At 41.0% G+C, this 72,089-nt stretch overlaps 1 protein-coding gene and 1 pseudogene across 1 annotated transcript; both read right to left on the bottom strand.

The window, feature by feature from the left end:
* Window positions 1-24,810: 24,810 nt before the first annotated feature.
* LOC140514338 (fructose-1,6-bisphosphatase 1 pseudogene) lies at window positions 24,811-26,205 on the bottom strand (annotated as a pseudogene).
* Window positions 26,206-43,465: 17,260 nt separating this feature from the next.
* LOC140514336 (sulfotransferase 1B1-like) lies at window positions 43,466-71,695 on the bottom strand. Its single transcript, XM_072624545.1, has 8 exons — window positions 71,416-71,695; window positions 68,063-68,191; window positions 61,909-62,006; window positions 59,091-59,217; window positions 52,459-52,553; window positions 47,981-48,161; window positions 44,380-44,493; window positions 43,466-43,724 (listed from the first exon to the last, which is right to left on the bottom strand). Exons 1-7 carry the CDS (start codon window positions 71,561-71,563, stop codon window positions 44,381-44,383), a joined length of 891 nt encoding a protein of 296 aa, XP_072480646.1. The 5' UTR covers window positions 71,564-71,695; the 3' UTR covers window positions 43,466-43,724; window position 44,380.
* Between the last annotated feature and the right edge of the window lie 394 nt (window positions 71,696-72,089).

Here is a 72,089-nt window from a genome sequence, read left to right as displayed (position 1 = left end):
TGACTGACTGAGGACTTGCCATTCACTGACTTGGATGCAAGTGTTGAGATCACCATGGACCATGGACTGTGTATTGCAGTATTGAAACACACCTCTGATGTTCACCTGCATGTACCATGCTGCATGTACCAGGGGCACAGTGATCATCATGCCAGATTCATTTTTATCATTTTTCTTGATTGGTGTTGATTCTGCATCCTAATTCAGGTTTAAAATAGCCTGGGCATAGACAACATGCCAAAGAAGAGATATAAGAAGATACCTCACATGGCTCTGTTTTTAGAGAATTAATTTATTTTTTAATTTATGGAATAAAACAAATATTTCCATAACATAGTGTAATAAAATGATGATTGCACAAGAGACTGAAAAGCTACTATGTACAACTTAATTTCTTTTAAATATATGACAAAGTTATTACATGAATTCCTTTTTTTCTTCCCTTCTCCTCATAACACTACTCAATTACAGAGATATTGGAGTCCAGTGTTGTAGCTCACTTTATATCATATCATATCAAGTCTTTTCAGTGTTTCAAATGACAACTGAATTTCTTTCTCCTATTTCTCTTTTTCCTTCTTAAAAAAATTCTTGGTTATTAGGCAATGGTGTCAAATTCAAATAGCCCTAGGGTCCACTAAGTCATATTTTAGGATCCCTGGAGGCCATAGACAGATTTAGAAAACCACAAATTGTCATTATCTTTGTTGTATTTTTAATAAAACTAAATATTTCTTAATTACATTTAATCTGAGTTCATTAATCTAATCTAGTTAAATTAAATCACTCCCACTACTGGGGGACAATATAAGAAGAATTTTCCATGTTGGACACTTCTCATAATATAAGGGATAGCTAAGGTTGGGTAGGGAGGATATAGGAAGAAATCCAGGCAATGGAAAGACAAAAATATCAATAAAAATCTATTTTAAAATCTGGACAGTGTGAAGAATTAAGGGAATTAAAGCAATTTCCCAAGCAATTTTCCCAATTCCCCATTTTTAAAAAGTGAAACTTGCTTCCAAGGAGCCTTTGATTGGACCTCTTCTCTCAATCTTTTGCTGTAACTATTTACACTTTTCTCCTCTAAGATTGTTTCTGTATTTATCTTGTATATTCCAGTTTATAATGTTATCTTCTCCCCCCTATTAGACTAGGCTCCTTGAGGACAGATACTTGACTTTTCTCTTTGTATCCCCTGAGCTGGTCATAGTGCCTGATTTTTAAAAGATTAGTGAGTGCTTAAGAAGGGCCTAGAATTCAAGAATATCTGGAAAGACCAAGCTGCATCACAGAAATGCATTTTTAAAAATCCTCGTAGCAAAGAAAATAGATTGTAGCATGAAAAGTTATATTTCGAAGAAAAATATACCTTGTAATTAATTGTATTTAAAGTGCATTTGCTACAAATCAAGACAACTCTGAGGTACCACCTCAAAACTATCAGATTGGTTAATATGAAAGAAAAGGAAAATGATAAATGTTAGAGGGGATATGAAAAAACAGAACACTAATGCATTGTTGGTGGAATTGTAAACTGGTCCAGTCATTCTGGAGAGCAGTTTGGAACTATGCCTAAAGGGCTATAAAACTGCATACCCTTTGACCTAACAATACCACTGCTATGACTGTACCCCAAAGGGATCAAAAGAAAAGAACCTCTATGTACAAAAATACTGATAGCAGCTCTCTTTGTGGTGGCAAAGAATATGAAATTGAAGGGATGACCATCAATTGAGAAATGGCTGGATAAGTTGTGGTATATGATTGTGATGAAAAGCTATTGTGCTCTAAGAAATGAGGAGGAGGATGTTTTCAGAAAAACTTGGAAAGATATAAGAATGGATGCAAAGTGAAGTGAGCAGAACCCAGAGACCATTGCTTACAGTAACAGCAATACTGTGTGATGATCAACTGTGAATGACTTAGCTATTCTCAGCAATACAACGATCCAAGACAATTCTAATGAACAAGATGAAAAATGCCACCCATCTCCAGAGAAAGAACTGATGGCGTCTGAATGCAGATTGAAGCATACTATCCCCCCAACATTTGTTTATTATTCTTGGGGTTTTTTGGTCTGCATTTTATTTTGCAGCATGGCTAATAGAGAAATGTTTTGAATGACTGCACATGCATAATCTATATCAAAATGCTTGGAGGAAAGGGAGAGACAGACTTTGGAACTCAAAATTTAAAAAAAGAATGTTAAAAATTTTTGTTTACATATAATCAGAAAAAAATAAAATAAAAATTAAATGAAAAAGTAAAGTACGTTTGCAGAGTTAAGAGAAATTACAGTGAATTATAGAGTTCTTTGCATCTCTGGACAGCTCTAAGTTTTTCTATTGTTAAATATTTGTTGAGTAGGGCAGTTAGGTGGTGCAGTAGATATAGTAGGGGGGAAAAGGAGGATCTGAAGTTAGGAAGACCAGAGTTCAATTACAGTCTCAGACACTTACTAGCTGGGTGACTCTAGACAAGTCACTGTTTGCTTCGGTTTTCTCATCTGTAAAAGGAGCTGAAAAAGGAAATGGCAAACTACTCTAGTATCTTTGCCAAGATAAGCTCAAATAGGGTCACAAAGAGCCTAACACAAATGAACAACAAGAAAGTTTTGGAGGCAGGGAGAAGACTAAGTTATCTGTAAGAAATTGTAAAACTCTTTGAATGCCCCCAAATGTCTCCCAGAAATAAAAGTATGTCTAAAACCAAACTTCTAGCAGTGTTGTTATATAACTCCAAGTCATGGAATGCATTCGTCTCTAAAGAGTTAAAAAAATGTGTCATAGAGTGAGCAATGGAACAGTGTTACAACATACAGATAAGGACTTTGGAAAAATTACTGGAGTAAAGGATGTCATTAAAGAAATGTATGATCAAAATGGAGGGTAAGTTGATCATATGGCAGTGATTAATACCAGTCCCTTCTCCTATCCTCACAATGTCAGGAGAAATTGAGGAAGGTCCTTGCAGCTTGCACGGGCAGACTCCCTGAGTTGAGTTCATGGGAAGGCTTGTATGTGAGTTGTGATGCACATCATTGAGGGGAACATTCAAATGAGAGATCACATTTCAAGTATTTGAGGGATAGATCTCTGGGTACTCTCTGAATGACCAGATAAAAAGACTGGATACCTGTGTATTTTTGTAACCTTTAACTGGGCAGTCAGAAGCTGACCCAACAGCACTTTCCTCTACTTTAAAAATTTAATTAAGTCGTGTTGAATTGCAAGCAGTAGATGAACTTGCTCAACATTAGTGCTCTGGCTGAAAGCCAAATGCCATCTAGGATGCGAAGCAAAGACAAATCTCAATGGGGTCATTCCAGTCTATGGAATTTGTTAAGAAATGGAATCCTTAGAGTGGAGGGGATGCTGGATTTGGAGTCTTGGAACCAGGGCTTGAATCTGGACCCTGCCACTTACTTATTACCTGCGGGACGTAACACAAGATAATTAATCTCTCTTGGCTTCAGTGTCCTCATGTGTAAAATGAGAGGGGTGGAGGGAGTGGACCAGGTCACCTTCTGGCTCTATGGGCATGATCTTATGATTGGATGAGGTCCAAGTTTCCTTCTTGCTTTCAGTACAATATCCTACTTTTGTGACCTTGGGCCAGCCACTTAATTCTATGGTCTTCAGTTTTCTGATCCACACAAAGAGAGGATTGAACTAGATGATATCTCAAATCTATGCCCCACCTTCTGTGTCCTAAATACCTGTCCTGACTCACCAAATGCCTAGGGGACTTTGCTTGGATACCCCATCCTCCTCTCAGCTTTGTCATGTCCAAAGCTAAACTCATCTTCCCTTAAACCTGTCTCTCATTTGTCCTTTATTATTCCTGTCTAGAGGACTCCCTTATGTTTAATGACCGAGGTTTGTAAGCTTGGAGTTAACCTTGACTGCTTCTTCACCATAGACATGGTTAAGGGCTGGTTGTCTTAACACTCTTTGGGTACTTATGCTCTTTAATCATATTCAACTAATTCCTGAGTCTTATTGATTTTGCCATCACATTCCTCATATCTACCTACCCCTTTCTTTTTGCTCAACTGGCCATCATGCTAGTTCAGCCTTGTCACACTAGGTGTCTCTAGACCTATTGCAAAAGTAATTATTGCAAAAGACTTCATATTTGTTTCTCTGCTTCAAGATCCTCCCTTCTCCATTTTGTCTTCTACACAGCTAGTGAAATAACTTTCTAAAGTGATCCTGTGATTCCCCTGCCCCCAAATTGTCAGTGACTCCCAGTTGGCTCTAGGACAAAGCATACATTCTTCAACCTGGTCCTTCACAGTCTGGCTCCAACCTGCCTTTCCAGATAAATTCCGGTCAGATAATTATGTTCCAGTCAAATTGTACTTCCAGTTGAACTTGACCCTTCATTTCCAGCCTCTGGGCATTTGCACAAGTTGTACTGTATTTACAATGCACTCCTTCTTCCTTCAAGGCTCAGTTCAGGCACCATATATTCCATGAGGTCTTCTCCATGCTTCAGTTATTGGTGTTCTCTCCCTTGAGGGACCTTGCATTTACTTCTCTGTCTACAGGACATATTTCATTACTGTCACTGAATCACCAGGGTATAACAGTACCTTGTACTTAGTAGATGTTTAATAAGCGTTTCTTGAGTTAAATTAAATCAAATCTATAAGATTCCTTCTAACCTCAAGCCCAAGCTTCTTTGAAATTTCATTATTTCTGAAGTCAATACCACCCGTCCAATCACCTAGACTTACAACCTTGAAGTCATCCTTGAGTCCTCACTCTCTCTCACCCCACATATCCGTCAGTTGCAATGTCTTGCCGATTCTACCTCTTCATCATTTCTCTGACTGGTCCCTATTTCAGGTCATCACCTCTTGGCAGGTCAGCTAGGTGCCACAATGCATAGAATGATGGACTTGGGGTGAGAAAGCCTGAGTTCAACTCTTTCCTTAGACAATGACTAGCTGTGTGATCCTGAACAAGTTTTATCTGCCTCAGTTTCCTCATCTGTAAAATGGGGATAGTAACAGTACCTACTTCATAGAGCTGTTTTGAGGATCAAATGTATTTTGCATCTTGAAGTTCTGTATAAATATCAGCATTAATAAGCTTTTATTTGGTATTTCTCTCTCTCTATTTGCCCTTCACATGGCAAACAAAGCAGTAGCCCTAAATGGCAGGTTCCCCCATTTTCCATCTGCTCAAGAAGTCTCAGTAGTTCTTTGTTGCTTTGAGGATCAAATCCCAACTGCTCTGCATGGCCCTTTATTCTTGGACTTTATTCCACTTACACATCACCGTTCCCATTCCAGATTTACGCATTTCCCACCTTCACCTACTCTCCTTCCTTGCCAGACTGACTTTCTTGCTGTTCTATACACTCAGTGCTCCTGCTTTCATTCTTTTGAATAGAGAGTTCTGGATGCCTGGACCACACCTCTTCCTCAGCTCTGCATCCTTTACTGATTCTATGTTCCTCAGTTCTTACTATTAGCAACTTCTTCTATATGGGATTTTTCTTGGTTCCCCTGGACTCTAGCCCCTTTCCTCACAATTACCTTGAGAGATGTGGGGAGAGAGATAGAAAGGAGAGGAGAAGAGAAAGGAGGGAGGGAGGGAAGGAAGAGTAGGGAAAGGGAAAGGAAAGGACTGTAAAATCTCTGCTGTCTTCCAGTCTTACATCTCCAACTGCCTACCAGATATCTTGAATTGTATATCCCATAGACAGCTTAAACTTACCATGTCCAGAAATGACTCCCTATCTTTCTCCTTAGTTCCTCCTCTTTTCCTAACTTTCTTCTAGTAATAGGGAAGGGTGCCAGAAGGCTCCTACCCTAGGTCATTCTCATCTTCTCCCTCTCTCCCACTCCTGCATACCATCTTTTGCCAAGACCTGTTGAATTTGTCTTTGTGACATCTCTCACACATGCCCTCTTCTCTCCTCCAACATTGCCAACACTGGTGCAAGCCATGACATGATCGTGTCATACCTGGACTACTGCAATAGTTTGTTTAATTCTCTGCCTGCCACAAGCCTTCCCCCACTCTGATCCATCCACCACTCAGCTGTCAGTGATCTTCCTAAAGCTCAGGTCTGAACATGTCATTCCTCCACCCCCAGCCTACTCAATAAACACCTGTGGCTTCCTGTCCACCTCCAGGATCAAATACAAAATCCTCTGTCTGAGGTTCAAAGTTCTTCATAACTTGCCCCACCCCTTTCCAGTCTTCTTACACCTTTTATAATTCCTCATCACTCACCTCTCACCCTGTGCAACCAAGGGACGCTGTCCTTGAACAAGACACTCTACCTCTCAAGCTCTAGGCTTTCTCTCTGGCTCTCCCTCCACATCTTCATCCCCTGGCTCCCCTGGCTTCGTTCAAGTCCCAACTAAAATCCCACTTCCACAGTCTCTCTTAATTCTAGTGCCTTCTCCATGTTAATTGTTTCCTATACATATCCTATGTATAATATGTTTGTACACAGTTGTTTTCCTGTTATATTGTAACCTCCTTGAAGGCAGGGACCATCTTTCGCCTCTCTTTGTATCCCCAGGGCTTAGCACAGTGCTGGACACTTGGTAGGCTTAATAGATGTTCATTGACTGAATGACTGTGGATGCAGGAGGAGAGGAGAGACCCCTCTAAGTCTGGGAGCTAAATAGCAAACATTCCATTGGCATTTTTCCATTCCCTACATTACTCTCATTCTTTCTTGATATTTTCACCTTATTGTGTCATCTGTCCTTTCCAGAGCAATCTCTTTCTTTTACAGAGGCAGGAACTGAGGCCAGGGGTGAGGGGGTAGCAAATGAATTGGTCAAAATCACACAGCAATTGAGGAGCAGAACCAAGACTCAAATCTGGCCCTTTGACGACAAATCCAGAGTTCCTTCCACTTTGTTGCTCAACCTCCCATTCATTCTCCTTCCATAGGAACCTGTAGAAGCAATATTGTTGACAGACGGTCTCAGCATCCTCTCATAAATAGAGATGGATTTCCTTGCAGCTCCTTGAGGGGCTACATCCAGAAAGATGAATTGGGAGATCCTTTGGGCACTAACAGGTCCCAGGTCGTTCTAACTCACGTTGGTATTTGAGCTTGAATAAGAATCAGACCCAGCATTTTCTGCCCAGAATATTCATCTTTGCAAGTTGGCTGAGAGTACCCTGGTCATTTTATTGAAATATTATTTATGACCAGAATTTCACATGGCATGATGGAGGAAAAAGATGGCGGTAGGCTCAGGTACAAGTCTATCTATCTTTTATGGTCATCAATATTTTGGTAGAGATTCTTATGAGATTTTTAGGTAATAATCCACAAGGGACACAATGTAGTGTAAATGATGGAGAGCTGGACTTGGACTCAGGAATTCAGATTCAATTCCTGCCCCTGGCACATACTAGTTCTCTTTTTAAATTTTTTTTTATTTTTCATTTTTAACACAGTTCATATTGCATAAAACAATTCCAACTTTTGGTCAGGTTATACTTCTTTTAAAGCATTTACAATATAGACCACAAATTAATTTTTTTTTAACATTAACCAACTGAGACACAAATAATAACTATGTGTGGTAACTTCACAAGCCCTTGACCTAATTGTCTCCACACTATTACTAAGAATTAAAGGACCCTAACTTATCGTTGTTGGTCTAAAGTCCTAAGCCTAATAGTTTAATTTTAGACTTAACCTTGGATGTTCCCCTACCAACAATCTATAATTTAATAGATATGGTATTAAGCTTACAAACCTTTTGACTATAAGAAATTGCCAATAAGAGTAGGGTCATTGCAGGGAAACAATATCTCCCCAACTTCATGTCAATTCCAGGCAGGAGTAGATTGTCCATTTGCATTCAATCAGGCTTAAAGTCTGCAAGATGTCAGTGGGGGAACTGAGTCAGGAGAATCCTACCTCAGCACAGGCTGAATAGCCTCTCTCCCACCCTTCCCATGAGATCACCTCTTGTAGTTCATACCAGTATCTCACAGGCTTACTGGCATCATGGATTGGAGGCTCAGACAGCCTTTCTTGCTATCCATACCTGAAGTTAGACTCAGAAGAACAGTCAGTTAATAGTCCCATAGAATCTTAAAATAGCAAGTTCCAATAACCAGGTTTCAGATATGACTATAATTTCACATTGGCTAAGGAACATCTTTTGAGGCAAGTCTTAAGTGGCTTACATGCCTTTCTAAACATGTTCTAGTTCCTGATTAAATAACAATCATAAAATCAAATTTATCATTAAAACCTAAACTTTTCCATCAATGCCAAATTTTACCAGAGGTTACCTGCCTCTAGGAAACTTAGACTAAAATTCTTTTCCCCAAACTAAAGATGCCTTTGATTTAGTCTCAATAATTAATTGAGCCAATTGTTTTAATACTAATTGCTTTTACATCACTTTGTAACATGTCCAATTTTTCTCCCCATCTCTCCCTTCCCCCCACCCCCTAATACCTTGCATTCTAATTACCCCTTCCCTCAATGTACTCTCCCTTCTATCACACCCTACCCTTCCCTTATCCCCATCTTCTCTCTTTTTTTGTAGGGCAAGATAGATTTCTATACCCCATTACCTGTGTTTCTTATTTCCCAGTTATATGCAATAATAATTCTCAACATTCATTTCTAATACTTTGAATTCCAACTTCCCTCCCTCCCTACCCATCCCCACTGAGAAGGCAAGCAATTCAATACAGACTAAATATGTGTCATTTTGCAAAAGACTTCCATAATAATCATATGTATTGCCCTCTATCCTACTCTATCCCCTCTTATTTTTATTCTCTCATTTGACCTTGTCCTTTCCCAAAAGTATTTATTTTTAACTACTCCCTTCTCCCATTTGCACTCCCTTCTATCATTCCCCTCACCCCACTTGTCACCTCCTCCCCTACTTTCCTGTAGTATAAGCTAGATTTTCATACCAAATTATGTGAGCATGTTATTCCTTCCTTAAGCCATATGTGAAGAGAGTAAACTTCACTTTTCCCCTCTCCCCTTCTCCCTTTTCTCCTCCATTGAACAAGATTTTTCTTATCTCTTTTATGAATTATAGCCTGCCCCACTCCATTTCTCCCTTTCTCCTCCCAGTATTTTCCTCCCTTATCCCTTAATTTTTACTTTACTTTATTTTATTTTTTGTGGATATCCTCTCTTCTGATTCAACTCAACCTGTACTCTGTGTGTGTGTGTGTGTGTGTGTGTGTGTGTATATAATCCCTCCATCTACCCAAATACTGAGAAAAGTCTCAAGAGTTACAAATCTTATCCTTCCATGTAGGAATGTAAACAGTTCAGCTTTAGAAAGTCTTTTATGATTTCTCTTTCCTGTTTACCTTTTCATGCTTCTCTTGATTCTTGTGTTTGAAAGTCAAATTTTCTCTTCAGTTCTAGTCTTTTCATCATGAATGCTTGAAAGTCCTCTATATCATTGAATGACCATTTATTCCCTTGAAGTATTATACTCAGTTTTGCTAGGTAGGTAATTCTTGGTTTTCATCTCAGTTCTTTTGACTTCTGGAATATCCTATTCCAAGCCCTTCGATCCCTTAATGTTGAAGCTGCCAGATCCTGTGTTATCCTGATTGTATTTCCACAATATTCAAGTTGTTTCTTTCTAGCTGCTTGCAATATTTTCTCCTTGATTTGGAAACTCTGGAATTTGGCTACAATATTCCAAGGAGTTTTTCTTTTCAGATGTCTTTCAGGAGGTGATTGGTGGATTCTTTCAATATTTATTTTGCCCTCTGGTTCTAGAATATCAGGACAGTTTTCCTTGATAATTTCATAGAAGATAATGTCTAGGCTCTTCTTTTGATCATGGCTTTCAGGTAGTCCCATAATTTTTAAATTGTTTCTCCTGGATTTATTTTCCAGGTCAGTTGTTTTTCCAATGAGATGTTTCACATTATCTTCTATTTTTTCAAACTTTTGGTTTTGTTTTTTAACTGCTTGGTTTATCTCATAGTCATTCAGTTCCCTGAACTCAATTCTCTCTTTCAAAGAACTATTTTGTTCAGTGAGTTTTTGAACCTTCTCCTCCATTTGGCTAATTCTGTTTTTTAAAGCCTCCTTCTCCTCATTGGGTTTTTTGGACCTCTTTTCCTAATTGATTTAGCCTCTTTTTAAAGGTGTCATTTTCCTCAGCATTTTTTTGGTTCTCCTTTAGCAAGCTGCTAACTCAATTTTCAAGCTCTTTTATTGCCTGAGCCCAGTTTAAGTTCACTTTGGAGGCCCTGGAGGCAGAGGCCTTGACTTCCTCTGACAGTATGCCTTGTTCTTCCTCATCTGAAAGGATGGGAGGAGACACTTATTCACCAAGAAAGTAACTTTCTATGGTCTTATTTTTTTCCCCTTTTTTGGGGGTTTTCCAACCAGTTACTTGACTTCTGAATCCTTTGTCAAGAGGATGGTCCTATTGCTCCTCCTCTTCTCTCAAGGCTGAGATTTGACTCAGCTGTGCGATTCCCCAGGGTTTTGGGTGGGGGTGGGGCCATCACTGAGGGCTGAAGTTTAGATCACCTGCTCCCTACCACCAGAGGCTTTAAGCTGAGCTGCCTGTATAATGGACCTAGGTTGCTTCCCAGCCACTATAGCTGCCTGCAGTCTGCTGCTGCCGTCTTCTGGGGCTGTTGCTGGAGGAACCCCATTCCCCTCTCGCTCAGCTAGGAAAGCCCTCCCACACTGACCTTTGGAGATTTCTTTATCACTTGTGGGTTGAGGTGTCTGGGACCCTCCCTGGTAGAAACTCTGCCCAGGAGGTCTGTTCAGGTCCTATTCCTCCCAGTGCTTCATGGCCAGGGCTGGGCTCCACTCTGCTCAGTGTCCTGTGGGATAGACCTTTCCTGTTGGCCTTCCAGGTTATCTTTGGCTGGAAACCTCTTTCACTCTGTTGTTCTGTGGCTTCTGCTGCTCTAGAATTTGTTGAGAGTCATTTTTTACAGGTATTTTGTGGGCTGTGGGGAAAGTGCTAGAGTATATGCGTCTTTCTACTCCGCCATTTTGGCTCTGCCCCCCTAGTACTCTTTTAATAGTCAGATCACTTCTATTTTCTGAGACTCAGTTTCCAAGACCAGTCAGGACAGAGTGGCATAGTAGATAGTGTGTTGGCATCAGGAACACTTAAGGTCAAATCCTGTCTCATATTTACTGTAAGGATGATCCTGGCCAAGTCATTTAACCGGCACACCCTTCATTGGATTGCAGTATGGTTCATTGGATGAAGTTCTCTACACTAAAGAAAGGTGATATCTCATATTTTTTGGATGCTCTTGTATTCAAAGGATATGTACCTCATTACAGAAAACAAATCTCATTTTTCGGTGTTTGGGCCAAATGGAAACAATAAAATCTGCCATTCTTTTCTCACAGGGTTGTTAAGAGGTATCAATGAGATTATGCATCTAACATGCTTTGCAAGGTGATAGAAAATGTCAGAACTGATTAATTACAAAAGTCCTTCAGGTAGCAACCGATGAGCCTAATCGATTTTTACATGACTGTATGAAGTGGGCCAAGTCAGACTTGTGGTTGTTCAGTCATTCAGTCAAGTCTGATTATTCATGATTCCATTGACCATGGCCTGGCATGGGTCACAAAAAGTCAGACAATTGCAGGGTGAAAAGGCAATGAGAATAGAAATATAGTCTCAGACATGCTTCTGTGGAATGAGTCCCTTGACTCCATAGCCAAGAGCCTTCCATTTCATAGAAAATGGCCTGAAATTGCAGGGAGTATTGACAATTGAATGTCCCATGACCAAGTGGACCAATCCCATCTTGAAGGTGGGTTTTTGATTATGAGGACAGCAGTAACAAACCAAGCATTCCATGGAAAATGGGGTGCACTCTCCCACAAGTAAACTCCAAGACTATGGTGAGGAGGGTGAGCACAAACAAATACAAGGTAATTGAGTGGCATATGAATGGAGCCTATGTGGTCAAGGCAATGTAGAATTCCAGAAATGCTGAGCCTCCATGGCCTTTCTCTCTCCACGATGTCTGTATGGAAATTCTCTGTGGGTTCAGTGATGGACAACTTGCTCAGTTTCTCAGCTGGGCTGGCTCTTTTCAGGGAACAGAATTTTAGCTGTGAATGGGTCAACCTAATGCTGGACTGGGCTGGGCCAAGCAGGTCTCTTGGGTATTGCACTCTTCACAGGGTGCAGTGTCTCTGCTGGATGGGTCAATAGATTCTGCTAGACTTCCTGGGTGGCTGCAAGCTTCACCTCTGGCCTGTGACTTGGTTGATTCTTTGGCTAGAAGGTTATTGCAATCTTTCAGAAAGTTAGGTTATCATTAGCCTAAGTCTGGTAGAAGTCTTTCCTCTTCGAACTGCTTGGAACCTCAGTTCTGTCTGGCAATAGCTGCCTGATGACAGAGAGGTCTGGACAGCCTTATCTAGCAGTCTCTGTCTAGTGGCTGCTTGACCAGGATAGCACCATCCAGAACCCACTGCCCAGCAGAAGAGCAGGGTAGCCCGCCTGGTCCAGTCCAGCAACAGTCAAGTCTGCTGAGGACCCCATGCCTATGAATGACCCACTTAACCTATCCTAACAATGGATCAGCAATCCAGCTAAGACATTGAACCCTATGAGGAGATGTCATCACTTGTGAGGAGCCAGTTGACTTGAATTGTAGACTGATTTCTCCATCACTGATCTTATTCCTTACAGCAAACTTCATGAAGACCTTTGGGCAAAAGAATCATCATGGAGGCCTCGTGCTTATGGAGTTGTGAGCTGACATGGATATATGTGTACTTTACTACCATATTACTTTAAGTTCATGCCTGCCTTTCTTTCCATAAACTTTGTGTATCATTGTGAGGGATTATATCTCCAATTCAGAGAGAAATATTTTGTAACTACATTCTTGCTATACTATTTGAATAAATGCTTTTGTTAAAGCACTGAGTCTACTGTCTGGTTGTTAAAGGCAGGCACATGAGTTGGGGCTCATGAGTGAATGCTAGGAGGATAGACAGCCACAGCATTACCTCTAAGTCTTGAAAATAGCAACAGCTAATCCTCCAAGGACACAACCTGCTAATGCCATCATGAATTGGTTGAGTGAGCCTGGGATGGCAGGGGAGTGGTGGGGAGAGTCATATATATCTATCTCTGATATTGTCCTTCAGAAAATGCAAACTGGTATCTTGAGATGCTGAAAGAAAAGGATTTTCCTTTAATGTAGAGCCCTCTGTGTCCAGGATGAAGTTTGCTGAGATTGCCAGAGGGAAAGATTTCATAGGCAAGTTTCTGGAGCAGGGCTGAAGGAAGGGGTTACTGACTTAGCGGGGCAGGTGAGAGGTGAGCAAACAGCACTGAGCCTTGTACAAGAGGTGCCACCTGATAAATGTTTGTTGTTGAGATAGGGCTGGTGGCAGCAGGTGTGGTGGTAGAGTGGCAAATGAGGACTGAGAAATCCAGACCTACCAGAGGAAGAAATTCAGGCCCTGTGAAAGTCAAGGATGTGGAACCTTAGGGCAGAATTTATGGAATGCTCTGTGGAACTTTGGTGCCCCAGAAATCTCTGGATGGAGTCTCTCTTCCCTTGGGCCTTCCCAAGATAGGCTTAGGGTTGTCCTCCCTGTATTCTATGTGATTGGCACGTTGAGTGGCCAGTACAAAGGCTGCTTTCTCCCTCTATGCACAGGGAGTAAGTAGATACTGGGTCACAATTATGTTCTCTGCACCTAATTTGCTAATGGAAAAATTGAGGTATCAATAAATTAGATAATGTTGACTTCCAGATATTCAATAAGCTAGAAATGAAAAAGAGTACTCTGTGTATGTAGGACACCAGACTGTACCATGTCTACAGTTAAGTATGATCAGATAGATCCTTTAAGCTATGTCATAGGATGATCAAAATAAGGGGTCCTAATCCCCAGGAGGTGTTAAAATGACATGTTGGTGAATAAGACTGACTTTTTCTGTTCTGTGTTTGTGTAGTGAATTAGGTGTCACTACAGGAATGTAGAGGACAGTTAGGTGGCACAGTGGATGGAGCTCCCGGCTGGCAGTCAGGAAGATCTGAGTTCAAATCTGGTCTCAGACACTTACTAGCTGTGTGACCCTGGATAGGTCACTTAACCTCTGTTTGCCTCAGTTTCTCATTTGTAAAATGAGCTGGAGAAGGAAATGGCAAACCACTCTGGTATCTCTGCCAAGCAAACTCCAAATGGGGTCATGAAGAGTTGGCCTTGACTGAAGGACCACAGCAACAGCAGGAATGTGGAGCAAAGGCCTTCCAGCTCCACCTCCCCTGCACCACCTTGCACAATTAAGCTCTAGGATAATTTGCAGGTCCCAGGGACATCACAGGAACTCATTGCAAGCCAGTTACTAGGATGGACTGAAGGAGATGCTGCTGGAGGAAGTAAAGGAGTTGAATCGAGACAGATTTACTCTCACAAAATGAGATGAAATCACCTCAGACTCTGGGTTAGGCTTAAAAAATAAACTTTTAGGGAAGAGCTTGGGGAGAATAGTAGCTCCACAGGCAACCAGTAGTGGGCAGTCAACGGATAAAGGAGACCAGCAGACCAGAGAAGTCCATTCAATCATATCCTATTCTTTGTGACCACTTTTGTAGTTTTCTTGGCAAAGATACTGGAGTGGTTGGTTTGCCTTTTCCTTCTCCAGCTTATTTGACAGAAGAGGAAATCGAGGCAAACAGGGCTAAGTGACAACCATTTTCACACAGCTAGTAATCTGTCTAAAGATGGATTTGAACTCACAAAGGTGAGTCTTTCTGAGTCCAGGCCCAGAACTCCATTCACCATCTCCCTGAAATAAGGACCAGCTGAAGACGCAGAGATGGTCTAGGTGGGATTCAGTTTTAGGAGTGAAAGACTAGATCCCTTCCCTACTTGTTGCATGGGAACCTTTGGAAGAAGGTGCTGCCTTGTTTATGTCTAGATATTTATTAAATTTTGCTTTGGGTTAATGTTGCCTATGGTTTGACTAGGTAGAAGGAGAACAGTGAGGATTTTGAGCACTCAAATACCTGCCTACCCAAACCATGCCTGGAACCTGGCTATAGCTTTGAGGCACCCCTGACTGAGGGTTTGTTGTGGTTGTCATTACTCAAATCCTCCCCAAATACCATGTTGCTGTGAGGAATGACTAGCCCAGTCTAAAGCAAGCTCTGGCTGGTCCAGTGCTGGAAGGGTCTCAGTAATCAGCCCGGGGGTAGATGGCCCATCTATCCTCTGCTGACAGCCCTAGCTAAGTACAAATACATTTCATTACCAGAAGGCTAGCTAACCTGCAGTGGACAGAAATTTTTGGTTACCACTCATGAAGAAAAGCTAATAAGGCCGGGAAGGCCTGGGATTGGCATCTGTCAGGACCTAGACTCACAGAGCTTTTGAAATATCTAAGTTCTTTGCAGTCTCAGTCTTTCATCATTACAATTTGCCTGTGTCTGTGTCATGTGATATTTCAGACATCCCATGGTGTTCATGGTGCTCTTGGGAAATTTCAGAATTCCTGCCAACTTTGCTTGCCCTGAAGGAAAGAATCATAAGTTCTAGCTATCCTGGGTTCAAATCTCAAATAAATAATCCATTTATGAGGCACTTACTGTATGCAAAGTACAAGGAATACAAAGTATTAGCTTTGTGGCCTTGGGTAAATCACATACTTGTCCTGGGCCTCAGTTTCCTTATCTAAAGGGGAAAGCAGGACTAGGTGACCTATAAATACCTTCTGGCTCTGAATCTTTGAACTTTGATCCAGTTGGGCATGACTATAAATTTATAAATACATGTACTTATAAATATATATGTAATATGAACTTTGAAGAATTTGAATGGATGATAAGGGGAGGGAATGAACAAATGAATGAATAAGGAATTTATTATTGAGCCCTAGAAAAGGAAGGCAGTGCATCCTCTCAAAGAGCTCGCTTTCTAATGTGGAGATTTCAGCTGCAAGCCACCTGGGAAGGCCCCAAGGTCCTTAATGAGCGGCAATCAAAGTAGATGGTTATACCTCCTTAACCATCATTTCCATTGATAAAAATCATGCATTTCTGATGTTGAACCATGCGGTGGAGACAAGGACTTCGATGTTCCTTTCTGGGTCTCCAGTTACTGAGGCTTTAACAACTGCCTTAGTAGTGGCCAGGCTATATCTCTCCAGGGTTCTTCCTAGGGTGATGGCTGAGGGTGCTGGGCTGGAAGCACTGCTCTTGGGTTCAGGGTCCTGGACTGTCCATTCATTGAGGGATGAGGATGGTCAAGATGGTAGCACTATTTTGACTTGTGAGGCACATGCTGCCTCCCTTCTCTCCCCAGTTTCTGGCAATTGAATGGTGCGTGGTGAGTGGCTGGCTGTTCATCTTCTGCAATTTTTGGCCATATTTAAGTTTAAGTCACTTAAATTTCTTATTGATTTAAGTTATATTGTTGCCTTCGGTTTTTTCACTTGTGATCCCAGCCCCCACCACTGAACCCCTTCAGTATAACAAGAAAAGCCAAGCTGACACAGTCACCAGGTTGACCACATCCCCACCTTTCCCAAGAGGAGGAAGGTCTGTTTCCTTTTCATTTCTCCAGGATGGGATTACTCAGTACAGTTCTCCAGAGTTCATAAGCCAATTGATTTCTCTGGGTTTGAGTAACCTAATCTGTAATAATATGTGCAGTGCCTCCTTCCCAGAGCTGTTGGGACATTTGGTCCCTTACTCCAGACTGCTGATATACTCACTGAGTGTAATCAAACGATGGGGAATTAAAGGATTCATCAGGTGTTAACACCATTATCACTTTATGAGTGCAGACATCTTTCTCTGATGAAATGAAAAGAAGCCTAAAAAAGCAACTGGCCATGCCTAGGGGGTGGGGTAGTTTCTAGTGGTGGTGGGTAATAAGTTGAGCCTTGGAGTAGATAAGTCTATGAGACTAAGAGAAAGTTGGAGACAGTTGGGGAAGAATCGAAGACTTCATTTCTTGGGGGAAGAGTTGGTTCAGGAGAGTACAGGCAGGAGACAACAGACAAGAGATACATACGTCAGACAATATGGCTACAGCCAGTCACTTGAGACTGGACACAACTTCAAGGGTCATTTCACATTAAAAATACACAAAACAACAACCACATTTTGTGTAGTCGTAATGACCAGACTTGGCCCTGAAGCAAAGATGAGAAAATTTACCTACTTCTCTTCTTTGCAGGGTTGGGGACCAATGTGTGTGAAACGTTGCATACACTGCTAGGCTCGGCTGCTATATGGGTTAGATTTGCTGCAATTATTCCCTTTCTCTCCATTTTTATTATGTTTCAAGGGATGGATCTTTGGGGAAAGGGAGAGTAATATATTTGGAAATGAATGGGATGTAACTCCAAAATATAGCAATAAAATATTTTTAGAGTGAATTGTTGAATTTTAACTTTAATGAAAAGGGAGGAAGACTCTGTTCCTTGGGAGGGGACTCAAAGAGTACAGATGAGAGGTATATTATATTTTGGTCAATTCTGAGGAATATTCCAGATTATATCAATAGCCCTTTATTGGGGAGGAGGTAAGATGGAGAAGGGAGTAGATCAACTTCTGCACAGGCAAGTCAGATTCTTGTGTGTCCAGAGTGCCATCTGGTGACCATACATAACACATGCCTTTAGTTACTTAACAGCTCTCACCTGGATCAGTGAAGCTGCCTCTTACCTGGTGGCCCTATCCCAGGTCTCTTCCCACACTGCTGCAGAGGACAGAGCTGACCATGTGGCTCTCCTCAGTGAATTTTAGGGGCTGCTCTTCTTCTAGGATAAAACGTCAACTCCTCTGGTTAGGTTTTAAAGCTTTTAAAATTCTGGCTCAACCTATTTTAAGCAGCTAGGTGGTGCAGTGGTCAGAGTTCAAGGCCTGGAGTCAGGAACATCTGAGTTCATTTCTGGCCTCAGACACTTCCTAGCTGTGTGAATCTGGTTAAGTCACACAACCCTGTTTGCCTCAGTTCCCTCATCTGTAAAATGGGCTGGAGAAGGAAATGGCAGACCAACCACTCCAATATCTTTGCCAAAAAGAGTCGGGCATGGGTGCATAGCGCAAACAACAATCTATCTGTCCAGCTGCGTTGCAGCTTTCTCCTGCCCTCTGCAGGACTAACCAGACTAACCTCTGTACTGGTGACTGCATCTCCTATTTTTGTGCATGGCCATCCCCATGCCTAGAACTCACTCCCAGAGTCACCCTTTCCCATTAAATGCAGCTATAAAACCTTTCCTGATCCTTCTAAATGGAGAAGACACAGGGTGTTAGAGCTTTGGACCCAAGTCAGGAAGACCAGAGTTCAAATCCAGCCTCAGACACTTCCTAGCCGAGGGATCTTGGACAAGTCACTTAACCTGTCTCCCTCAGTTTCCTCAGTTGTAGAATGGGGATAATAATAGCACCTGCCTTGTAGGGTAAAGATTCAATGGCATAACTATGAAGTGTTCGGCGCAGTGCCTGGAACACAGACCCTACAGAAATGCTTATTGCCCTCCCTCCCTGAATACTTTATTTCACTACTTTACCTATATTTACATATTATAAACTTTGTATTTATGCTATGTACTTTTTAACGTCCTTCTTGTATCCCTCTGATAGAATGTAAGCTACTTTTGAGTAGGGATTATTTCATTCTTTGGATCCCCAGTGCCTAGGACAGTGCCCAGCATATGAGTCATTATTAAATACTTACTGATCCATTGCCTGACTGACCTTTATCAACCATGGCATGCATGTTTCGCCAATATAATATCATTGTAATATTTTATTGTTGTTCAGTTTTTTCAATTATTTGTCCGACTCTTCGTGACCCTATTTGAAGTTTTCTTGGCAAAGATACTAGAGTGGTTTGCTATTTCCTTCTCCAGCTCCTTTTACATATGAGGAAACTGAGGCAAACAGGGTGAGATGGCTTGCCTTGGGTCACACAGATGGTAAGTGTCTGAGGCCAGATTTGAACTCTGTAAGATGAGTCTTCCTGACTTTAGGCCCAACACTCTATTCACTGCACTGACTAACTGCCCCCATTGTAATATACCCCCCCTTACCCCTACCCACCCACCCACAGAATTACAATTCAATGTGCATGGTTACTAAAAAACTAGACTCGAGAGGAGCCCAATTTTTTCACCAGGAAACTAGACATCTAAGTAGAAATCATGTAAAAACTATATTGCCCTAATTCCAGTGAGATTCTCAGAGAGAGAAGCAGTACCGTTGGTACCAACATACTTCCTGTCTCCCATGGTCATAATTCCAGGGTCATCCTAGACCTCCCATTCAGCCTCATCCCATCCAATCATTTGCTAAGTCTTGCTGATTGGAAATCTCTTCAATCTACCCCCTTCTTCCCATTTAGCTGGCTTTTGTCACCTCTCACATGTACGGCTGCAATATTTTTCTAACTGTTTCTGTGTCTCCAGTCTCTCTCTTGTCCATCCCACGCTCTATACAACTGCCAAAGTGTGGGATGGATGGCTACAAAAAGCTAGAATGCAGAAAAACTAATTGGAGAAAACCAATTTTAACATGTGAAACTGAAAGTCACACGTAACTATTGTTAGAAATCCAACTACATAGATCAAATTAAAATGGAGGTGTTCTAAGTAGGGTGAAGACTCTCTAGATCTAGCTAACTTAGTATGTTCCTTAGGGACATTGAAATCAGCTTAGAAGGGAAGGGAACCTGAAGTTTGAGAATGAAAGTTCTGTTGGCAGTGGTTCCAGTAGAGATGATTTCCAGAGGAAGTCCCTTGGGTAGGGTCACAGGGCAATAGCAGGTTATGATTCCCAAGAGAAATGACTGTGAAAAACACTGGCAGCCCAGTGTTTCCACAATGGCATTGTCTATGTACACTGGGAGGGTCAGTTGACCACTTCCTTCCCACTTCCTGTTGATAGCTGCTGTCAGCTCCAACATTGCCTAAAGGCCCTGTACTGGTTGTTACACTGGGAGGAAACCCAGAAACTTCTTGGGGATAGGAGCAGAGTTATAACAGAGTTATAACAGAATTTTGGTTTTTTTGTTGTTGTTCAGTTGATTTTCAGTCATGTGTGACTCGTTGTGACCCCATTTGGGGTTTTCTTGGCAAAGATACTGGGGTGGTTTGCCATTTCTTTCTCCAGCTCATTTTATGGATGAGGAAACTGAGGCAAACAGGGTTAAGTGTCTTGCCTAGGGTAAGTGTCTGAGGCTGGATTTGAACTCAGGAAGCTGAGTCTTCCTGACTCCGGGTCTTGCTTGAGGCAAATTTAGCTGACTTGTGGTATAAACATCGTGGCACTGTCCACATTACTAGTAATCCTAGGTGGAAGTCCATTACCAGTCAACCTGACCTATGTCTTGCCACTGGACTCAGATGACCCTGGAGGAGAGAATGAGACTGATGACCTTACATAGCTCTGCCTCACTCAAATCCAATTCACTTGCAAGTCAAGACATCACACTCCTGAGGTCTTTGGTCTTCCAGAACAACAATCAAGTAGGTGTTTCCCATGTAAAGTGTGGCATATGATGTGATTACAGAGCTGGTTTTTGTGGTCCCACCAGGAGATGTACCTCATCTTTCAGAATATCTGGACTTTACCCATAAACCCCATCTATACTTGACTAGAGGTGGGAGGGAAGCAGAAGGAAGGTGAAGAAAGGTCCTGGGAATGGATTGTACTATGTCAATGGGAACCTGGGGATGGTGACCAGGAACAAATGAGGGAGTGGGAATAGTCTTATGGATTTGTAAGCAAGTTCTGGGCCAGTGAAGGATTATGAGATCCAGGAATGGATGACAGGTCAGGAGATTGTTCCAGGGAGAAAGTTTATTGATAGTCAATAAACACTTATTCATATATTCCCAACCCTTTGCTAAGTGCTTGAAAATAAATGAATGAATGAATGAATGAATGAATAAATAAATAAATAAATAAATGATTGAAAAGAAAGATAGTCCCTACCTTCAAGGACCTTACCATCTGATAAAGGAAGATAATTCACAAAAGAAAACCAGAAAGGGGGTGGGCAAAGTCCAGGGTATGATGGAGAAGACAGGGAATCCAAAATGAGTGGAGTTGGGAGTTGTCCAAGTCCCCTTCACTGGTGGGACCTTTTCTAGTACTGAAACCTCCCATCCTCCCCAACATTTTCATTTGATCTCATCACTTTACATAGTGTGACAATCCTGAAGCTTAAAATTCACTTTGGATTTTCTGATCAGAAGAGTACATTCCTTCCCAGACAGAGCCATGTGATGCATTACTCAGAACTTCTGTGTCTCCTTTTATCTGGGGAACACAAAGTGCTTTTATAAAATGGATGAAAATGCTCCTGTCAACAGGAGGCAAAGAGAACAGTGTGTGGAGGGGATTATCTAAGGTTGGCATGTCCAAGTTCATGTTAAGCAACTTGATTTTCCATTTTTCAAAGTAAGTGTCTCCAGAGACAATCTTCAACCAAAACTATTACCTTCTGTAGTGACTTTAATTAATTAATTAAATGGTGCCCTTGATCTCCAGTTAGATGAATGAAGGAATGAAAGCATTTATAAGCACTCAATAAGTGCCAAACACTAGGCTATGGTGCTGGGTATTTGAATGCTAAAAATAAATACAGTCCCTGCCCTCTAGATACTTACAGATACTTATATTCTAATAGGAGAGATAGGGAAATGGCAGCCAGGGAATGATATTTTGGCTTGGAAAGTTCTAGAGATGGTTAGTGGAACCATAAGGGAGTAGAATGAGATACTCTATCCCATAACAATTGTAGTATTGACTTGATTGTGTTTTCATTACTGGGTAATGGGTGTCAGGACAGGACAAGGGCGAGGTGTCTGGTGAGAAGATGTCTGGGAAGTAAAGGGGAAAAATATGACCAGGGCATCCTTAGCCTCCTGGTTGTGATGAGCCACATGAGCCGCTCACCACTCAGTGCACGGTGGGAGTTCCCAACCTAACAGGGTTGAGTCCTCCAGGGCATGGTCCCTATTCCAAGTGATAATATGGTTGGTGGGTTGCTGGTCTAGAGGATGAGTCATCAGAGGTACTCATCAACCCAGATGGCAGGACTCTGGAACTGAAAGGATTAAGTCCTCTAGGTTAAGAGCTGTCAAGCACCCAGCCCACCCCTGAATTCCTGCCTGCAATGCTCCAGAGTGTAGCTGAGCCAGATTAAAATGTAATTAGGAATATTTAAGAAAATAAATGAAAAAAAGAGTATATAGATAATGTTAACATGTGGTTTTCTAAGTCAATATGCTGCTTGTAGTAATCTTTACTTATGGCTTAGTGGCTCCTTTCTATTTAGGTTTGAAAAGCATAAGTAAAGGGAAGACCCACATGACTTCATCAGTCTGTTTGGTGCTTAGTAATACTAAACTAACACATTGGATGACAGAATCAGAATCCAAAAAGATCTCAATGGCTTAGAACATCCGACTGAATAGGAAAGAAATGTATTAGAAATAAATGTGAAGACAAACTTTGGCTTTAAAAGCCAATGTCAAAAATACAGAATAGGACCATGGGGAGATAGCAATTAGTCTGCAAAGGATCTGTTTTTTGTTTTATTTTGATTTTAGCAGAAGGTCAATGTAACAGGCAGCTAGGTGGCACAGTGAATAGAGTGCCTGGTCCGGAGTCAAGAAGACTCATCTTCCTGAGATCAAATCTGGCCTTAGATACTTACTAACTGTGTGACCCTGGGCAAGTCACTTAACCCTGTTTGCCTCAGCTCTTCATCTGTAAAATGAACTGGAGAAGGATATGGCAAACCACTCGTCACTTTGCCAAGAAAATTCCAAATGGGGTCACAAAGGGTCAGACATGATTGAAATACAACAACAAAGGTCAGTATAAGTAAACATTTTTATATAGTAGCTAAAAAAGATACAATGCTCTTAAACTGTGTTAAGGGATGCAACACGTTCAGGAGTTGGGAGGTGAAGGTCCCATTGTTCTCTGTCCAGGTCAGACTAGATCTCAAGCATTGTGTTCAATTCTGGGAGTCAAGTTTTAGAGAGGAGGTTGTTTGCCAAGTTGGGGGGGTAGCTAGAAGAGAGGAGTCAAGATGGCAGCATGGAATTGGACCTTGGAGGTGGGCAGCTGGGGATGGGTGATGGCTGTCATCATGTACTTGAAAGGCTGACCACAGAATGGGAATTAGCCTTGTCTCCTTTGATCCTGAAGGGCAGAGCCAGGAGTAAGGATTGGGAATTGAAAACCTAGGTTTTCTTTAGGTTCAGGACTCAGAAAAATAATCCTGAACCAAGACTGGGGTGTAGAACAAGCTTCTTATAGAGAAGTACTGCATCAGAGACAGGTGAGTAATTTTGTTTAAACATAGAACCACGTTTATGTCTCTTGGGCCATAAAACTCACACAGTCCTGGTCAATCCTTATCTTGTGTTTCTCCAATGTCATTAAAGTTAGCCAAAGGCTGAGAGCCAGGAGGATCATTCCACAAAAATAGAGCAAGATAAATGACTTGTTGCAGCTCCTTTTTGACTTCTTATCTCAGGAACATCAAAAATCTTCCCTTAATATTATCATTCCATGAATCGAGTCAAATTTTAGCCAGGTAAAGTTAATATTAACAGGAATCAGCCTTCAGTCAGCCAGACATCCAAGAGAAATGGCCCTGCACCCCAGATTGAATTTAAAAAATCCTCGTAATAGATTTTAGGGCAATTGGTAGAGCGGTGATTTTCAAAGTGTCGTCTAAGGCCCCCTACAAGTCAAAATTATCTTAATAGCTAACATTCATATAGTTTTTTTTAACCTTATTTTGAGCTCAAGGAACTTACAATCTAATGGGGGAAGAAAACATACAAAAGGAAAATGAAAATGGGAGGAGGGTGTGTTTGCTGTGGGCCCCCTCCCAGGATAAAGGATCTGGTAGGAACTTTCCTAAGTCCACTCATCACCCTTTCCAATCCCCAAGGGGCAGAGTACTGAGGAGATGTGAATTTCAGAATTGATTTGATCTTACTGGAAGATGAGTCTGGAGTCAATGATGAAGTCCAGGTGAGAAGCCAGGTGGGAGGGAAGTCACTAGGAGTAAGTGGGAGTTGAGAGAATTGCTCCTTCTAGAGTATTCTATAGCTATCAGTAGAACCAGAAGGGCCCAGGTGAATTTTTAGTTCTCTGGCTGGTTGCCCCAGCCCAGGAAATCTGGAAATGCTATTATGTACCATTACCTCAACAGTGGTCACCAATTCCCCTTACAAGCACACTGTTTACAAAACTTGAGGATGAAAAAGACAGTAAACAAAACCCTCCATCCAAGCTCATGGGAGACTTCAACAGGTTGTTGGTTGTGTTTGTCTTTCCTTCTTGAGGAGGACTATGACATCAGGGAGATGATGACATGACTTGCAGTTGACTCAGATTTTAGTGAGGGAGGGCTGTGCAAGGTCACCAGCCTCACTTTCCTCTTCAGGGCCTTCTTCGTTCAGTGGTCAGATATTCATCAGGATGACTGGAGATGGCCCAGGATGCAATGAGAGACACTGGCCCTTTTAGGATAAGGTTTTTTCACTTTGAGTGAGATAATGCCTATTTGGTGAATAGGCCTCTATAAGTAGTTACTCAACGTATGGCGCCTTTAATAAAAAAAACAAAAACAAAAACAAAAACAAAAAACCCCAAAACCATCCGCCAAAAAGCAAACCATTCCCAGCAACCTGTGAAGCTTACCTCTCTTTATAGACAATCTTGGACTGAGTTTCCAGCAGGGTTCACCTCTTGTTCTACGTGTGGTGGCTCCTCCTGTAGCTCTTTGCAGGTGATATCAATCTTAATTTTTTTTTTTTTTAAGGAAGAACAATTTTATTTCATCTTTTGCTTCCCTACCTCTCAAAATATCTTTACCATTTGTAACCCTATGGAAACTATCTTTTGGTTAGGGTGCCCAAAGCACCATACAGTATTTGGTATATCAAAAGGATTGTGGGAAATAAAAAATTGCTTTGATGTTGGTCTGCCATGGAAGTTAGAGTTCACTATGATCTTTGGTCCTGTTCTTTTTCATGTCTCAGCCCATGTGGGAAGATGAGATCTTCACTTGTAAGCATGCTTCTTTTAAATCTCTAGGACTTCATTCACATCATCCGGGGACCCCAGAATCACGGGTGCTCTCTCATGGATGTCAGTGGGAATGACGTCCAGCACAGCTTTATCTCCTGTGGTAGCCAGTCCTCCAGCTTTTTCCATGACAAAGGCCATTGGGTTACACTCGTACAGGAGTCTCAGCTTTCCTTTGGGGCTCTTTTTGTTGGCTGGATACAAAAAGATTCCTCCATACACCAGTGTTCTATGCACATCTGCCACCATGGAGCCCACATATCTTGCACCGTAAGGAGCTGTGTTATCCTGGGGAAATTTCTTCTTCTGGATATATTCAGCGATTGCAGGATCAAAGTCCCTGGCATAGCCCTCATTAAGACTAGATATTGCCTCTCTTTTTTATCTTCACATCCTTTTCAACCAAAATGAACTCCCCAATAGCCGGGTCCAGCATAAAGCAGTTGACTCCACATTCCATAGCCAGCACTAACATTGTGGCACTGCCATAGAGAGCATACCCAGCAGCCACCAGATTCCTGCCAGGCTGCAAAGCATCCTTCTCAGAAGGCTCACCAGTTGAATTCCTTCTGTAAATGCCAAAAATAGTTCCAATGGATGCAAGGCAGTCAATGTTCGAAGAACCATCCAGAGGATCAAAACAGACCACATATTTACCCCTTTTTTCTGGCTCTATTATTATGGCGTTCTTGTTTTCTTCTGATACAAGAACACATGTAGCAAAGGATGACTTTAGCATGTTAACAACCAGATCATTGGAGAGAACATCCAGCTTCTTGACTTGGTCACCAGTGACATTGGTAGAGCCAGCAATTCCATACAGATTGGCTATGCCTGCTTTCCGCACCGCAGAGGAGATGGCTTTGACAGCGGTGCAGAGGCTGTTAAGCAAATGGGTCATCTCTCCGGTGCCTTTGGCTTTCCTCCCCTCCTCCATGACGAATCGGGTCAGGGTGTTGACATCGGTCGAAGAAAGACTTGTCGGTCATGATTGGGTCAGAAGGGTGGATGTCTTTAGGGCAAGAAAAGTCCTGAGTGCAGCAGGCAGCCGGAGGGGCTGGAGAAGGGAGTCGGAGCTGGCCTCGGTGCGCGTGTATGCGCGAGAGCCTCCAGTCTCTACCTCCCAGGGCTCTGGTCAGTCACTGGAGCCTCAATCTTAATTTTTTAAAAATCATTTCTTCTTCTTCTTAAGTGTTAGCTTCCAGTAGATGGTATCAATTGCCTGTAGTCTGCCCGTTGGTTCTCTGTGCCCCATTAATTTACCTGTAGTTCTCTGTTCCTTCCAGGAGGTGGCATCATTAGCTCTTTTTATATTAAGAGGAACTTCTTAAGGTTCCAGGCTCCATTCTGCAAGAGGAAGGGAATTTGAGTTTCCCTGTGATGGTGGCATGACTTGGATTGTACCCAAAGTGATTGAGTTCGTCTCCATCCAGGACAGTTAATTAGAGTGCCCACGAGCTAAAATTTTATTCAATTAGACTCCTATGGTGACTGGCTTTCTCTCCTGCTCTGAAGGATTTCATGCACTAGATATTGGCGGGGAAAGGAAAGGAACAGGCATTTATTAGGTACTTACCATGTGGTACCCTTACAAATATGATTTCATTTGACCCTTACAACAACCCTGGGTAGTAAGTGCTATCATCCCCACTTTACAGAGAGGGAAATCTTGTCTTTTTTTTTCAGGCTTCTGTGAAGTTATTTTTTTCTTTTTAAAAAATTAATTAATTTTTTTGTTTCCACAAGATTTTGAGTTCCAAATTTTCTCTCCATCTCTCCCCTCCTCTCATCCAAGATACCATGCATTCTGATTACTCCTTCCCCCAATCTGCCCTCCCTTCTATCACATCCCTCCCTTCCCTTATCTCCATCTCCTCTATTTTCTTGTAGGGCAAGATAGATTTCTATAACCTATTACCTGTATTTCTTATTTCCCAGTTGCATGCAAAAGCAATTCTCAACATTTGTTTCTAAAACTTTGAGTTCCAACTTCTCTCCCTTCCTCTCTTCCCACACATTCCCACTGAGAAGGCAAGCAATTCAATATGTGTTATACATGCAAAAGATTTCCACAAAAGTCATGTTGTGAAAGACTAACTATATTTCCCTCCATCCTATCCTGCTCCCCATTTATTCTATTCTCTCTTTTGATCTTGTCCCTCCCCAAAAGTGTTTACTTCTAATTACTCCCTCCTCCCATTTGCCCTCCCTTCTATCATCCCCCCACACCACACTTCTCCCCTTCTCCCCTATTTTTCTGTAGTGTAAGATAGATTTTCATACCAAATTGAGTGTGCATGTTATTCCCTCCTTAAGCTAAATGTGATGAGAGTAAGCTTTACTTTTTCCCTCTCACCTCCTCTCTTTTTCCCTCTATTGAAAAAGCTTTTTCTTGTCTCTTTTATGAGAGATAATTTGCCCCATTCCATTTCTCCATTTCTCCTCCCAATATATTCCTCTCTCACCCCTTAATTTTATTTTTTTAGATATCATCCCTTCCTATTCAACTCACCCTGTGCCCTCTGTCTATATGTATATAATCCCTCCAACTACCCAAATACTGAGAAAAGTCTCAAGAATTACAAATATCTTTCCATGTAGGAATGTAAACAGTTCAGCTTTAGTAAGTCCCTTATGATTTCTCTTTCCTGTTTACCTTTTCATGTTTCTCTTGATTGTCCTGTTTGAAAGTCAAATTTTCTATTCAGCTTTGGTCTTTTCATCAAGAAAGCTTGAAAGTCCTCTGTTTTATTGAATGATCATTTTTCCCCTCAAGTATTATACTCAGTTTTGCTGGGTAGGTGATTCTTGGTTTCAATCCTAGCTCCTTTGACTTCTGGAATATCATATTCCAAGCCCTGTGATCCTTTAATGTAGAAGCTGCTAGATCTTATGTTATCCTGATTGTATTTCCACAATACTCCAAGTGTTTCTTTCTGGCTGCTTACAATATTTTCTCCTTGATTTGGAAACTCTGGAATTTGGCCACAATATTCCAAGGAATTTTTCTTTTCAGATCTCTTTTAGGAGGAGATTGGTGAATTCTTTCAATATTTATTTTACTGTCTGGTTCTAGAATATCAGGGCAACTTTCCTTGATAATTTCATGAAAGTTGATGTCTAGGCTCTTTTTTTGATCATGGCTTTCAGGCAGTTCCATAATCTTTAAATTATCTCTCCTGGATCTATTTTCCAGGTCAGTTGTTTTTCCAATGAGATATTTCACATTGTCTGCTATTTTTTCATTCCTTTGGTTTTGTTTCATAATTTCTTGATTTTTCAAAATGTCATTAATTTCCATCTGCCCCATTCTAGTTTTCAAGGAATTATTTTCTTCGGGGAGCTGTTGGATCTCCTTTTCCATCTGGCCAGTTCTGCTTTCTAGGCCATTCTTCCCCTCATTGGCTTTTTGGATCTTCTGCCATTTGGGTTAGTCTATTTTTTAAAGTGTTATTTTCTTCAGCACTTTTTGGGTCTCCTTTAGCAAGCAGTTGACTCATTTTTCATGATTTTCTTGCGTTGCTCTCATTTTTCTTCCCAGTTTTTGCTCTACTTCTCTTATTTACTTTTCAAAATCCTTTCTGAGCTCTTCCATGGCCCGAGACTAATTCATATTTTTCTTGGAGGCTTTTGATGGAGGTGCTTTGACTTTGTTTCCTTCTGTTTGCATGCGTTGGTCCTCCTTGTCACCAAAGTGGGATTCTATATTCTGATTCTTTTTCTAGTTTTTGCTCATTTCCCCAGCCATTTACTTGACTTCTGAGCTCTTTGTCAAGGTAGTTCTCTGCTTCCAGTGGGGGTGGGAGGTGTACTGTCAGCTGCTGGATCCCCCCAAAATCTGTGGCCCTAGAGCTCCTCTCTGTCCCTGCTGCTGCTATGGTTGCCCTGGGTTCTTCCATCCCCTCCCCCCTCTGCTGCCCTGGGGCTGGGGCGGATTAATCCAATCTCCTGCACTGGTCCCACAGGCTTTTCCCACTGACCTTACAATTTGTCCTTGGAGTTTTGGGGTCCTGAAGTTTGGAAAGCACTACAGATGTGAGATATTCAGTCTCCCCAAGGCCTGATCAGGTTCTGTCTGTGCCGGTGTGGCCCACATTGGACTGAGCCCTGCCCCCAGTGTGGTGCGATAGACACTTCCCAGTGACCTTGCAGGCTCTTTTGGGCTGGATATTTGCTTCGCTGTCATTCTGTGGGTTCTGCAGCTCCAGATTTTGTTTAGAGCCATTTTTTACAGGTATTTGACTGGGCTTGGGGGGCAGCGCTCTAGAAAGTACATGCTATTACTCTACCATCGTGGCTCCACCTTGAAATCTCATTTTATAGAGATGTGTATTTGAAAAGGGAGGAGTATTTGAATAGACAAATCATATCTTTGTATTATTATGAAAACAGTTTTGATCTCACAAGACCCCAAAGTGGGTCTGAGATCTTCCAAGAGTCTACTGCCATACTTTGAGAACTGCTATGTTAGATAACCTCTTAGATCTAGTTATCCAGAAAAATGCACACAGCTATAGGCTAGAATGCCTGTGTCCATTAGCCACAGGGAAATCTGACTCAAACCACTAGATTACTATACTGTGTGACCTTGGACAAATCACTTAGCTTCTCTGTGACTCAGTTCCCTCATCTGTAAAATAAGGAGATTGTCCCAGATGATGTCTTGGGTGCCTTTCAGTTCTAAATCTGTGATCTTACTGAGTGGTCTGAGATCTGTGGAAAGATTATGATACATTATTTAAGACATTGATTAGTCCTGAAAAACTCAAGGTAATCCAAATGGGACAATCTGAAGGAAACATTCTAATTGAAAACTAACATGACTTCTAGGTACTTTGGTGAAGACAAAGATGAGCCATTCCTTCTTGGGTGCAGCTATATGATTTTTGAGTCGCTAGATGGGGAAGCAGGGCGTGCGAATCCTGTGACCTTCAGGCCACAGGTGGTCTTCTTGATCCTTAAGTGCAGCGTTTTTGACTGCCTGCAGATTTTACAGAACAATGCCCTTTCACTGTGGCTCTCGCACTCAGGCCAGACTATTTACCTCCTTTCATTGTCTGCACCTGGGCTCCTCAGACTGTTTACCACCCCTTAATCCCATCCACCAGATTATAAAATGCAGGGATCAAAAGAGAGAACAGAAGTAATGGGGGACAGGATAGGATGGAGGGAAATATAATTAGTTCTTACACAACACTACTATTATGGAAGTCATTTGCAAAACTACACAGATTTGGCCTATACTGAATTGCTTGCCTTCCAAAGGGAAGGGGTGAGGAGGGAGGGAGGGCAGATTGGCAGACAGGGGCAATTAGAACGCTCGGTGTTTTGGGGTGGAGGGAGGGGACAAAAGGGGAGAAAATTTGGAACCAAAATTTTGTGAAAATGAACGTTAAAAGTTAAATAAATAAATAAATTTAAAAAAAAAGATTATAAAATGCAGATCTGTGAAAAATCCATGTTTGCAGAGAGGGGTTGAAGCCTGCTGACTTAAAACAGCTATGTGGGCTTTCAAGAAACCAAAGATCACTTCTCTACCATGATGGGGCTTTTGGAGTAGGAATTAGTGGAGGTAGACACCTTCTCAGAGAAGTGTAAATCAAATTAGATTATGATGTATCAATTAGAGGAGTAGGCAGTGCTTTGAGGTCATATGGAAGAGGGAAAAATCCTTTGTGGGCAAAGCACCTAACATTCTTCTGGGTGCTGGCTTTTTAGACTCAAACTTGGGCCATGATGGCAAATGCCACACTTAGTATTTGGTTGTTGACCATAGAATATTGTGGCTGGAGACAATCCAGTTCAGCGGGAAGAGGAGCAATGGTTTTTTTTTTTTTCCTAATCTCTTTATCCCTTTTCTTGGGCTCCTTGTACCCTTTAATTACATCAAAAAGGACTCTGAACTAGATTATCTTATTATATGAGTCTGGAAGTAATGACGTAGTTTGGAGTTTATTCTCAGTAGATAGCTGATGTGGAAAAAATTGATTGTGTTATGTTGGAAATGTTGAACTCTGATGAAAGGATAACTTTTAACCTTGATCTCAACCATTAGCAGTCTTCCACATATTTTACTCTAAGGAAAGACAGGAAGGAAGGAGCAAGACCAATTTGTGTCCAGCAAGTTGAACCACCACCACCCTGTTGACAACTTCCCTCAGATCTTGAGGGAGAGAGTCCAGAACCTTCACCCCAAGAGCAACATTTCCAGCCCAGTGTCTATAGCTATCACTCTGGGAAGCAGCCCTTTCTCCACCCCTGTGGAGATGCAGTATGAATGATGGGGTAATGGGTTTCGAGCTGGACCCCTGAAAGGAAAAGACCATGTCTTTGAACACAGCCCAGTCCCGGAACTTTCCCCCACATTTCTACTTAAATCCTCAATAATCCTTTTATCTGCCCTTTCACTGAGGCTTTCCCACTCAGCCCAGACCACTTCTGCACCTGGAGCCCCTCAGGCTATTTACCACTTCTTATCCCAACCAGATCTTCTCATTGTCTTTTTCTGTATGAAAGTATCAGTCCCAACCTCAACAAATTCAGAGATTTACTAGGAATCTAGTAACCCTAACTGGTATAATAAAACCTCAGCTGAAAGAAGGCTTCGAAGGTCGAATTCTTTTGAGGTAGACCTCACTATGCCCTTACATTTTGGGGTTCCCAGCACCCCAAATTGCATCATGGTCACTGCCCCTGCAGGGGCTACAGGAGCAGCTATGGGAGTCCCAGAAAGGAACATTCTTGCCACTAAGGTCCTTGGCAGTCAACTAATTCAAGATCAGAAACATATGATTTTTATCAGTAAAAATGATATGAAAGAAAATGTTTCCTGCTGTGCCATGAGGACCATGGGATCTCTTCATCTGATTTGCAGCTAAAACCTTCCCTCTGTGCTACCTCCCGGAACTAGAATGTGAGGTCCTTGAGCACTGAGACCAACTTCCTTTCCTATTGGAAATCACTGAGCACCAGTCTCGGTTTAAAGCAAGTGCTTAATACATGTTTTATTCATTCATTTAGGAAAGAAATCCTTTCCTTTGGGTAGAAGCTGGCCCACAGCCATTATGGATTTTTTGCATAGCTTTGCAGAATCTTAGGAATATCTAGTGATTACTTCTTACAACTCAGAATGGCTGGAGAAATATCCACACTCTCAGATATACAGATGATAGCACTCTGATGGCAGAAAGTGAAGATGAATGGGGGAGAAATATTAACAATCTCATACAGGGAGATGATAGCCCTCCAATGGCAGAAAGTGAAGAATTAAGAAGAAGTCTCTTGATGAGGGTGAAAGAGGACAGTGGAAAAGCTGGCTCGAAGCTTAACATAAAAAAGCAAGCAAACAAACAAATAAACCCAAACCCTCAAGATCTTGGCAACTGGTCCCATCACTTCCTGGCAAACAGAGGGAGAGGAAATGTAAGGAACATCAGATTTGATATTCTTGGCTCCAAGATCACGGCAAACAGTGACTGTAGCCATGAAATTCAAGACACTTGCTCCTCGGAAGGAAAGCCATGGCATATGTTGACAGTGACCGAAAAGCAGAAACACCTCATTGCTGACAAAGATGTATGTAGTCAAAGCTATGCTTTTTCCAGCAGCAAGTGTATCTGCGAGAGTTGGACTGCAACGGAGACTGAGCACCCCAGAATTGGTGCTTGGGGTTTGTGGTGCTTGAGAAGATTCTTGAGATCAAATCAATCAATACTTAATGAAATTAATTCAGGCTATTCATTGGAGGAAAAAGGAGAAAAGTGCTCTCTGGTCTCCTTTCCTCACACATCAAAACCTTTTCATAAGTACCCCCACAACTGGCCTCTCCAACAATCTATCCCACCCCTCCCACAGTCACCAAAGAGATTTTCCTAGAGCAAAGAATTGACCAGGTTAACTCTCAATACCTACGATTCCCTGTTGTCTCCAGGCTCAAATTTAAACTCTGTCCTTTTGCATTTAAATCTTTTAAAAACCTGGCCTTATCTTGATTTTCAACTTCTTTTCCTCATCTTTTTCTGCTGGAGGAAAAACCAATTGAAACAAAAGGGGAGTTCAGAAAGTTCTACTTTCACTCAGACGTCCATTATCACCAAGCCACCCTCCCCAAGTAGTTTTCCTATTTTCTCAGTAAGCTAAAAAACAAACACTAAATCCAAACCCTAAAGACCTTTTTTCCTGAACAACCCTTCCCCTGCCCCAGGCTGCTATATTGCCTTCTCATTTTCCCTTTCTGGCTGGAAACTGACCCTCCTTTCTCCTCCTCCCATCCTGATCCCTGCAGGAGGGAACCCAGAGCCCTGGTTCCACTTTGATCCTGAGGCCCTCTCCCTTCTTTCTTAAAGGGGGTGGACTATATTCTTTCCAGGTTCTGGGCTTATCCCTGCAGTTGAATCCTCCTATCTTTCTAAGGCTGATTTATTTGATTGAATAAGATCTCTCCCAAAATCTAGGGTGGATATCAAAATTGTGACTATCCCCTCATCCATTATAACATTCTTGATGGTCACTTCTTAAGGTTCTCATACTCACCATGTATTGCCTAATTATAACTTCATGTAGTCCAGTACTTAGCACACAGTGCCTGTCCCATAGTAGGTGCTTAATAAATGTTCACTGACAGATCCACATGACCGCTTTATGGGATTCAGCTGTATTTCATGTTGCACTTTATTTTTCATTAAGCCAAGTCAAGAAGCTATTAGCTGCTCTGCTTTTGGTAGAGCTCCAGTAGATGTCTGCTTAATCGAGGTCTTCTCCCATACCATTCCATCACGCCATACTTAGGTTTTCTTTCCCTAGACTCCTCATCTATTACTCCTCTTGTCCAGGTGTCTGCCATGTACTCCAGTGTACACTGGAAATCACTTCTGTTCCTGTGTTCTTTGAGTTTAACCTAAATGTTCTCCCTTCTTTAGATTGCTAATGAGTTCACTTACTTAATATATGATGCTACCCACTAACTCAACAACTTACACACATGCAAACTCTTACTTTTCATGTTCCTTTTGAATAAAGTGACCCCTTCTAGAATGATAATCTAGTGGGAACCAAATCTTAATTCTACAAATGGGCTCATATTTGAATCAGGACCTCTGGATAAGCATTACTGAGGCCATGACTTTTATTGCTGACTCCTTTCCTGGATTTTTCTCTCTCGTGAATTACTGGGCTTTTCTTTCACCATTTGTCTTCCTACTTTTCTTACTGGTTGTAGTTTTTTTGTAGCCAGTTTTCTCTCTCTCTCTTTTTTCTCTAGTCTAAAACACGTTTGGCAGAATGTGGTGGGACATGCCTGTAATCTCAGCTACTGGGGAAACTGAGACTGGTGGATCTTTTGAGTTCAGGATTCTGAGCTATAGTGGGCTAAAATAGATCCAACGTACACTTTAAATTCAGCATTAGTATGATGAGTCTCTGAGAGACAGGAAGTGATGTCACCAGACTATCTAAGGAAAGACAAACTGGTCCAGATTGAAAACAGAGCAGCTCAAACTCCTAGGTTGATCACAGTGTGATCTGACCCTTGAGTATCCCCTGTTCTTCCAGCCTGGGTTGACCCAGTCTTTTTTTTTTTTCTTTAGATAATTGATATTAATTTTTAAAGTAACAGATATTGATACAGTGCTTGTGGAGAAACAGGATTGCATAGTGTAGTGTTGCTCAGTCACGTCTAACTTTTCATGATCCCACTTGGAATTTTCTTGCCAAAGATACTGGAGTGGTTTGCTGTTTCCTTCTCCAGTTCATTTTACAGATGGAAAACTGAGGCAAACAGGTCTTGCCCAAAGTCACACAGCTAGTAAGTAGATGGGATTGGATCTGAACTCAGGTCCTCCTAATTTCAGGGCCATTGCTCTATTCACCGTGCCACCTTGCTGCCCCATGACCAAATCTTAAAACAAAACAAAACAAAACAAAACCCTTTTGATGAAATTTGTATGACTCCAGACAAAATTACAAAGTCAAATTACAAAATTTTACAAAATAAAACAGCTGTTGTAAGTCTCGCTCCTTCTCTCTCCAAAAGTCTTGTCTTTTAAGTTGTGATCCAGAAATCCCAAACCCATTTTCAGATACCATCTTTTTATATCTCACTTGGCCATAGAAGAAATGTAACCTGTTATTCTAACATCCTACATTTCAGAACAGTTGCTTATCTGCATTGGCAGAGCTAGTCTCCTCAACCCCAATTCATTATACCAGTGAAATCTCAAGTTCAGATTTAAAAAGAAAAGTGTATTTAGCAGGTGGTAATTCACAGACCAAGCTATCAATCATCCACCCAGCTAGAGGACAGATTAAGTCTGCCATATAGCTCACTGCTAATCCTTTCCTGTGCATAGAGCCTTAATAGAAGCTTATTTCTATTCTGAAGCAGGATTTCCTCTTTCCAAGCAGCTCCCTTCCCTTTCCCTTTATGGGACAAAACTTGGTTTTCAAAGACCCATGTGCTGATTGGCTACCACCAGATAAAAGGGAAAGTGAAGAATTCCCACTGCATTTTCCTTTTGCAGCATATAACTCTTATCAACTCACATTTTCATCTCTTGTCCAGCGGCTTTTAGCCATGTTTGGGTCATTGACCACTTTGGCAGTCTGGAAAAGCCTATGAATCCTTTCTCAGAAGGATATTTTTAAATGAATGAAATAAAACACAAAGGAAACCAATAATAATGAAATACAGATATCAGCACAATAATAAAAAAAAGTACATGGAGGCCAGGGTAAGAACCCTTGCTCTAGGGATTATATAAATTATATAGATCCACAGTTTAAACAATTTTTAACAATTGAATACCAATCTCTCACTTCGCCCAATTTTTCTAAACTATCTCTAAGCCTCCATGTGAACCAAATTTCATTTCTCTGTCTGTCTCTCTGTTTCTCTCTATCTTTAGCTCTTTGTCTCTCTGTCTTTGTTTCTAGGTCTCTCTCTCTCCCCCTCCCACTTTCCATGGTCCCACTTGCATTGCCTGCCTTTGATGGCATCCTTTTCTCTGCCTGCTTGCTTGTGTCTTTGCGTCTCACATGCTCAGCTTTGACTTCTTGCATCCACAAACTCTACCCTAAAGATCAAGACTGGCAGAATTCTGGAGAGTCTGTCTGAAAATCTCTTGGATCTTAGGGAAAAAAAGCTGTCCCCAGTGACAGACATTCTGCCATCTTGGTCCATAGCCAAGCCTTTTGGCTGTTCTCCAAAAGGTAGGTCACAAAAGTAAATACTAAAAGAAAAAACCAAACAAGATCCTAATCAATACTGACCTGATGTTTACACAATTTGATAATCCTCAGAGGGTTCAGGTTTCTAATTCTGAGTTGTAACCATAGAGATTTCAGGACCAGATTTCTATGGTAATTGGAGACATATTCTCAATGTGCTGCTTTATCTAAAGATTATAAGGATCAACTTCTATTTTGTTCTCAGTAACATATAAACAAATGGCATGTTGTCCCATACCTTCATCCCACTTCTAGTTCTAATATCTGAAAATTCTTCCTCTTATTTCAGTTTTATCTGAAATGAATCACATCCCAGTGACTTTCCCCCTCTACACTCTTATACTGAACACAGGCCATAAGGAAAGTTCTAGTTTGGACGAACAATATCTTACATTTGCTTGTTATTGTAGTTCGGTTGTTTTTTAGTCTTTCTGACTCCATTTGGGGTTTTCTTGGCAGAGATCCTGGAATGGTTTGCCATTTCCTTCTTCAGCTCATTTAACAGATGAGGAGACTGTGGCCAATGGGGTTAAGTGACTTGCTCAAGGTCACACATCTGGTAAGGATCATGATTTAAATTCAGGTCTTTCTGACATAAGGCTACGAGCTCTTTGCAAGGGATCATTCTTTTATTTATTTCGGTTTTGCCTTTCTTTGTACCTCCAGTGTTTAGCATAGTACCTGACATATAGTGAAAACTTATAAAAGCTTGTTGACTGATGACTGACTTGAAGGCTAGCCCTACTTACTGTGCTGTGCCTCTCTTGTTTGTAGTTCTTCCCAAACCTGAGTAAATATTGTCCCTATTTCATAGATGAGAACCTGAGGACTCAAAAGATTTAAATACACCCTGAAACCGCACAACCACAAAAAAACAAAACAAAGACTTGATCCTATGCCTTCCCACTCCTGGTTTTATATCTTTTCAAATACATCATACAAACAATTTTTGGTCACTGTCCCTGAGTGGCCCTTGAGGCTCAAGGACCTGATACTTGATATCTCAGAGAATCATAGAATTTTAGAATTGGTATAGGCCTTTGTTAGCCAACTAGTCCAACCAACGCCCAAAATATAATGTATCCAACAAATAGCTGTAATCTAGCTTCTGCCTGAAGACCTCCAAGGAGGTGCAACCCACCACTTCCTTAGGTATCTCATTCCACTTTGGGACAACTCTCACTGTCTGTTTTTCTGGACATCAAGCCCCAATTTCCCTCTTTGCAACTTCATAGCTCTACCCCCTGGGGCCAAACACAAAAAGGCCCCTTCTCCACACAACAGTCCCTTGGATCCTCAAAGACAATATTCATGTCCTCTCTGAATGTTCTCTTTTCCACATATTATCTTTATATTAAATTTCATCAACATTAGTTCCTTCCACCGATTCCTCAATGGCTGCCCTCCTCCAAGCTGTATATCCATCGCTCTTGTCAATGCCCCTTGACTCTGGAGCAGAGAACTGAAGACAATACTCCACATGAGGTCTGACTAGGGCAGACTCAATGATCACCTCTGTGTGTCCCTCTGAATGCACTCCAAGATGTTTTTGCCTGGTATATCTTGCTGCTTCCTCATAGTGTGCTTGCAGCCCACTGAAGTCCCCAGGTTATTTTTCTTTTTCATGCTTGTTGATGCCTCCCCCATTCTGTGCTTGTAGAGTTGACTTTTTCAGTTGTTGTGATGCTTATTTTACAGATGAGGAAACTGAGGCAAACAGAGATAAGTGACTTACCCAGGGTCACACAGTTAGTAACTGTGAGGCCAGATTTGAACTCAGGAAGATGCGTTTTCCTGATTCCATGGCCAGTGCTTTATCCACTGCAGCACCCACCACCTAGCTGTCCTTATTCCTCCTGAATCTCACCCTATTCTATATAGCATAGTGCTCCAGTCATTCAGGGTCTTTTCCAATCTGCACTCTTATCCAGGGTGTTTAGCTAGCCTTCCTAGCCTTGGGGAGATTTATTATCTGATTTCCCTTTCTTTCAACAAACAATCTTTGTCCTTTGTTAAGTCTCTACAAAGAACAACAGATAACAATCTGATGTTTACACAACTTGGCTGTCCCCAAAGGTTTCCAATTTCTAATTCTGAATTATCAGTCACTCAGCCAACAGAGGGAAGGGGAAGGGGACAACCATTTATGTTAAGTGCTACTATGTGCCAGGCACTGTGCTAAACTTTTTACAAACATTATCTCATTTGATCCTTGTTGGGGTGTAAGCTCGGTTTTCACATGAACAGTCTTGGGTCAGGTAAAGGTGAGGGCTTCTAAACCGCAGACCTCTCACGAGGCCCCCCAGGGAACAGCTGGGAATTGAGGAGTGAGACACGAACTATCTTGTTTTTCCACCTCTTCTCAGTGGAAACTTGCTGGGGAGAGCATCCCACCCTGGAGATTGGTCCGTGGTCTGAGCACACCTGTTGTTAATTGGCTAAGGGGCTGAGAGCATGCATGGTGTCCATGGGTGAACTATGCAGCTGGGAGAGCTTAAATGGGGACAGGAAAGCCTGAGGGTTCTTTTTTTTTTCCTTGCTCCTTGGGAGGGAGAAGGGGGCTCCACGGGGAGAACTTGTCCTGCATGCTGACATGTAGCTGGTATCCAGAATAAAGCCTACACTTCTGTTTGACTCTGGAGGTCTCTTCTCTCATTATGTTTATCCGGCTGATCACTGAAGACCTGAGTTAGGTAAGAAGGACCAGGCAGCCCACGGCAGTTAGGCCGGACAGATCCTTACAACAACTAGGGAATTAGATACTATTACTATCTCTATTTTATTTTAGAAATGAGGAAACTGAGGCAGGCACAGGAAAAGTGAATTGCTCAGGGTTACACAGCTAGTAAGTGTCTGAGGATGGATTTGAACTCAGGTCTTCCCAACTCCCTAGGGGCAGCTAGGTGGCTCAGTGGATAGAGTGTCTGACTTGGCATTAGGAAGACTCATCCTGCTGAGTTTAAAACTGGACTCAGCTCCTCAGTAGCTGTGTGACCCTGAGCATGTCACTTAACACTGTTTGCCTCAGTTTCCTCATTTGTTAAATGAACTGGAGAAGGAAATGACAAACCACTCCAGAATCTTTGCCAAGAAAACCTCAAATGGGGTCAGGAAGAGTCAGACACAACTGAAAGAACTGAACAACAACTTCACAGCTGACTTCAGAGCTCTCTCCACAGTCCTATCTAATTGCCTTAGGGTGGCCAAGAAATCTGAAGTCAACTGTATTTTGATTGAAATTGATCTCCCCTTCATAGCTAATTACCTTATTTTCAGGTGGATTGGTTCTATTGGACTTTCCTAGAGATAATTTCTATGTGTATGTTCTCCTTTTTTAAAAAAAAAAATATTTTATTTTTTTCCCTATTATATGTCAAGACAATTTTTAGCATTCATTTTTTATAAGATTTGATTTCCCAAGTTTTCTCTCTTCCTCCCTCCCTCCCCTCTCTTCTTTCTAAAATGGTAGGCAATTTGATATAGGTTATATATGTGCAATTATGTAAAACATTTCTACATCAGTCACAGTTGTGAAAGAAGAAACAGATCAACAGGGAAAAAATGAAAAAAAAGATGAAAAAAGTATACTTCAATCTTCATTCAGAGTCCATCACATCTTTATCTGGATGTGGATAGCATTTTCCATCACGAGTTTGTACTTGTCTTGGATCACTGTGTTGCTGAAAAGAGCTGAGGCATTGATGGCTGATCATCACAGTGTTACTCATACTGTGTGCAATGTTTTCCTGGTTCTACTCATTTCATTTTGCATGAGTTCATACAAGTCTTTTCAGGTTTTTCTGAAATCTGCCTGCTCATCATTTCTTATTACACAATAGAATTCCATTACATTCATATGCCACAACTTATTCAACCATTCCCTGATTGATGGGCATCCTCTCAAATGTCCAGGATTTTGCCATCACAAAAAAGGGCTGCTATAAATATTTTTACACATGTAGATCCTTTTCCTTTTAAATGATCTTTTTGGGATACAGACCTAGTAGTGGTATTTCTGGGTCAAAGGGTTTGCACATTTTGGTTGCTCTTTGGGCCTGGTTCCAAACTGCTCTCCAGAATGGTTGGATCAGTTCACAACTCCACCAATAGTGCCCTAATTTTCCTGCATTCTCTCCAACATTTAACATTTTCCTTTTTTGTCATATTAACCAACCTAATAGGTGTTAGGATGGTACCTCAGAGTTTAATTTGCATTTTTCTAATGAAAAATGGTTTAGAGCACTCCTTCATATGACTATAGTTTTGTTTACTTCCCCTGAAAACTGCCTGTTTATATCCATTGATAATTTATCAATTGAAGAATGACTTCTATTCTTATAAATTTGACTCAGTTCTCTATATATTTGAGAAATGAAGCCTTTATCAGAGTCATTTGCTGTAAAGATTTTTTTTCGAGCTTTCTGTTTTCCTTCTAATCTTGCTTGTATTGGCTTTGTTTGTGCAAAAGTTTTTTAATTTAATCAAAATTATCTATTTTACATTTTATAATGCTCTCCATCACTTGTGTGGTCATGAATTTTTCCTTTCTCCATCAATCTGACAAGTAGTCTATCCCTTGCCCTTCTAATTTGCTTATGGTGTCACCCTTTATGTCTAAATCATATACCCATTTTGATCTTATCTTGGTGTAGGGTGTGAGATGTTAGTCTATACCTAGTTTGTGCCATACTGTTTTCCAGTTTTCCAGTAGTTTTTCTAAAATAGTGAGTTCTTATCCCAAAGGCTGGGGTCTTTGGGTTCAAACACTAGGTCACTATGGTCATTGACAACTGCATCTTGTGTACTTAATCTCTGCCACTGATCCACTGCTCTATTTCTTAGCCAGTACCAGATAGTTTTGAGGGTTACTGCTTTATAATATAGTCTGAGACATGGTATTGCTAGGCTACCAAATTGCTCTCCAGAATGGTTGGATCAGTTCACAACTCTGGTATCACTAGGCTTTGTATCTCTCTCCCCCCGCCCCCAATTAATTCCCTTGATTTTGACCTTTTGTTCTTCCAGATGAATTTTGTTGTTATTTTTTCTATCTGTCAAATAATTTTTTTGGTAGTTTGGTATGGCACTGAATAAACAAATTAGTTTAGGTGGAATTGTTATTTTTATTATATTGGCTTAGTCTACCCTAGAGCAATTAATATTTTTCCAGTTGTTTAGATCTGACTTTATTGTGTGAAAAGTGTTTTGTATTTGTGTTCATGTAATTCCTGGAGTTGTCTTGGCAGGTAGACTCTCAATTACTTTGTATTGTTTATAATTATTTTAAATGGAATTTCTCTTTCTGCTCTTGCTGTTGGGCTTTGTTGATGATATGGTTGGTTGTCCTTCATTCTCAAAGTGGACCAAAATGACATCGCTATGCTAGAGACAAGCCATGGTCTGTCTGATTGTGGCTAATCAAACCAATATGAGCTCAAGATGCTCTGTCACAGATCAAGCATAAATAGTCCATATGAATATTTGGGGTGGATTCTCCTAATTTGCACATTGGTATGGGTGATGTTTTTTGATTTGTGTGTAAATTGGATTTAAGTGAGGCAGAGTTGCATGAAGTCAACAGCAACATTGTCTCCTCTAGAGTCACCACAGTCTAGTGGCAGGACAGAGTCAAAATGACTGGTGATGGCTCGAGGTGCCGTGGATGACCTTGGTGTCTTCGATGTCTAACCAAGCTCTAAGTCTAAGCATGTAAGAGCTAGCAAAGCGAGATTTTTGTTGTTTTCTTTTCGGAGTTCAGTTTCCCAGGCTCATTGAAAACATTTGAAGGTTCAGTCTACTTTGAACCCTGATGGTTCACAGCTGTGCTGAGTCAGGTAGTTTCTGTGCTTACTGACTGTGAGCCAATTAGGAGCTGAGAGAGCTTGGCATTTTGCTTTGGAGGTTTGCTTATGAGAAGGACCTTTTGATTCCCTGGACAAGACTCTGAGTAGCTGTTTGTTAAGACCCCCCCTCCCCACAACTATTCATATGTTGGTGCTCCCCCATCTGGTGGTGGGGTATGTAGGTGACTATATTACCTTGTCAGACAGTTGGAGCCCTGTCTGTTGATCTTTGTGCTAATTTCTCTGCTTATATTTTCTCTATGTTTAGGGTGTTAACCATTCCCCTGAACTAGTGAATGACTTATGTATGTTTAATTAAAGAAGAATTGTTAACCCCTTTGAAGCTGTCTTTCCTTTACAAAGTAGATCAAAGAACTTGTGCTAGCAGATCATTCTGGGTGTGCTAGGGTGCTCCATAGTGCCTGCTTTAGCTGCAAAGATGCTGGAGTGGTTTTCCTTATCCAGTTCATTTTGTGGATAGGAAACCAAGACAAACTGAGTTAATTTGTCCAGGATCACACAGCTAGTAAATGTTTGAGGCTAGATTTGAACTTAGGTCCTCCTTATTCTAGGACCAGTACTCTATCCATTGCATCATCTACCTGCCAGATTTATTTTCATATTTCTTTTCTCTCTCCCCTTCTTCCTTTCCTTCTCCCTCTCCCTTCTTCCCTCTCCTTTTTTGAGGGGAAGAGGAGGCTTAAAAATTAGGGGAGTCAGGCAAGGTGTCATGTGGTAACTGCTACTTGAACTAAACCTTGTTAGGTGTGGAAAATAATTTGTTTGGACTCCTGTTCCAATCAGTATTGATCAATTTAATGTTTTACATAAATCATATTGAGATAGGTTCTTATACTGGGTTTCAAATTTTAACGTAGATATCTCCATTCTTTTTTACTCAAATTCCATGTCCAAATCTAGCATGAATGGGATGTCTTTATGCTTTGGAAAGTTCCCCAATTTATTTTTGCACTTCTGGACCATTCTCTCTTGTCTAACATAAGCAGGTGACCATCTTATGACCACTTAGTCAGTGGAGATGCCCTGTGCTTCATCCAGCCTGTGACTCTCTTCCCTCCCATCTTCCCCTTTCCTCTCCTCCCTAATATATCATTTTTGGTTCTCAAGAGCCAAGGTCTATCAACCAATTAGATTTTGTATTTCTCTATGTCTCTTTTGGATATTTAGATATCAAACCCTATAAAAACAAGGTATTGGAAGAAGGGGGCATCTCTCAGATCATGAGGAAGATCTGAGGTTCACTTCATTAGAGGGGACCATGGACACTTTAATAAAGTGCTATTGGTTCAGAGCTCTGCTCAGTCTTTTTTATTGTGAGTTGGACAACTACAATCCCCACATAACCCTCCAAGAAGTGAAAATGAGGAGGGAGCTTTTCAGGTACCAGGGAACCCAAAACAAGATCAAGACTTCATAATAGCATGCAGTCAACAAAACTGAGAGTGGAGTCTGCCAAGTCCTCACAGGATAGGCTGAAGAGGTGCCCAGAGCACAGAGGTGGGGCTCTGGGGACAGGGAGTAAAGGTGCCTTCTGCCATAAAGAAGAGTTTGCCTAAAGACAGAACAAATTAGATTGCCAAGAGTCAGAAAAACCCAATTCTCATGACAATTTGAATTTGCCTTTCCTAGAAATTCTTGGGCTTGCTCTATTGCCGTTTAACCTTAAACAAGTTGACTCTGGGAACAAGGTAGAAAAGAGGAGTTTGATCAGGCATTGAGTAATTCTTTGCACATTTTTATGGAAGGCCAGGGCCAGCCTTTATGATTTCTGCCTTTGTGAGATTTTGTTGAATTATTTTAAACCCTGCCATTTTTTTCTTTTGTAGTGATGAGCCATAGAAGTTCCTTTATTAGAAGAAAGAAGAAGAAGATGGAGGAGAAAGAAGAAAGGACAAAGAGGAAGGGGAAAGATAAGGAAGAGAAAGAGAAGGAAGAATGAATCAGAGGAAAAGAAGGAAGAGGGGGAGGAAGAAAAACAAAGGTAGAGAAAAGTAGTCATGAGTTGTATACTGTTTTCAGAGCAATCAGGACAAAGGAAAAGTGAAACTTTACACTCTCTTTTGGCCAGGGACTTCATAAGGATGTGAAAAGTGCTGTGAGAAACTGGTAGAAGTCATTGAAGCCCCACCAAATGGGGATGGGGCTGTGTTTAGTCACAGGTGCCTTTCACTTATAACATAGAAATACACGTTTGACAGTCGGGTCACCTTAGAGCTCTGTACAGAACTTGAGTGTGGTTCTGGCCATTTCCTTCTCATAAATTGCATCAAATTTTTCATTCTGGGCCACTGTGAAGAAATTCTTCCAGTCACCAATAATTCCTGGAAAACAGAAAAGAAAGGGAATGAAACTTCCAAGCCATTTCTACCCTGACAATTGTTGGTGAGATCTTAGAAAAGGAATAGGTTATGAACTAGCATGGGTGGGATGCCTTGATACTTTGGAAAGTTCCCCAATTTATTTTTGTACCTCTGCACCATTCTCTCTTGTCCAACATAAGCACCAACTCAAAAAGTCAACTCTCCAAGCACAGAATGGGGAAGACATCAAGGGTTTATACAATGCTTTGCTTTCATACATCACTTCATTTGATCCTCACAACAACTCTGTGAGGTAGGTGCTATTGTTATTCCCATTTTATAAATGAGGAAACTGAGGCAGGCAAAATGCTTTGCTCAGGGACACAAAATTAGGAAGTATGTGAATCCAGATTTGAACCCAAGTCTTTCTGACTCCAGGTCCAGCGCTCTCCCCACTGGGTCCCCTAGCTACCTCCCTGAGAGTTCTTGGGTTTTATCTCAAAAGATCAAGATATGGGTCTCTGGCCAATTGGAGGCTCTGCTTTGAGTCATGAGCTTGTTAAGAAGTATGAGTAAATGCTTTGGGAGCAAAGTATAGGAAGAGGTGAGAGAGAAGAAGCGAGAGAGTAATCCCAGCCCAGGAGAGGCACAAGAAGAACCACCCAGCTTCCCACTGAAATAGCCTCTGGTTGGTTTCTTTGCTGGGAATTTGCAAGAGAGGTTCTGCTTTGCTGATTGGCTGGAGAAGGGCAGCTGCTGGAATTTCTCTGAAAGAGAGCTGAATACTGAGGCTAAGTGGAGAGCTATCAATAGTCTTCTAGTGACTTCTACAGGTTGAGAAAGGGGAAGCCTATGCTACCTTCTACTGCCCTCTTCCCTGGGATACAGTGTTTTCATGAGATCCTACATAGGACTTTTGATAGGAGGAGAGAATGAGACTGATGAGTTTGCACAACTCTGCCTCACTTGAATCCAATTCACTTGCAAGGCAAGCCATCACCTTTCTGATGTCATAGGTCCTCTTCGGGAACTAAGGACAAACAACAATTCCATGAGATCCTACATAAGACTTTTGATGAATTTCCCATGAGATCCTAATATGCCTTTCGATGATTTTGATGAGTTTTTTTTACCATGACATCCTTGTAATGGAGGAGATGTAGCGTACAATTAGGTGGGTTCAGATTGTCTCAATCCAAAGAGAGGTGATTATTAAACTGATATCAAACTGGATAAGGGTATCTAGTAGTCTTTTCTATACAATACCCTTTTCTGTTTGAAATCCTTATTAATTCCTTGGATGAAGGCTTATATGGCTTGCTCATCAAACTTGTGTGACATGAAGCAGAGAAGGAGAGCTACTCTATCAAACAGAAAGATTTGTATTCACGAAGATCCAGAACGGTGGACTGAAACTAAAGAGAATAGGGCTAAAGGTAATGTTCTATACAAATGTTTAAGAAGTTATTTGCCCTTGGATGGGATCATGAAAGCAATTCATGTGAAAAAGAAAAAGAAAAACCCCAAACTGTAGGTTCAACATGAGTCAACATTGTGATGTGGTAGCCCTCCTATAATGCCAGTCCCCCTCCCCAAAAGAAGCAATGTTAGACGGAATCAACAGAAACATGACACTGTACTTCCATACTCTTTGTCAGACTATCTCTGGAGTATTGTGATCAGTCCTGGGTACTCCTCTTCAGAAAGGATATTCACAAATTAGAAGGTGTGACCAGGGTGGTGATGGCAATTTGAAACCTGTGGCATATGAAAGGCTGGTTGCAGGAAATGAGAATGATTAGCCTGGAGGAGAACAACCCTGACTGTTGTGGATGTAGAGGGGCACACTTACAAACTTCAAATATTTAAAGGGTTATCTGCTTAGCTCCTGATTCATTATTAGGAGCAATAGGTAGAAATTACACATAGGGCTGTTCAGGAGCCAGTTTGAACTACCTTTTGAGATTCCATTGTTAAAATTTCATTATCAGTATTTTTTCTTGTTTAGTCATTTTAGAGATGTCTGACTCTTCATGACCCCATTTGGGGTTTTGTCAGAATACTGGAGTGGTTTGCCATTTCCTTCTCTAGCTCATTTCACAGATGAGGAAAGTGAGGCAAACAGGGTTAAGTGACTTGCCCAGGGTCACACAGCTAAGTGTCAGATATCACATTTGAACTCAGGTCTTCCTGACTCCAGGCAGATGTTCTGTTCACTACACCACCTAGCTGCCCATATGAGCATTAAAAACTCAGGAATGACAATCACCACAAATCAGGGATTGATTTATTGTTTTGTTGATTGTCTAAACTTAATAAATTGTTAATGTTAATAATATAGATGGAAGGTTTGCCTGCCTACATTTCTTTACACTCCCCTTCTCTCCTCCAGTTTGCTTATTCTACACTTGCTAGCATAACCTTGATATTCCTGGGAGACAAATTTTAGCCTAGCAAAAGGAAAATCCCACTAGAATTGTGGAATCTGTTTTCCCTCACCAGAGGTCTTGGAGTGGAGACTGGATGACTATTTGTTGGGGATATACTAAGTGGAATTTCCACTCTGAGGAGGGGTTTCGCCATGTCACCACCTCTAAGGTTTGGTCCAAGTCTCTTTCTATGATTCCATGATTCCTTTATTATGTCAGAAAAACTACCAACCTTGAAATATTTAGTGTAAATAAAATTTTTGTAAATAAAAATGTGTTGCAAATGCATTAGGGGAGTTGCTATTTAAAAAATTCTGGGATAAAGCAAATAATCAGCTAATTTTAGTTGATTTGTCTTATATATCCAGACTGTTATGGATTTGTCACCTACATATTGTGACTTAAACCAAAGTGTTTTAGTGAGGGAGAAATCTAGGTCAGTATATATGAAAAGTCTTAATTTTCTGTCTTAAAACAAAACAAAACAAACCCACCAAACTTTAATCTAGCCACTACTCTGAATGGATCAGGGTTTCCCAACCTGGAATACATATGCCCTCAGGGATATGAGAAGTTTAGTCTCTTTCTTATATGCATAAACTCAATACACTCTAGAATAGATTTCCTTTCATATTAAATTGAGGATATGGTAAGGTTTATTGAAAGCCAAAATGGAATAGGGACTGAAAAAGTATAGAAATTCTGACTTAGAGAAAAGAACAACTGGAGGCAGCTAGGAGGGCAGAGGATAGAGTGCTGGATTTAGAGTGGGGATAAGAAGTTCAAATCCTCCCTCAGATGTTTAACTAGTTGCCTGACCCTCAGCAAGACACTTAAGTTCTATCTGCCTCAGTTTCCTCCTATATAAGATGGGGATAATAGCACCTACCTCCCAGGGCTGTTGTGTGGATCAAATGAAATTATACTTACAAAGCACTTAGTACAGTGCCTGGCACTACATAAATGCTAATCTCTATAGTAATGATGAAGATGATGACATCATTATTATAATTTCTTCCCACCACACCAAACAATGAGAGCACAGAAATGGTTATTGGAAATCTCAGGAAAATAGTTACCCTTCCGCATGTGAGAGGAGACATTATGATCCATCATTTTACTTGATATATTTGTGAAGTTCAACAAGGGATTATTTTTCATCTTTTCAAATGAGGTATGATGGATGATTTTCTTCACAACTTCTTCATCTAAGTTCTTCCCCAGGAACTGCATCATCTTCTCGATTTCCTTCTTAGGGTTCTGCCAATGGGTAGAGAGAGAATTCAAAGAAGCTAGTATGCCAAGTAGTTCAGTGAATTTGTTTTTTTCTGGAATATATCAGGGAGAGATGATGGAAGAGAGGATTGGGGGTCAAGGAATACATTAGATCCCTAGGCATCCTTCCCCTGCTTCCCCACTCCTTGGAAGATTTTTGTGGGGGAGTGGGCGGGGGGGGGGGGGGGGGGGGGGGGGGGGGGCTGTTGGTTGCCTTTGCCAGGTGATGGTAATTAGAACTGATGGGATACTGCTTACTGACCTTACCTTAATTCCTGCCAAGTATCAAGAATAGGGTTAGGGTGGTTGTTGTTGTTTTTTGACAAACAGGGTTAAGTGACTTGTCCAAAGTCACACAGCTAGTGTCTGAGGCTGGATTTGAACTTAGGAATATGAGTCTTCCTAGTGCTCTACTGTGCAACTTAGCTGCCACATCCATACTTAGGCTCTGAAAATATCAGTCTTCTGTTACTCCTCTAGTCTAGCACTTCTCTGTCAAGGTGTGTTTATTGATTGTACATAACTCTGCATAGTAACCTTGTCCTTTTCTCATTTCTTTTTCTGTACAAAGAAGAAAGTAGAGAAAGAGAAGGAATATGATCAGCCCTAGTGATTTATAATTGAAATGGTCTGTTCCTAGTCCTCTGCCCCTCCTCTCCTCACCAAGCCCAAATCTAAATAAATAATTGACTCAATTGTCAGGGCTAAGGGCTTTGAATTTGTTCCTCTTCAAGGATGGAGGCTGGGTAGTCATTCTGGGAAGCAGAGAGGACCCTCTGAGACTGGATTTAGGTTTTTGATTGTCTGGGAACTTGATCTCATTGCATTTCTTAAAGATCAAGGGAAAGGACTGCAGAAAATAGGAGCTTGGTCAAAAAGTGAGGAAGAAAATTGAATACGTTTATTTTTTTTTCTTCACTTGAGTCCTGAATTTTCCCTTTGTGGTTCTGCCCATCAGGAATATGAAAAAGGAAAAGGGTAGACCATTCTCCACCTGGCCCACAAGCTGCTCACTGGCTATAGATAAGGAATGATTCGGACTTGTTTACACTTCCCTGGCAGTCATAGCTACCCCACCCTCTGTGATCAAACAGGGTACAAAAGGCTCTCTATTGACCCCCTTTCTTTAGACTGAATCTGAGGCAGCACAATGAAGAGTTGAAACTATAGCAACCTATGGCAAAGGTGCCTGTGTTCACTTCAGTACTCATGATGGGCACAGAGGGGAATAAGAATTTATGTAACACCTACGATGTGCCAAGCACTATACAGTGTCACTGCATTTGATCCTCACAACGATGTTGGCAGGTAGGTGCTATTATTATCCCCATTTTACAGTTGAGGAAACTGAGGCAAACAAGTTCAGTGACTTGTCCAGGGTCACATAGCTAGTAAGCATCTGAGGCTAGATTTGAACTCAGAACTTCCTAACTCTAAGCTCTATCTGCTGTGCCACTACTGATTTCTTAAAGGAAAAAAAAGAGATCCATAATAGCGTCCCTTAGTGGTGCCTTTCACTATTTAATTGGTTCTGGGTGGCTGTTGTTGAATTGTTTTAGTCATGTCTGATTCTGTGACCCCATTTGGGCTTTTCTTTGCAAAGATACTGGAGTGACTGGCTATTTCCTTCTCCTGTTCATTTTACAGATGAGGAAATTGAGGCAAACAGGGTTAAGTGACTTGCCCAAGGTGGCACAGCTAGTAAGTGTCTCAGGTTGGATTTGAACTCTCTTAGAAAAGTCTTCCTGATTCCAGACTCAGCACTCTAAGCGCTATGGTACCACCTAGCTGACCTCTTCTTCATCTACATTCTTCTCCAGGAACTGCATCCCCTCGATTTCCTTCTTAGGATTCTGTCAATGGGTAGAGAGAGATTTCAAAAAAACTAATTTGTCAAGCACTTCAGTGATTTTTTTTTTCTTGAATATGTCAGGGAGAATGTGAGAAGCTTGTCAAAGTGAGGCTGAAGGATTTCCTTGAATTCCATTATTTTCGTCCTTCAAGAAGAGATTTATCCACCTCATTGACTTCAGATCTGACTGTTAAAATTCCTTGGTTTGACAGTAAGAAACATAAAATGTAGAGAAGATTCCATCTGTAGGTTTTGATGAACAATACATAAATTGAATATTCTCAGATAAACCAGGACCAGGAAAAGATAAAAGGAGACTGCACAGGCCTGGTAAAAGGATGCAAGGTCAGTCATGCTGTAAGTAACAGACTGACACCTGCCATTGTAGGCTTCCTCTCCCTCCCTTTTACATGGTCTTTGAATGGAATGAATTTTTTCTAAAGTATTTTTTTTAATGTGCAGTAAGGTAACTTGCTTTTGCAGAAAAGAAACATGCTTTCAAGGTCAGAAAAAGGCAGAATGAGATAGAACACATTGCATATCATTTCTTCCATGTTCTTACTGTGGGAAATTAGAGGTGTCAATTTCTATGAATTTTGGAATTTGAAAGCGAATATAAGCATTAGAAAGCATTGGTGAGGTTGGTTGGTTGAAAGACGATTTGTCTTCCTCTTTTGGCCTGGAGAAGCCTTCATTTTTTAGTATTCGTTTCAGACTTTTTCCTAAAGGTGGCCCAGAGAGAAGGGATTTTCTTTCCCCCTGAAGCTAGCTTGGAAGAGGTTCCTGCTTTCTCTGTCTAGTCTCTGTCCCTTATGGTTGGCTTAATTTTTGTCTAGGGGAATATTCTTTCTGAGGACTAGGTACTTTGGAAATGCTTTTTTCTCTCATTTTACTTCTCTTTCTTCATATCCTCCTCTGAATTCCCCAATCCCCTTTTGCTTCACCAGGAGTTTCAGTTTGACCAAGGTCCACTAGAACCCTGGGAAAAGTACCTTTACTCCGTTCTCCTATCATTCTAGAAGTATCGTCCCTGCAACTGAAATCACTACTTTTGTTACCAGTTTTCTTTATATGTATGTAGCATGCATCTTCACCCTCTTTGAGTGAACCTATCCATCTATGTACTTACCTTCTCTTTTTAAAATTAATGAGTAACATGATTTTTAAAAACAGTCCCCCAGTAAAAAAAACATGATCTAGTTGACCTAATTTTCCATTAATGGTTTTGTTCTCTGCACTAAAATTTCTTCATTTCTTCAGAAGTCAATCTGAGAGCCTATCTTGGCATCCATCCTTCCACCCATCCATCCATCCACCCATTCCAGGTGAATTCTCAGGGTGTATCAGCATGCTTATGCAAATTCTCCTCCTGGTGGAGGGGATGAAGAGTCTGTTTGTGTGAGAGACATGATGATCTATAATGGAAATGCCTAGGAGTGACTGTGGACTATACATAGACATTTTGAAACTGGTTCTGCTTGGCCAACCACATGGTAAATAGGAGGTTGTTTGACTGTGGAATCATCCAAAAAGGCACCAGTCAGTCTCAGCTTAGTGTCTTCCATTGTCCTTCCCTTGGTTTGCTTATAGTATCTGGTGAGGGCCAGTAGTATAAGGTGAGAAGCCTTGGACTCTTCCCATCAAAGCAGCCACATGGCTGACTGACTACAGACCCGGTTTTTTGCCTCTCTTCCTCCCAGCACTTGAACTTTTCACCCAGATCAGTGCTGATGCCAAAGGAGCATGGAGTGACCTTTGGGACTCAGCCTAGCAGTAACTGAGATGAAGACTCATTAGACAGTCAAGCACATATAGATACAAACTTGTTGAGAATGAGACTATCTAGGAATTGAGTTAAATTTGAGCCCTGTTTCCTCAGAAGCTGAGATGTGCTAGCAGAGAGTGTGCCTCAGACATATTGAGGGGAAATGTTTGTAGTTTTGTTCTTGGTATATTTTAAGGCATATGTTCCTCTGCAAAAACTCGTTGAGATTAAATAGAACTTGGGTCTAAGTCACTGACACCTAACAGTGAGGGAAATACCACTAGTGAGAATATGACCTGAGAAGAATTATCCATTAAACCCTTCAGAATTCCCCTAAAACCCTGAGGGTGCCCAGAGTCTGACTCTGAGAGGATGGACTAGACCCTACATGCTACAATGTTACGAGTGTAAGTTGTTTCTTATAATCAGCTAAGATTTCCAACTGCTTAAGTCAAAACTTCATAAGTTCATAAGATAATTGGAAAGTCTATAAGTGAAACATACATCTGCAAAAGGAGGCTTGGAAACAAATGATAGCTAGGTAGACCAGCACCCCAGTCAGCAAACAAGTGAAAAGTATAAGATCAAATATATATTGATATGAACCATCTTACCCCATGGTATAGAGGGGAATCAGCCATAGTGTAGTACATAATCTCTTTTACCTTTTTCATATCTTCATAGAACAGATAGAGCACTGGGTAATTTTCCTTTTTGTCCCACCAGCTTTTTACATGAGCAAACCAGGAACCATAGGACACTAAATCCAGAGAAAGGAAAAGATAATTTTTTTAATTAAAAAAGTTATTTTAGACTCTCAGGTCAGAACACAAATACAGAATAGATAAAAGAAACAAAAACATATCATAAACTTAAATATTGGAACTTAATATAAAGTAAGAAAGAAAAAAATATGCCATATGCATAGCAGAACATGAGAGGATTAAAAATATTTAACAAATTTGTATTTCAAGAAAGCCTGTATGATAAATATTCTAGCATGAATATACCAAGTGAAGTACACCTATTATTTCTTGGCATTTCTGTTCTTTTTAGTAAGCTCAGCAATATTTACTATAAACAGCTGATCAGTTTCTGGAAGGTCAGAATATTTTCAGGATCTGGTTTAGTAGATTATTATTATTACCTGACAGCTTTGTGGATAGAGCTACAAAAAGAGTTCAGATGATTAAAAATGAACAAACATTAACAGTAGGAAAAAATAAGATTAAAGAACTAATATACAATTAGAAACTAGAAAACTAACAAACTCCCAAAAAACATGAAAAAGGAACTCTCAATAATTAGAGGAAAACTGAGCAAATCAAAACAGTAAAAGTGATAAATAAAACTAAAAGTTGATTCTTTGAAAAGAAAATTGAATTAAATTGATAAATTGAATTGAAAATTGATAAACCTCTAGCTAACTTGATTAAAGGGAAGAAGAAATCAAACTAACAAAATACATGGCAAGCAAGGTAAAATCATAGCAAATTAGAAATGAAAAGAATAACCAGAATCTACTTTACACAGTTATATACTAACAAAACAGAATTTAAAAAAATAGACAATTGGATACAAAGATATATTAATAGAATGTCAGGTAGAGATCTTAATCCAGTTTTAGAAAAGGAAATTGAAATTACCAAAGGGATGAAAAAAACACAATAATCTGGGTCCAGTGGATTTACCAGGAAATTCTATCAGAAAATTCTATCAGAACAATTATTACCTATATTACACAAATTATTCTCAAAAATTGAACAAGAAAACCCTCTATCAAATCCTTTTAAGAGACAAATATAGTATTAAAAATCAATGGACCTTCTCTCCTCCACCACGTCAGATTCCATCTATCAGTTCCCCACTCATCAAGGCTTAATTATGCATTGGCATTATGGGACTTTTTGGAGGAGGAAGCTTTCTGCTCTTTCCTATTCCAAGGATGTCATCAGGGGCACAATTGGTACTGTAAGAAGTATGATGACACTAGAGTCAGAAGGCCTGGGTTCGTATTCCCCCTCTGCTACTTATTCTCTGTAATACAATTAATCATATTAAAAGTAAAGACATTCAAAGTCAGACGATTCTATAAATGGAAGCAGAAAAAGCCTTTGATGGGAGTACAATACTCACTTGTATGAAAAACCATATATAGGCTGAGAAGAACATTTTAATGGGATAAAAAAAGGATATTTAAAATTAAAAGCAAATATTGCTTGTCATGGGGATGGACAGGAACCTTTTTGAATAAATAAAGGAGTAAAGCAAGAATGTTCCCTTCCCACTCTGCTATTTGACATAATTTTAGAAATGTTAACAATAGAAATAAGACAAGAAAAATAAATTAAAGGCATAGAGACAGGCAAAAGGAGACAAAACAACCCTAGTTGCTGACAACATGACGATTTTCTTAGATTACCCTAGAGAATGAGAAAAGAAACTGAGACAGTTAATAGCTTCAGTGATACAACCCTCCCCCCTGACCCCAACACATAAATCCACACCATTTAGATATTTTGGTAATAAAATCTAAAAGGAAATAATAGAAGAGAAAGCCTCATTCAAAGTAATTACACAATTCATAAAATATCTTGGAATCAACTTACCCAGGCACACCCAAGATCTGTATATTTATAGTTACAAAATGATCCTCAATGAAATAAAGAATAACATGAATAATTGGAGGGCTATTAGGTGCTCATGGATGGGCCATGCCAATCTGATAAAATGATACTACCTGAAGTCATTTACAAATTCAGTGATATATCAGTAAAACTATTAAATGAATATAGCTAGTGAAAAAAAAATAACAAAATTTGCTTGGAGGAATAGAAGGTCTTGAAACCCAAGGGCAGTGACCAAAAAGTAGCTATGATGCATGAGTGGTATTACTAGATCTCAAACTATATGATAAAGCAGTAGTCATAAAAACTATTTTATGTTAGTTAAAAAATGGAAATATAAATCAGTGATATAGTCTAGTATGGAAGAATAAAAAACAATTGAACTAAATAACCTAGTATTTGATAAACCTGAGTTCACAAATTACACAGTGAAGGATTCTCTATTTGACAAGAATTGCTGGAAAAATTGAAAAATACTTTGTCATACATTAAGTTTATACCAACATTTTATACAATTTACTACAAGATGCTAAAAATACATATATGACTTGAATATTAAAGTTTGTACCACAAAAAATTAGAAGAGAATCAGATTATGAATCTTGCACAGATATGGCTAGAGAGACACTTCTTGCCAAGCAAGATATGGTTACTCTGGCTACTCCAAGCACAGGATAAAGGCAATCACAAAATTTTGGTTACATGAAATTAAAAAGGTTTTGCATTAACAAATTTAATTTGCCTAGGAAAAGAAGGGAAGCAATTGATTGGGGATTTCTTTTGCATCAGACATTTCTGATAATGGTCTGATATACAAGATACACAGGGAATTGACATATACATGAACAAAAACTAATCCCCAGTGAATAAGTGGTCAAAGGATATGAGCAACAGTACATAAGTGAAGAATTGGAAACTATTAACAACCATATGAAAAAAATTTCAAAATCACTAATAATAAGAGCAACACTTTTGAGGTTTTGCCTCATATACAAATACTGACAAAGATAGAAAGAGTTGGGGTTATGGAAAGACAGATAAAACTAATATGCTATTGGTGGAGCTACGAATTGGTCTAACTACTCAGGAAAGTCAGTTGGAATTAAGCTAAGAAAGTGACTAAAATGTCTGTATGCATTGACCTGGATATTCCACTGCTAGGCATAAATACCCCAGAAGTTAATAAAAAAAAGAAAGGCTCCTAAACATTTATAGTATAACTTTTTTTTTTGTGGCTGAAAATACTTAGAAACTAAGTGGATTGGGGAATGATTAGATAAATTGTGGCACACGAATGGAACATTGCCACAGTGTAAAAAGGGATGGATGTCAAAGATAGAAGAAACATAGGGAGACATATAAACTGATGCAAAGTGAAATAAAGAAAATCAGTACAACAGTACACATAATGACTGCAAAAGTGTAAATGGGAATCACTACAGTAAAGCAATCAATACTGAATGCCATGAAAAGATTATGCCTAAACTTTGCCCCAAAGAAGATGAGTGAGAAAGTCCCTCCCTTCCTTCTTTGCAGAGGTGTGGGGTTATGAGTATAAAATGCTGCATATAATGTATTTGCTAATATGTGGGGTCATTTCTTTGACCCTGACCCTCTCTGGATGAGTGAGGGAAGATGAAATTCTTTTTAAAAAAATTTATTTATTTTTAGTTTTCAACATTAATTTCCACAAGATTTTGAGCTCCAAATTTTCTCCCCATCTCTCTCCTCCTCCCAACCAAGACATCAGGCATTCTGATTGCCCCTTCCCCCAATCTGTCCTCCCTTCTATCACACCCCTCCCTTCCCTTATCCCCATCTTCTCTCTTTTCTTGTAGGGCAAGATAGATTTCTATACCCCATTACCTGTATTTCTTGTTTCCCAGTTGTATGCAAAAACAATTCTCAGCATTTGTTCCTAAAACTTTGAGTTCAAACTTCTCTCCCTTCCTCCTTCCCCACCCATTCTCGCTGGGAAGGCAAGCAATTCAATCTAGGCTATACATGTGTATTTATGCAAAAGACTTCCAAAATAGTCATGTTGTGAAAGACTAACCGTATTTCCCTCCATCCTATCCTGCCCCCCATTTATTCTATTCTCTCTTTTGACCTTGACCCTCCCCTAAAGTGTTTACTTCTAATTACTTCCCCCTCTCATTTGCCCTCCCTTTTATCATCCCCTCCACACCTGACTTATCCCTTCTCCCCTACTTTCTTGTAGTGTAAGATAGATTTTCATACCAAATTGAGCGTGCATGTTATTCCCTCCTTAAGCCAAATGTGATGAGAGTAAGCTTCACTTTTTCCCTCTCACCTCCCCCTGCCTTTCCCCTCCATTGGAAAAGCTTTTTCTTGCCTCTTTCATGAGAGATAATTTGCCCCATTCCATTTCTCCCTTTCTCCTCCCAATATATTCCTCTCTCACCCCTTAATTTCATTTTTTTTGGATATCAGCCTTTCCTATTCAACTCCTCACATGCCCTCTGTCTATATGTATATAATTCCTCCAATTATCCAAATACTGAGAAAAGTCTCAAGAGTTACAAATATTATCTTTCCATGTAGGAATGGAAGCAGTTCAACTTTAGTAAGTCCTTTATGATTTCTCTTTCCTTTTTATCTTTTCATTCTCTTGATTCTCCTGTTTGAAAGCCAAATTTTCTATCGAACTCTGGTCTTTTCATCAAAAATGTTTGAAAGTCCTCTATTTCATTGAATGATCATTTTTCCCCCTGAAGTATTATACTCAGTTTTGATGGGTAGGTGATTCTTGGTTTTAATCCTAGTTCCTTTGACTTCTGGAATATCATCTTCCAAGCCCTGTGATCCCTTAACGTAGAAGCTGCCAGATCTTGTATTATCCTGATTGTATTTCCACAATACTACAATACTTGAATTGTTTCTTTCTGGCTGCTTGCAATATTTTCTTCTTGACTTGGGAACTCTGGAATTTGACTACAATATTCCTAGGAATTTTTCTTTTTGGATCTTTTTCAGGAGTGATTGGTGGATATTTATTTTATTTTTAAATTTTATTATTATTAAAAATAATTTAAACAAATAAGTAAAAATATTAAAATATTATTTAATATTTTAAAAAATATTCACTTTGCCCTCTGGTTCTAGAATATCAGGGCAATTTTCCTTGATAATTTCATGAAAGATGATATCTAGGCTCTTTTTTTCATCATGGCTTTCAGGTAGCCCCATAATTTTTAAATTGTCTCTCCTGGATCTATTTTTCTGGTCAGTTGTTTTCCCAATGAGATATTTCACATTGTCTTCAATTTTTTCATTCTTTTGCTTTTGTTTTGTAATTTCTTGGTTTCTCATAAAGTCATTCGCTTCCATCTGCTCTATTCTAATTTTTAAAGCACTATTTTCTTCAATGAGCTTTTGAACATCCTTTTCCATTTGGTGATTTCTGCTTTTTTAAAGCATTCTTCTCCTCACTGGCTTTTTGGACCTCTTTTGCCATTTGGGTTAGTCTATTTTTAAAGGTGTTATTTTCTTCAGCATTGTTTTGGGTCTCCTTAACAAGCTGTTGATTCGCTTTTCATGATTTTCTTGAATTGCTCTCATTTCTCTTCACAATTTTTCTTCCACCTCTCTTACTTGATTTGTACTCTTACATGGCCTGAGACCATTGCATATTTATTTTGGAGGTTTTGCATGTAGAAGCCTTTACTTTTATGTGTCCCCCTGATGGTATGCTTTGTTCTTTCTCACCCAAGAGGATGGAGGAAAATACTTGTTCACCAAGAAAGTAACTTTCTATAGTCTTATTTTTCCCCCCTTTTTGGACATTTTCCCAGCCAGTTACTTGACTTTTGAGTCCTTTGTCAAATAGAGAGTATACTCTAGGGATTTGTAACTTCTCAGTTCCTCCAAGGTGGCACAATCTAGGGAGAGGAGTTTACTCCTCTCTTGGCCTGTGCTCTGGTCTGGGAGGAACCACAAGCTTCTCTGCCCAGGATCTGTGAGTAGAATTCCCTCTCCACAACCACCTCCAGCTCCACCATGCCAGTGTTCTTTCTCACCCCAGGGCCGGCACTCTAGACTGAGATCCAAATCAATTGCTTGATTCTCCCAGAGTCTTTAGGCTGAGAGCTCCAAAAGAGGATGCTGCTGCAGTGACTTCTGCCACCCTGGGGGCCAGGGCTAGGGCTGAACCCTGCTCCCTTCTCACCCAGGTAAAAGAGCTTTGTCACTGACATTTGAAGCTATATTTGGTGTTTGTGGGTTGAGAAATCTGGGAACCGCAGCTGCTGCCTGTGATTCCATGCCCTGAAGCCTACTCTGGTCCTGTCCCTGCTGTGCTGTGTGGCCAAAGCAGCACTGCACTGTGCTCTGCTCCAAGACTGGTGTGATACACCTTTCCTGTCAGCCTTCCAGGCTGTCTTGGGCTGGAAATCTCTTTCATTCTGCCATTTTGTGGCTTCTGCTGCTCTAGAATTTGTTTAGAGTTGTTTTTTACGGGTATATTATGGTCTTTGGGGGGAAAGCTACAGCAGGTCCATCCTTCTATTCTGCCATCTTGGCTCCACCCCTGAGAATGAAACTTTTGGGAAATGTAAGTGAAATTAAAAATGAAGGATACAAGAAACTTACAAAAAAAATAACTTAGACATTCAAGAATGAAAATATTTTTCAGGATAATTCCAACCTACCTTTCCCAGTAATGTACTTCTCCAGGTACTCTGCCCAGGAGTTGGGGTAAGGCTCCAATTTATTCATCAAGTCAAAATAGTAATATGAAACTGCAACATCTTTGGCATTTCTTGCCATGTAAATTATCTGCAAGAAGATGGAAGGGAGATTTAGTGGGAATCCCAAGAAGAGAACTGTAATCAGGAAAGTATTTATGCTTCAAAGAAGCTAACGATTCATCAGTAGGTTGATTAAAAATTGGTAGCTCGCACCTAGAGGTTTGCTTTGGAATTGCCTTGGCGGGGTTGAGGTTTACAATGTCACTATCTTGAGTCCCCCAGCTGAGGTAGACTTAGGCAGACACCTTAGGTAGACTTCCACCTTATCTTGCCTCCATACAACTTCTTCCTATCTCCTCATCATGCTGCTGTTTCCTGCCCTCCTACTATGTCCTTTAAAAGTTTTTTAACTCTTCATTTTTTATTTTATTGATATTTTCTGTCTCATGTTTGTCTTTCATTCTCAAAGAGGATCATGACATCACAGAAATGACATGACTTGCAGTTGACTTTGATTTGAGTGAGGGAGGGATGTGCAAGGTTGCCAGCCTCACTTTCTCCTCCTGAGCCATCTGGATCCAGTGACCAGATATTCATCAGGATGACTGGATATGACCCAGGATGCAATGGGAGACCCTGGCCCTTTTAGGCTAAGGCCTTTTCAGATACTTACTTAAAGTGAGGTAATGTTCATTGAGTGAGTAGGCCTCTTTAGGAAGTGAGTCAAGGGATGGCCCCCTTAATTGGAAAAAAAAAATCAAGCTGGGAGGGGAAGACCCTCAGGGTTGCTGTTCTAAAGAGAAACATTTACCATTGATATTCACTCAAAGCCAGGAGGGCCCAAAATATAGCCATTAAGTGGAGCTTGGGCAGCTCATCCTTTCCCTCTCCCTCTCCCTTCCCTCCCCTCTCCTCTTCTCCCCTCCCCTTTCTTCACAGAACCTTAAACTGTTCTGTCTCTTACAACACCGTAGTATCCCATGTATACCTTCACTTTCACCTCCTTTGGAGTCATCACATATGACAAATAGTGTAATATTATCTTAGAGAGAAAAAAATCAGCATAATTGATGGGTACATTGGAAAAGTCCCCAACATGTGCAGTGTGTAAAACCTTCCTACCCTGGCTTTCATATGCTGTTTTTCTCCTATTAGAACATAATCTTCTTGAAGGCAGAGATTGCCTTCTTTGCTTGTAATTATATCCCTGTCCCTTAACAGAGAGTCTAGCAAACAAGTGCTAAATAAATGAATAATCCATTTATCTATTAGAGGTAGATAGAGTGGCGGGCCTCTGGAGTTTATGAATTCAAGATATGAATTCAAATCCAACCTCAAACATCTATTAGCTGTGTGTTCCTGGGCAAGTTACTTAACTTCTATTTGCCTCTGTTTCCTCATCTGTAAACTGAGGATAACAGTATTGCCTACTTCTCTGAGTGACTGTGAAGATATTTAGAAGGTGCTTAGCACAATGCCTGGTACATAGTAGGCTCTCAATAAACCTTTATCCTTCCCTCCCACCTCTTTCTCCTTCCTCTTCCTCTTCTCCTAGGTAGACAGGAGATGTGAGCCTGGGAAAATCACAGTTGCCCTAAGTGGTCTTGTCCATACCTATTTCAGTATCAGATATCCAGAGAATTCCTCAGAAGTCAATTTGTTCTAGGGTTGCTTTGGTTGGTCCAGAACAAGAAGGTGCTAGTTTCCCCCAGAGTTTTGAAGCACATACATAGCCAAGACCACCTAATTCCATGTGAAACTAACATCTTATTTTCTTCATACTCTGCAGTCCCAATCACTGGTGTGGCTAGGACGCCTTGTCTGAATGGCTCTTTATTCACTCATATTATTTAAACCAGCATCTAGCTGGTCCAATAATAATGAATACTTTTTCCTACCTACTTCTTCATCCATCAGTAAGCCAACTGTAAGTCAATCACGGAGGCTTCACATCCAAAAGACAATTTTTTCCCCTTCTGGAGCTTACATTTCATTAAATCATCCAATGTGTTCCATACCTTCTCAAATTGCCTTGTATGGAGATTTATCCCTATTTGGATTCTGATGTGTCTTCCAGGAGAATATAAACCCCTTGAAGGCAGGGATTGTTTTGGTCCTGTCTTAGATCTCCAGAAACTTACATATAGTTAGCATTTAGTGAATATTTATTGAATTGAATTGGACTGAATACCAATTTTATATTTTCAGTGTCCCGTTCAGTTTCCAGAGTAGGACAAAATACATTGAGAATATGTGGGTCCCTGGAGTGATGTTTCACGGTGAAATGAATGCACATTTGCTTTAAATCCTTAAATGAAATCCTTGCCCTATGGAGCTGAGACAGTAACTTCTCGTGGAGACCAGTAATATAGATGACAACCTCAGACTGACAGAAGAAATTAATTACCTGTACCCCTAGGTCTAGCTCTACCATCCTAACAAGCAAGCACTTAAAAAGCATTAACTATGTTTCAGGGCAGCTAGGTGGTGCCATGGTGCATAGAGTTCTAGACCTGGAATCAAGAAGACTCAACTTCCTGAGTTCAAATCTGGCCTCTGAAACTTATTAGCTCTAAGATCTAGGCAAGTCATTTAACCCTGTTTGCTGCAGTTTTCTCATCTGTAAAATGAACTGGAGAAGGCAATGGCAAACCTCTCCAGTATCTTTGCCAAGAAAACTCCAAATGAGGTCACAAAGTCAGACATGACTGAAGTCTGAACAGCAACAGCAAAGATGACCATGCCTCAGTGGATTAGAGAGCTGCAACAAAGATGTTACCTTGCAGTTGTTTTTCCAGCAGTCCTTGGGGATGAGATCAACTGGCATATGGGTCTTGATAAGGCGAGGTGATGGCATCTTTTCTAATGCCTCTGTGCCTAGGAAAAGTTCATGTGGTACAGGGAGACATTAGACTTTGCTAGGAACATTTCCATAACTCCAATTCCATATAGCCAACTGTCACCATATTTTTCTGAGTATAACCTTGGATAAACACGGTGGATGTTGAGGGGTAATCTGAGCAAATTAGAGGCCAATTTACTCTTCAGTTTACAAAATTTGCTCCTATGAAGTATTTTCATCAGCTAGTTGGTGCGGTGGGTAGAGAACTGGGTCTAGAGTCAGGAAGACTCACTCCTTTTTGTGAGTTCAAATCTGGTCTCAGATACTAACTGTGTGACCCTGAGCAAGTTAGTTAATCATGTTTGCCTCAGTTTCCTCACCTGTAAAATGAGCTGGAGAAGGCAACAGCAAATCACTCCAGTATTTTTGCCAAGAAGACCCCAAATGGAGTCTTGTGCTGGATATGACTCAACAAGAAGTGTTTTCATCAGATCAGCTCTGGAACAGTTTTCCTTATCTAGAACTTCAAGGTGGAAGACACCTTAGAAATCATCTAAACCAACCCCTTCTTTTACAGATGGAGACACCCAAGCCTTGAATGGATTTTAGCCATTTGGAGTTTTCCATTAGTTCTAGCAGCTTCTTGGTTCGTCCTTCATGATCTGTCTTGACTATACTCACATCCATCCAGATAAGTGAATCAGGACCCCACGAGTTAAATAGCAGAGCCAGAATAGGGACTCAAGTTGTCTTACTCAAAGGCTCAGTGTAAGGGCTGCTGAAGTGAATTGCTGAGATTGGATGATTATATGCAATGTTTGGCTCTATTGGGATTTTCCCTTTGGAGCTTGTATGGGAGATGGTACAGGAAAACTTCAACAGAAGAAGGAGTTAAGAAGAAGATTTAGAAGGCTTTGCAGTTGGGAAGAAGACTGAAGTTGGGGAGGGAAAATTGGAGAATTTGAAGGAGAAGGATCTGAGATAAAGGAGAATGATAGACCCAAGAAAAAAGACTTAGGCTTAGGTGAAGGAAAAGGAAGAACAGTAGGAGAAGGAAGGGGGTGGGGCAAAGTCAATAAATTAAGGTGCCAGGAGACAAGATGGTGGGCCTAGATAAGAGGTTAGCAAAACAAAGGATAGGCATTTGGGTGTGGTTGTCAAAGAAAGGGCAGAAGGAGAACATTACCCAACAGCTGCAGAACAAACATTGCATGAACTTCAGGTCAAATCTACCCCTGTCATTGAAACCTATTGCTTCTGGTTCTGCCCCCTTTGGCCAAACAGAACACATCTAATCCTTCTCCCACGTGGTAACCCTTCAGATGCTTGAAGACAGCTAGCATCCTGTGTCTGCCATTTATGAGATGGGCCACCATGGGCAAGAAGAGACTTCAACTGCTCTGACCTTCATTTTCCTCAACTATAAAATAAGGCAAGGACTTGATTTCGAATCCCAAATCTATCCTTTGCTAGTTCTCTGGGACATCACCCCCACCCCTGCTGCCTACGCTGTTCAATCAGGGACTTTAAAAAAATCTTTAAGTCTTTAAGAAGAAACTGAATGACCTCTTGTTGGGAATACAGTAAAGGAGATTCTCGTATATATTCAGTTTGGATTAGATGCCACTGATCTCTTGTGGGAACCTCTACACCATGACAGAGGACTCTCTCAATGAAAGATGCTGGGGAATCAATCAAAGATATGAGCCACTGAGGCATGGTAGATAGAAAGCCAGTCTCAGAGTTAGGAAAATCGAGGTTCATGTCTTGCCTCTGAAACATAGAGGGACCCTTGATAAAGTGGCCCAAGCAACTTTCTAAGAACCTGAGAGTAGGCAGTGATCTGCACTGATGAAGAGAGTTATCTCACCTGGGATTCCCTATGCCAAGGGAAGTACAAGTCTGGTTTGATAGACAAAGAAATTAAAAAAAAAAGGAATTTGAACCAGCAGCAAGAAATCCAAGCTTGGAAGTGAGACTGAGGGAGATAAACTGCTGGAATATTTAGTACTCAGAGTAGGGGATTATATAACAGGTCTTCTGGACAAATTTAGAAGTCTTCTCTCCCTAATCTTATCACATATATTCATTTTAAAGTGAATGCCAGATCAGTTCACATAAAAGCAATCAACTTGAAAAATATTGTAAAAGAAATTTGGATATTTCTCGTATTCCAGTTTTGTGTGTGTGTGTGTGATGGATAGGTTTCTGACAGAAAGCTCTGTTCAGTACATAATGCAATGAATAATTTCCTTTTATATGCACAGATTTATGGATATTTCAGAATAAGAAGATTTTTCTGTTTTGTGGGCTGTGACCATGTAAGCATCTGGAAACGCAACGTTGTTTGCCATAACAACAAGCATGCCTTTCTTTTATTACTCTTGAAAATGTACTCAGTACTCTAAAAATGATAATCAAGTGTAATAAGCACAAGTCAAATCTGTGGAATAATAATTTCTGGGTTATGTAACAAGAGTAGGCTTTGAAACATAAAATTGTTTTGAAGTGACCTCTTGCTCTTTGCTCAAAGGAAAGCTGGAATAGGGCTGTTTCACTTCAGCAGCTCAATTTCCAGATGCAAGCTTCCATAAAATAAACATAAAAATGCTAGAAAGGATTGAGCCTTGGCAACTTCACTGTATCTCTGTGACTACTTGATTGCAAATTGCTAAGTGGTATGGTGTCAGACTTGGAGTCAGGGAGACCCAAGTTTAAATCTTGCTTTAGACACTAATTGGTTATGGGACCCTGGGCAAGTCATTTAGCTTCTGTTTGCCTCAGTTTCCACATCTGTACCCACCCAGAGCAGGTATTGTGAATTAAACTTTTGTCACACATGTTTCTTACACATGTACCTCAATCCTATTATGGTTCAAATTTAATCTTATTTTTCCCATGGATGGTGTGTATATTCGTGGAAATGAGTGAACTGGGTTTTAGAAGAGTGCTTTGTATTAACTGTCTTTACCATGTTATCTGAGCAAATACCTTTGATAAAAACTAATTGAGACTATTGGATGACTGTCAGTGAGAACTGACTGTTTTGGGCACTCAGGACCAGCAGTGGGAGAAGCCTCCTCCTTCTCCTCCTCTTCTTCTTCCTCGTCCTTTTTCTTCGCCACAGGTGACCTCTCCCTCCACTTGGGGCACCATACCCTTATATGTGGGTCCTCTGTTCATAGGAATATAATTTCTGGTTGCTTATATTTTGTAAGCTATTATTTATCCATCATTCAATCAATTAATTATTATCACCTTTTTTTTTTTTTAAACTGGGACAATTTGCTTTTGGTCTGTAATTTCATAAATGATTTCTTGAAATATAGTTCTGGAAAAACAGGCTTTAAAAAAGCCCGATGTGTTTCAAATGGAACTACTTGGTTATATCATTAAACCCAAATCACCCTGGTTTTCATTGAACAGCCAATAATAGCTCCCAGAACATAGCTCTGTGATAACTTCTCTAGGTCTTAGTGGTTTAGAATGAGTGTAAATAGTAACTATTTTATGGGGAACTCACATAGGGCAAGCGATCACATGGTGACCAGAAGAAGTGATACAAGGACACTCTCAAGGTCTCTCTTAAGAACCTCGGCACTGATAGGGCAACATGAGAGGCACTGGCACAGGGGCTCAGGATGGCGTGCCCACATCAGAGAAGAGGCTGTGTTCTATGTGCAAGCAGAATTGAAACAGCTCAAAGGAAACTCAGGATTTGCAGGTTTAGAGGATCCGCCCCAAATGTTCACATGGACTATTTGTGCCTGACCTGTGGTAGAGCATTCTGAGCTCTCATTGGTCTGATCAGTCAGACACATTGAAACTTGGCTCTTACATCGTGATGCCATTTTGGTCTTTGAGAACCAAGGACAATAACTAACTAAATGGTAATTGTTATCTATTCTGGCCAGAACCTTTGAGGTTCTTCCCCTGATATTTTTGTGATGGCAAACTAGGCCATCTTTTGTTTCAATTCTTACTTTGCCCTTAGTTCCTGAATGGGTATTGCTTTAGACAAACTGAGACTTGAGAAAGACCTTTAGTTTAGAAAGGCCAAGGTCACCCACTGCATCCCAGGCCATCACCAGTCATCTTGACTTTTTTCTTGCCACTGGACTTTGATGACTCTGGAGGGGGAGTGAGACTGATGATTTTGGGCAGCTCTGCCTCACTTAAATCCGATTCATCCTTGTGATGTCAGTGGTCCTCTTAGACAATGAAGACTGAACAACAACCTCATCTATAAACATGGGAATAATAATTACATTTTCCTCACGGAGTTGTGAAGATCAAGTAAGATAACACACGTAAAATGCTTTGCAAATATTAAAGCGTTATATAAGTACTAGCTATTGTTGTTTCAAAGTTTTCAGAATGATGCTAAGACTCTAGTTACTGCCAGGTGATGCAGTGGACAGTGCCTCCCCTGGACTGAGGAAGGCAGCTTGAGTTCAAGTCCATCCTCGGACACTTACTAGCAGTGAGACGTCAGCTTCCTCATCTGTAAAATGGTCCTCTCCTCTCTCCTCTCCTCTCCTCTCCTCTCCTCTCCTCTCTCTCCTCTCCTCTCCTCTCCTCTCCTCTCCTCTCCTCTCCTCTCCTCTCCTCTCTCTCCTCTCCTGTCCTCTCCTGTCCTCTCCTCTCCTCTCCCCTCTCCTCTCCTCTCCTCTCCTCTCCTCTCCTCTCCTCTCTCTCCTCTCCTGTCCTCTCCTGTCCTCTCCTGTCCTCTCCTCTCCTCTCCTCTCCTCTCTCCTCTCCTCTCCTCTCCTCTCCTCTCTCTCCTCTCCTGTCCTCTCCTGTCCTCTCCTGTCCTCTCCTCTCCTCTCTCCTCTCCTCTCCTCTCCTCTCTCTCCTCTCCTGTCCTCTCCTGTCCTCTCCTGTCCTGTCCTCTCCTCTCCTCCCCTCTCTCTCCTCTCCTGTCTTCTCCTGTCCTCTCCTGTCCTCTCCTGTCCTCTCCTGTCCTCTCTTCTCCTCTCCTCTCCTCTCCTCTCCTCTCCTCTCTTCCCCTCTCTCTCCTCTCCTGTCCTCTCCTGTCCTCTCCTGTCCTCTCCTGTCCTCTCCTGTCCTCTCCTGTCCTCTCCTCTCTCCTCTCCTCTCCTCTCCTCTCCTCTCCTCTCCTCTCCTCTCCTCTCCCCTCCCCTCCCCTCCCCTCCCCTCCCCTCTCCTCTCCTCTCCTCTCCTCTCCTCTCCTCTCCTCTCCTCTCCTCTCCTCTCCTCTCCTCTCCTCTCCCCTCCCCTCCCCTCCCCTCCCCTCCCCTCCCCTCTCCTCTCCTCTCCTCTCCTCTCCTCTCTCCTCTCCTCTCTCCTCTCCTCTCCTCTCCTCTCCTCTCCTCTCCTCTCCTCTCCTCTCCTCTCCTCTCCTCTCCTCTCCCCTTAAACCTGCTGCACTCTGAAACTGGGACGCCAATGGGCCCCTGACTAAGGGCTCCTCTGGACCTTCCTGGCTTTAGAGTGATTTTCAGTAGTAACTGTGGTTGTTTCCCACTCAGTCTGATGTCTTTCTTTTTCTTGGCCTCATTGAAAGGGCCGTGCACTGGCTACTTCTTCAACAGGCCTATTCAATGAATGGGCATTACCTCACCCCAAGTGAATACTTGCAAAGACCTTGGCCTAAAGGGCCCAAGGTCTCCCATTGCATCCTGGGCCATCTCCAGTCATCCTGAGGAATATCTGGTCACTGGGTTCAGACGGCTGTGGAGGAGAAGCGAGGCTGGTGACCTGCACAGCCCTCCCTCACTCAGAACAAAGTCAAGTGCAAGTCAAGTCATCATTTCTCTGAGGGCCTGGTCTTCGGCAACGAAGGATGAACACAATCATAATAGCACCTCTCTCCCTTGGTTGTTGTGATGATCAGTGAGATAATAATTGTGAAATCCTTAGCCCAGTTCCTGGCATATAGCAAGAGCTATAGAAATGTTAGCTATCATCATTATCGACAAGTCATCGTCATCATTATCTTCATCATCGTTCATATCTTGGCTGAAGGAGAATTGCAAATGCTGTTGTGTCTACAGTAATTCAGTACGGCATGCATCAGAAGGACAGTAAGAAAAACACACAAACCAAACAAAGAAAGCAAAGAAGATACCTGTCTTCCTCAGTCCTGGGACAAACAACTCCAACATTGGAACTTTTTCAGTAATGGCAGTTCGACTACATTTTTCGATGTCACCATCATTTTGAATCATATCCACAATTTCAGAAAGCCAGGTGGTACCTGAAGCAGAAGGTCAAGGACATCACATCTATCAAATGAACCTCCCTAAGCTATTCAGCGACTAATGACACTCCCAAATTCATGATCATCCCATGTGAGCTTTTGTTGTACTGAGCACTTGTTGTCTTGGGTACAATAGCCTCTATCATGCCAATTTCATGTTTCATCGAGAATACCCAGGCTTACTGTACAGTCCTGTCAAGTTCTCTGTCCCACAATCAATCAAATTATAAAGCATTTACATTGTTTGGATTGGGGGGACTCAGGGACAAAACCAAACTCTCTCACTGGCTTTGCACTTGAAGACATGGCATCACGTTGAGGAGACAATACATACACTTAAAGAGATGAAATAAATACAAGTCAATTGTGAGTGAGGGCCCTGGCAATTCAAGAAAGGCCTTATGAAGGAGGGAATATGTGAACTGGAGAAAGTACATTCTAGGCATAGAAAAGAGCCTGTGCAGAGGTGAAGGGTTGGAATGTTGGATGCTTATGGACTGTCCCCTTTCAACTTTAACCATTTAACACCCCCATATGTTGGCATAGGCTAAAGGGAAGGGAACTAGACCCTCTCCTGAGCAGGATATAAAAGAATGGATAAATCTCCAGTTTCTGTGGTTCATTTTGGAGGTACTTGTGCTGTGGCCTGTTTTGGACTGGTCCTACCAATAGAAAGTAACGGGGCCTAGTACATGGTGACTGATACTACCCCAAATCCTTAGGGTGAGTCCCTGTCTTGACCTTGTTGTCCCACACTTAAGTCCCCCTATCATTATTCTGCCCCATAATTCAACTCTTAGCTTGTTTCCACCAATCCTTCCACAGGCTCCAGACCCAATGTAAAGGTCATCTATAAGTAGACAGAAAACAACAGTCCAGAAAAGAGAGTGGTCCACAATAGGGAACTCTGGAAGCATGTACTGGGCACTCAGGCCCCGGGGCTCAGGTGGAGGAAAATCCATTATGTCTGACCTGTTACCTGGGACAGGTCTACCATTCCTCCCTAAGCCTGCCTGTCTATTCCAGATCCCTTTGCCTGTTAATGAGATAACAATGAATACTATAAATCAGAAAACATTTATTGAGCACTTATTTCCATGTTAATATCAGATAACTACATATTATATTCAGTTTTGCTTGTATTTATTTATTTCTATTTTTTTATCTTTCCACTCATTAAGCACTTACTTTTGTACTAGGGACTGTGCTAAGAGCTAAGGATACAAAGAAAGGTAAAAACAGATCCTGTCCTCAGGAGCTTCCATGGGGATGGGAAAGGCAACATGTCAGTAACTAGGTCCAGACAAGACATTGCCAGGGCAGATGGAAGGGAACATCAAAGGGAAGCAGCAGAAATGGGGGAAGCCCTTCAAGAGAAAGTGGGCTTTGAGTTGATGCCTGAGGGCAGCTGGGGAAGCTAAGAGGTAGAGCCGCATGTCCAGAGGAGGAGGATGAATGCTGTGTTAAAGGAGTAGCAGGCAGGCCAGTGTTGACTGGACCAAGAGTAGGTTGCAGGGAATAAAGAATGAGAATAGGATGTAGAAGGACAATCAGATTATGAAGGGTTTTAAATGCCAAACAGAAGTTTGTATTTGTTCCTGGAAGCAATAGGGAGCCATTGAAGATCCTTGAGGGCAGCTAGGTGGTGCAGTGGATAGAGTGCCAGGTCTTGAAGTTAGGAACTTGTATTCATGAGTTCAAATCTAGCCTCTTACACTTCCTAGCTGTCTGACCCTGGGCAAGTCACTGAACACTGTCTGCCTCAGTTTCCTCATCCGTAAAATGAACTAGAGAAGGATGTGTCTTTGCCAAGTATCTCCAGTATCTTTGCCAAGAAAACCCCAAATGGGATCATGAAGAGTTGGACAGGACTGAAAAACAACAAAGGAGTTGCTTGAGCAGGGAGGGTGATGTGGTCTACATTTTAAGAAAATCACTTTGGCAGATGAGTATGGGATGGATCAGAGTATGGCAATATGTGAGGAAGGAAATGTTGAGGACCTGGTGAGGAAGACTGTGGGAGTGAAGAGAGAGGGATGTGTATGAGAGATGGGGAAAAGTAGAAATGACAAGGTTTGTAATGGATTGGACACATGAGGTGACCAGGATAATTATAATGCAATTAAGCCAGATATGTGAAAAATTCCAAGACACCTGGGAAGACCCAGATGAAATAATGCAAAATAAGAAAACAAACAAAAAACCAGAATTAGAGGAATGGCATCTATGCCACCAAGTACAATCAGATGAAGGAAAGTGAGTGAGAACGAATCAGCCAGTGGCTGATGGGTGCGTCAAGCAGGTCTAGTGACTAAAAAGGGATGATGATCCCCCAAACAGGGAAATAAACTCAGAGACAGTCTTCAAGCAACTTCAGTTATTTGTCTTGATGTTTCATTTTGTTTTGGATAAAATAATTAAAAAGAAAAGACCAGCCCAGGAAGGGGCAGAAGATTGTGGCAAACCACACCTTCATTGGATGATGTGACTCACACTGGATAACTGGTATCTTTACCACACCTATGAACTACCTGCCTAGGTTTGGTCAACAAAATCCTCCAAGAAGTTGGAGGCAATTTTTTTTAAAGGCTGATGGTTACAAGTGAGGTAGATATTTCATGGTGCGTTTAAAGAGTAGGCCTTACATTTTACTTTAAAAATGAAATTCAGATGGCAAACACAAGGCATACATTTTGTAAAACTAGGTGGTACAGTGGTCAGAGCACTGGGCATAGAATGAGGAAGACTCATCTCCCTGAGTTCAAATCTTGCCCCAGAAACTTATTAGCTGGGTGACCCTGAGCAAGTCACTTCACCCTTTTCCCTCATCTGTTAAATGAGCTGGAGAAGGCAATGACAAAGGACTTCAGTATCTTTGCCAAGATCTACAATGGGGTCACGAAGAGTTGGACACGACTAAAATAACAAAACAGCCGTCAATAACATGAAAAAACTAAGTGTGTGAATAATTCAAAAGCTTTCCCCTTCTCTGGTATTTAATAATCCTCAGCTTTTAGCCCAGCTCACATGATTGCAAGGGAAGAGCTACAAGTCCATAAAATGTTTTTCCCCCTCTTCCGAAGATATCTATCTCTGCCAGAAAACAAGAACCATGGCATAAGATCCACTATGCTATCTGAGGAGGGCAAGGACTTGATAAAACTGGAGAATTTCTATGACATCTCTTGGTTGTCGGACTTTCCAAAGCTCACCAGACTCACCAGATCTGGGGTAAGTGGCAATCACAATGTCATCTGGTCTCCACTGGAACTGCTCTATTCTCTCCCAGTTGTGTGAAAAGGCACAGACAATGGGGTAGCCATGGACAGTCTTGGGCTCTTTCCTGATCAAATCTTCTAGGGTGGTCATCTAGGAGGAGGCAGGGGGTGCAGAGAGATGAATTGAATCCAAATTGGAATCGTTGGTAGGCAACTGTCACAGAAACGTGAATCTGAAATCACTGCACACACTACCAGAATATAAAGGGCAGGCTGTAAACACAGGAAGAGACCACGTGGCAAATTGAACAAAGGTCTCTGGGAGGGGAAGGATTAGGATAAAATCAAATAAAGGTTTCCTTTGAAATTCTTACTAAAACTTCAGAACAAAGGTCAAGCAGGGAGAGTGATATCTTTAGGAATCAGGTACATCCTCAAGTGAGCCCTCCAGTTCACTACCAGTTTTAGAGATCTTCTTGAAAATATGTTTTTAGGAAAAGATCTTGCCATAGGAGCAGCTAGGTAGCTCAGTGGATACAGTGCCAGGCCTAAAGTCGGGAGGATCTGAGTTCAAATCCAGCCTCAGACGCTTACTAGCTGTGTGACCTTGGGCAAGTCACTTAACCCTGTTTGACTCAGTCTCCTCATATGTAAAATGAGCTGGAGGAGAAAATAGC

This window comes from Notamacropus eugenii, chromosome 7, assembly GCF_028372415.1.
Source record: "Notamacropus eugenii isolate mMacEug1 chromosome 7, mMacEug1.pri_v2, whole genome shotgun sequence".
In the NCBI taxonomy this organism is placed as follows: Eukaryota; Metazoa; Chordata; class Mammalia; order Diprotodontia; family Macropodidae; genus Notamacropus; species Notamacropus eugenii.
Note: the sequence above shows the minus strand (reverse complement) of the source record. Positions and strands in the feature narration are given on the sequence as shown.

What these genes read in the sequence shown, in the direction of transcription:
- LOC140514336 (XM_072624545.1), bottom strand. Translation starts at nt 71,563, where the DNA reads ATGACCACCCTAGAAGATTTGATCAGGAAAGAGCCCAAGACTGTCCAT. An exon ending in TCTATGAAGATATGAAAAAG is followed by an intron (nt 48,162 to 52,458) that starts GTAAAAGAGATT and finishes ACCCATTGGCAG; the next exon opens with AACCCTAAGAAGGAAATCGA. An exon ending in CTCCTCTCACATGCGGAAGG is followed by an intron (nt 44,494 to 47,980) that starts GTAACTATTTTC and finishes TCTGTTTTCCAG; the next exon opens with GAATTATTGGTGACTGGAAG.